Source organism: Simochromis diagramma, unplaced genomic scaffold (genome assembly GCF_900408965.1).
Source record: "Simochromis diagramma unplaced genomic scaffold, fSimDia1.1 OVJJ01000205.1, whole genome shotgun sequence".
In the NCBI taxonomy this organism is placed as follows: Eukaryota; Metazoa; Chordata; class Actinopteri; order Cichliformes; family Cichlidae; genus Simochromis; species Simochromis diagramma.
In genome coordinates, this window is record NW_024386782.1 from 3,657,056 (window position 1) to 3,716,734 (window position 59,679).

Below are 59,679 nucleotides of genomic sequence, written 5' to 3' on the forward strand. Positions count from 1 at the left end.
TTATGTTACAAGAAATTTGTGATCTGTCAGAATATGGTTAAAATTACATAAGATGAATTGAATACAGTTGTGTGATTGAAAGGTTTTTTAATGGTAATCCAAATGGGCCAATGTCAAGACTTGAACCTAATGCAGTTCAAAAACTATAAGAAAGAAAAGAAAAAATGGTTTATGCTTCCTCTTCAAATATTATAAAACGATCTATTTAAAAACAAGTACTCCAAAGGTTTGTAAGTATTCTAATGACCTGTGTATTTTATATTCAAAAGAACTTCACAATGTGAGTAAAAGAGGCACACACAATGCTTTGAAAGACTCTTAAATGGACACAAACTGAAAGTCATTCTCACCAATAACATCTGGAGGTTTTTCTACTGTCACAGTCACCTTTGAACTGATTTTATTTTGGCTGTTTCCAAGTTTAAACATAAAAAACAAGCTCAAGTAACCTCCATCTGTGGAGGAAAGGGTGGGATCCTAATACTGGACATTGTGATCAGACAGCATGCCAAAAAGCTGCACTATATTTTGCACCGATCGGCCATAACATTAAAACCACAGACAGGTAAAGTGGACAACCCTGAGTGTCTTGTTGGAAAGCAAAGATCTGCTGGAAAATCTTTGGTCCTGGCAATAATATGAATATTATTTTGATAGATAGCATCCACCTGGTTACCCCTGGTGCATCCTCCGCATCCTTCAGCCCTGCATGTGCTTAACTCATCTGGTTTGTTGTGGCTGACCAGGATGTGACTTTTATAAACAATCTCCCATAATCTTCTTTATGTGTGACCCAAACTTGATAACCTATGTGACCAGATTGCATTAATACAAGCCAGAAACTTATTTTGAAAAGCAAAAGCAAAGCAACACACCCTTTGATCTACATAATCAAATCAAGTAACTATGTAACATTACCAAGATTATAAGAGAATTTCAAAGAGAATTGTAGTAAATTAAAGAAAGGAATCAACAGCTGAAACTACTGTAGGGCTGTCACCTTAATAAAGGTCTCTGAGCGCTGATGGTCTTCACGTTGATCCGCTGATCCTGGTGAAAATGAGGGGATCACATCAACACATCAAAGAAGGATTAACACCTCGTCGAGATACTAATTAAAAATGAGCAAAATGTCAAGATTACCACACAGCTGAACGCTAAAACCAAGATATCTGAAGAGGAGAGAGAAGGCCTTATTGGCCTGACAAAGCATCCAGATCCACTTTTATCAGAAGTAATATTAACACAAACTTGTATCTCTACAAGTTTATCTTGTAAGTACTTAATCTCTCCACTTTCAGTGAAGATTAAAAGCAGAGGGTAGTTCTGAGGGGTTTGGCCATTTGGTGTCATGTTGAATAAACACAAAGGTGCTGGAGTTTTCTAAAGGTGAGGCTCAAGCCCCCATGCTGATTGTGTTTATGTGTTTGGGACAGATTTTGTTTTAAGTCAGAGGTGCTAAACACCTTCCCCCTGAGATAAAAGATGATTAATGCCTTTGAATGAGCGACACTTTAATGACTCAGGGATACTTAAACACTTCATTAGCGTGAGCTGAGGCCCGGTCGACACACTCGAGCCAGTGTGTCCTTACAGCAGGAACAGAAAAGCTGTAGAGATTTCCTTTGAAGTTGGCTTCTGGCTGGAGAAGCATGGAAATTTGATTAGCTCTCACTTTTTTTGACACCACCCCTCTTTGAGGATTTTAGGTGACATTTGGGGCTAAAGCTCAATCCCTTATAAATATCTGAGGAGGGCAGAAGGACACTCAGGATCTGGCAACTGAGGAGTAGATTTGGACTAAAGCCATGGATATGCAGCAACCTTCCCTACTCTTTCTGTGCGTCCTCCACTTGACCTGTAAGTGTTGTTTGCATTTTCTTTTCCACTGCAGCTGTGATGTGTAGAGCAGAAGGTAATCACTGACTCAACTGACACAAATTCGCTCAGATACACAAATGATCGCCTTTTAAATGTAAGTAGCTGAAGGTGTGATGCTGAGATCAAGGATGGGTTTAAAGATTAAAAGTAATATTTTTTGTTAAAGTTTTCTCCATAGAGCATTCTTTTTCATGAATAAAAGAATTGGAAGAAAATCCTGTACAGCTCATGTGTAACTGAAATGCAGTTCCATGTTGAATCACCAGGGGAAATGTCGTGTGCTGCTTCTTGTGTTTTCCAGTGATGGGAGTGCTGAGCAAACACGTTGACCACAGGAACCTGTTTACACAAAGAGTGTGCTGCAAGAGGCAGAGCCACTTTGTGTACATTGGACAAGGCAAGGAAACACATTCCTCCACATGTTTCAAAATCCCACATCTTTCCACTGTACCCTCTATAGAAATCAAAGCAAGGTTTCCTCTGATGTGTTAAAACAGGTTAAAGCAGGCCTTGAAGCTAAAGGGTTGAGTTTAGACTTCTGCAGTTAAAAGGATGAACATTGTGTGCTGTCTGTCTTTAAATCAGCCTCGTTTTTCTTTCTTCAGATATTTTAGGAAGTCACATCAGTGTAGATGTAGGAATGTGCAGATCACATTGTGGGGCCCCAACAACACCATCGTATGAAGCAGGGAAGCAGCAATACTCAAAATATTCTTCAATGCTGGACTTCCTCAAGAGCAAAAAAGTAAGTGAAAGCTTGCATTATCATAAGAATAGCTGCAATAACAATATGGGTAAACTGCTGCTTTGTAAACCATTAGCCTAACATCTGTGGGATTACTTTGCACAAACTTATCATTTATATTATTTATAATGTGACACTAGCATTAGCAAGGTATTAGCAAGTGCTTAATTCATCATTTATATATCATTACTGCTACTTAGTATAACATCTGTTACTGTTACACCATGTACAGCTATCACTGTTACTACTTCACTGCTAGTTAGAATCGTAATCATTATCACAGTCATAAGAATATATCTATATTTATGGCATACTAAGGAGGAGTAATGCTATATAAATGATGAATTAAGCGCTTGCTAATTTTTCACTAAGCCCTTAAATATACCTAATAGTGTCACATTGTTATAAAGTGCTCCCCTATTCTCTCATAAGTCTGAAACTACATTAAACGCGCAGGTGAGTACATGGGAACATGTTTCTACCGGTCTGATTCAAACAATAATTTCCCCTTGGCTCAATAAAGACGAGGACACGTGGACCCGCTGCTTCACAGAGCGCAGGTCCGCTGAACCACCTGCCTTCATGCGGCGTGACTCAGGTGTGTGAGCCGACTGGGATGCGCGTGGATCGGCTTCTTCTGTTCGAGGGACCTCGAGAAGTGGCGGTCATCGAGGACTGTCACTGTGAGATCAAGCTGGCCCAGTGCATCCGAGTTCCCGGACTGAGGACATACTTCTCTGAAACACCGTATGAGACAGTCATTGACGTGGGAGGATGTTCCCAGTCGAGAGGATCCCCAGGTGTGTCTGTGTGTGTGTGGGGTGGGGGGGGGGATTAACAACAGACAAAAAAACATGAGGAAGACGTGTTTAAGCGAGCATGAAGCCGCCAGTAAAATTCCAAATGACTGATTTGGAAACAGTCAGTTTACCTTTTGTCCCACTTTGTAGGGCAAAAGTATTTTTCTATTTAGTGCATATTAAGAGTCAGGAAGTTAATCAGTAATAATTCTGAAATAAATTAACGCACATAGATTCATCACACATATAATATTAATGGGTAACCTGATAGCTACAGTTTAATTGACATTGCCACACACGGTTGATGAAGAGATGTTTCCCCTTTATGCACCTTATCAAAAAAAAAGTATTAGAATTCTGCTTCAGGGACCAGACCACATCATCCCGTCTATTTAATATTTCTGCTTCCCATCACAGATCATAATCCTGTTACTTTTATTATCAATCATTCACAGATGGATTCTCCTGTGTCCCCACAAAGTTTGAATCAGCCTTGGTGGAAACCCCTAACGAAGTGGATCTCATACAGACTGTGGCAGCCTGTGAGCTGAAGGAAAGCTGTTACAGGGTTCGATACGTGGAGTATTATTATGAAACAGTCCACCATGCAGAGGGAGTCAGAGAAGAGAAGCTCAAAGTAAGTGTCACCTACAAGCTATTACTACAACTGTAATTTTCCACAAAATCCCTACCCTTCCATTTTAATTTCAAACCCAGCCCTTCACAATAAACATAATTCCTTCTTTCATTAGACCCCCTGCCACAGTTCACACTGCAAGAAGGATTCACGCTTGGTGGCAGTTTCACACTCTTTTGTAGTGAGGTCAAGAGGAAATGGGGCTCTAGCCAGGTGCCAGACAATAATTAAGCATCTTTGTTCACCGCAGATAAGTGGAAGACAGCACTTAATCAAAACAACACACTGGCTGGCTCCGTGCATCCTGGGTGTGAAGTAAATCAGCATGGCCTGCATGCGTATTCATGCACAAGCACAGACTTGAGGCTTTGATTGTTGTGGGAGAGCAGGAATCTCTGGCATAATTTTAACTTCTTTTAAACTGCATAAAGAAGGCGAAACCAGGTCAATACTCCCACAACACTTTACTGTTTCTTTGCACCTACAAAACGTTTCACTTTACAACGACCTATTTAATTCCCAGCCCTACTCATATCAGAAAAAAAATATTTGAAAGCACCATTACACAGATTTGTATGCCATGCTTAAGCAAATAAGGATTAAACACCAAATTCACAAAAAGCTTTCCACCAGCTGTACAACTGCGAGGTAAGTCAGTATCTGTGATTTTTAACATCACATTTATATAATAGACGGTAAGGATTTAAGTTGAAGATTGGGTTTGGGTAGTCTGCCATGTCCAAGAACCAAAGGTGCGAGTGGAGCACCAACACAAATGGCCTCTGCAGGTGGTGAATCAAAGCAGTGCTAAACATGCTAAGCAGCAGCTGGACCCCAACTCAACTGGGTAAATATTTGCGAGCAGCTGTGAGCTGATTCCTCTTTCTCTCTGTTGCTAATTTTCTTCAGGAAATAGATGTGGGCAGATGTTTGGGAAGCTGCACTACAGGAAACCGATGCCTTCTCAGGTATGTGTGAACACAGCTGCTCCACACCGCCTCATGCACACCTCATAACAATTACTTGTGAGCTCTGACGCCTTCTGCTCTCAGCATGTTGACTTTTGGGTTAATTCCTACACCAAATGTTCTTTTTACACCTTCTACTTTATTTTGAGATGTTTGCAGACAACCAGTGTTACTGCTTTATCTTAACCATATCAAAATAATACAAAATCCACCATCTAAATTTACCCTACACTTTGTAAGGTAAACGATAGATAGAATTTATTATGCTAAAGAGGTGCAGCATTTAAGAGATTTATTCAACCACCACCCAATGCAAGGTTTATGGCTAAGTTAAGAATTTTTCAGCATTTTTCATGTTTTCACTAATTTTCACTAATTTAATTTAATCAAAAATCATATTTTATTGATAACATGTAATAATTTATATTATCAATTAACCTTCTAGTTTACTGTTTTACAAAAAAAGGGAGGAAAATTTAGCATATTATTATTTTTTGATTAAGGTGCCGACTTACAGTTATTAACTTGCCTTCCTAAGCAGAAAATTCAGTGTTAAGTATTTTACTTTACCAATTTCTTCTTAACAAACTCAAGTGTGCCAGCTCAGATTTTAAATTTTAAAAACTGGGTTTCAGTTTGTTATTTGCCCAAAAAATAACAATCTAATTTTTACTTAGAAACAAATTTTAGGCAAATTTGTCAAATATTTTTCTTCTTTCTTCTTCTTAGATGAAGGGGAAAGACGTTGTGCATATATAGACATAGCAAGATCCACAATTATCCTATTGTAACTTTCTGTACTGTACAGAATGGTACAACATGTGTGAGACGAAATACTTGTACATATTGTCAGACTGGCAATAATGGTAAACTAGATACAGAAATTATATTTAGTTCTATTTCTGTACATTTTTCTATAAAAAAAAATGTTTTGAGAGATAAATGAAATGCTGCCTACTTATAGCAATAAAGTGATTAGTGATTTAATCTTTTTGTCTTCTTCTATGTTTTTGTTGCAGGAGTCCATCCGATCCAGAAATCTGCCACTTGTGGTCCGAGAGACAGTCCAGTTCCTGTGTTCCTCAGGGATATGAGAGCCACAGCTTTGTGAACCAGTATGGGCAGATTCGTACAATCCTGTCCATCACTTCCTGCCATTGTCGAAACTAATCACAGGCCCCTCTGCTGGAAAAAACAAACAAACTTGAAAGACTTTAAGAGGTTGCCACAGTTGGGCCCCGTATTTACTGTAGCCCATTGATGACCCCACGGAATAGTGAATATTAAAGTGAATTTTTATTATTGTATCATATGTAATATATGTAAGATGCTAAATTTGTAAATAAATTTAATACAACAATAAACGAGGACTTGTGCTTAAAGCATTGTATACTGAGAAATACTGAGAATGCAAAAGAAACATGATGGGAAAAAGTTAAAGATTTAAATCTAAGATCCACGATCTAATCTGAAAAAATTAGTGTGTGATCCTCTTTTTAATTCATGTATATTTAGTAGAATTTGTATTAAAAAAAAGTATGTAAGCTAAGAAAAAAATGTATAATTGTGCTATAGTCTTTGAGACGATTGTGAGTCAGTTAAATCTGAAATATCGTGAAGAACAAATTCTAATTCTAATAATGTCATGATGTAATATAAAGATATTTGGTTCTGTGTTCCTCTCCAGATGCATCATAAAACATTTAACGTTTTTTTTCTTTTTCTTTTCCAATAAGAAGCTTTGGTGAAGCCTGGAAAAGAGGCGCAAAAAAAAAAAAAAGAAAAAAGAAAAACAACTTTGCAAATGTCCCTTTGAAAAAACACGTGCAAGTAGCGCTTTGTTTTAATACCAACATGTGAACACTCCACTTTGTCATCTAAAGAAACGTTTTATGACCTGCCTGCAAGGTGTCATGCAGAAAAACTTTGATCTTTTACGTGTTTATTACAGCGAGGGAAACAAATTTCTCTTTTTGGCCTCAGTTTGCGTTTTGCGGTTAATCGTGCATAAAGATCAATGGGAGCAAATGGTTTCCTAGAAACTCTGAAATAATATGTTTAACGCATAATTTAGACCTAAATCCATCTACAGTTGAAATATGTAAATAATATTTCTTTGTGGAAGAAGATGATGTTGATTACTCCTGAATATAAAATCAGAAAAATGAACTGAATTGATTTTATTTATTCGACTTAATGTGGAAGAAACCTGCAGAATCCGTTCCACTTGCCTCGCAGTGAGGAGTGAGAGCTCAAAAACAAATAACAGTCATAGTCATGTTGCAGACAATAACTCATTTGTGCAATAAAAATGATTTCGATTGGTCTGATTGGCTCAGAAAAATACTGTGGCGCTTTTTCAAAAAACATAAACCGCAAATGTGGCGATCATCCAGCTGAACCAGCGCTTATGTAAATCTCACAGAGTGTTCCCGGCGACACTTGCCTTTTTGTCAACGTAATGGTTTTTTCACCTAACACACTGCGCCCGCTATTCCAAATTAACTGATTCATTTAGGCGCAGTTAACCCCCCACTGTGAGTGCATGTCCTCAAGACAGCACCTCCGAGGTATTCCACCTTCAAGTTTAGATTTTTGCCTCTAATAAAATCATCCAGGCTGCTGGTTATTAAATATGCATTATACAACATACTCAATAATATACTGTATTTTCAGTGAGAATTTAAACTTTTCGTAGGCTGAGGGTAGTTTATTCGAGCCTTTATTGCCAGACGCAGGCTGAATGGAAAGTTCACACCTTTTAACGCCCCCATTAGTCTGCGTTTACATTCGCTCATTGCTGATTTACATTTGCGACCAAATAGCATCTTTACTGCTGTTTACTGAGGGCCTGGCGGTACTGGAGAGGAAACGGGGGCATTTGATATAAAAGACGGCCTTCAGGGATCCCACTGTCACTCCACGCAGCTCGCAGATCGAAGACTTGGCTCACCGGGAATTTACTCACCGACAAATATGCTGAAGTTTGTCATCAGCTTCGCCGCACTGCTGTGCACGGCGGCTGCCGTGTCGCTCCACTACCCGGAGAACTCGTTCACTCCCGCGACAGAGTCCGAGGAAGTCCGCTCAGCTGCTATAAAGAGACTTTTGGAGGTTTTCGGGATGGACGACCCCCCTGTGATTCATGGACACAAACAGCCCCCTCAGTACATGCTTGATTTGTACAACGCGGTAGCCGACGTGGACGGTGTGACCAAGGATCCGCATCTTCTGGAGGGGAATACCGTGCGCAGCTTCTTTGATAAATGTAAGATCTGATGTGTCCCCGCATGCGTGCCAGGATGGCTGCTTTGGAAGACACTCTAATCCTCTCATTTCTATTGCAGTGTACAGTGATCAGGTGGAATTCAGCTTCAATTTGTCAATGGTCGCAAGAACAGAGAAGATTCTCGCTGCAGAGCTCCATCTTTATAAGCTCAGACCTCAGGCACCCTTGACGTTCAACAGACATCACTTCAGCCAGGTATGTAGACCAGCTCTAGACCAGTATTTAAACCCGAGTGGCTGAATGGTTGTTTCTAATTCTATCTACATTAATTTGGCTCTTTCAGGTCAGTGTTTATCAGCTGTTTGACTCCAGCAAAACCAATTTTACGCAGAAGAAGCTGCTTTCCTCTCGACTTATCCCAGTGCACTCCTCTGGTTGGGAAGTCTTCACAATCACACACGCAGTAAGTATCACCGCCTCTTTAAAGCCCACAAAGATCTGCTTTGAGCTACACTGGACAGTGTAGAGTGCTGAAATAAACTTATGACCTTCTTCCTGAAGGTGCGCTCCTGGATGGTTGATGAGGGCACAAACCTGGGACTTCAAGTGGTGGTTCGGACACTGGGAGGGAGCCAAATGGATAAAAAACTGATCCGCTTTGCCTCAGGGCGCCACCACCATCACAGCAAACAGCCCATGCTGGTTCTCTTTACTGATGATGGCCGCTACTCTAATCCTCTTGAGAGCAAAGGTGAGATTTCTACTTTAATGTCAGTTACTCCCAGTGATATTAATATTAAGTGAAGATAGTAGCCGTGTGGATAAGATTTACAGTGGTTAAAGGGAAACCAGCCTCCAGTCTCTATATTCATAAGCACAACGGCCTTAGTTTTAGTTTTAATGGACGACTGAACTAAATGTCCACTGAGGTCAGTGCTGAATATATTTCCATCCACATGTGCAACCATTATTTAGCATGCTTATGAAGGAAACACTCACGTACAACTGGCCTGTGACTGACTGGGAGTATGCTTACAATTCAACAACTTGATGAAAAATGAAGCTCTCAGTGTTTTGTGTGTCCCACTTAAGGGCTTTAGATGTTCTATTTCTTTGCACTCTACATTCAAACTTCTACTTCTACTTGTGTGTCACTGCTTCCTCTTCTGTTTATGGAATGTACTTCGTAACAGTTCAAAAATTGCATTTTTAAAACGGTGGATTTCTTTCTCCAGATTCAGATGATACAGCAGAAACTTCCAACCTGCCCCAGACTCCCATGTCCGGTCCACCTTCCCGTAGCGTTCGATCTCTGGGCTACGATGCAGACGGTGCAGCCACGCACTGCCAGCGGTTTCCCCTAAATGTAGACTTCGAGGAGATCGGCTGGTCGGGCTGGATCGTATCACCAAAGGGTTACAACGCTTACTATTGCAAAGGCTCCTGCCCCTTTCCTCTGGGTCAGACCATGAAACCAACCAACCACGCCACTGTCCAGTCCATCATCAATGCCTTGAAGCTGGTGAAAGGCATTGAGACGCCGTGCTGTGTGCCAGACAAGCTCTTTTCCATCAACTTGCTCTTCTTTGATGATGATGAGAATGTGGTTTTAAAACAGTATAATGACATGGTGGCTGGAAGCTGTGGGTGCCACTAACATTAACTAGTCACTGGTATCGGGCTGCGAAGATTAAAAACTGTAAACATTGTAAACAGAGCTTGGTCAGCTGACCCTGGAAACTTTGACTGCAACTATTATGTGGCCAGTCCTACATGTGACACTGTAGTATATGTAAATAATGATAAATTATAATATATGAAAGTAATTGAAATGATATTAAATAATCAAAGGAATGTTAAATAAATTTGTAAATCTGTATTTTTCTGTGTTTTTTATGTTTTGTGTTGGGATATATATTGTAAATATTGTAAATGAAAGTCTTGTTTATTGGCCCTTGCATCAGTTTGTTGCATCATTTGTGAGGCTTTACAAAGCTTCACAATTCTTTTGAGACCCAACCAACAAAAAACAAAAAATCTAACAAACGAAATATGAAAAACAAAACAGGCTTTTAATCTTTTTGTAAAGTATAAAGTTAACTTGTAGACCTGCTATGATTACATTGCCCCCCATGTTTTCCGGCTCTGTGGACTTTTGTAAGTTTTCAAAAATCTGTATTAAAGCTCATCTTTTGCCTTTTAGAAGTGTTTCTGTGGGTCCTCTTTTTGAGAAAAGTAATCTCATAATGTTGTGCTAGATCAGGCTCATCAGAATTCAGTATCTCTAAATAGTTTAAGCTACGGTTGCATTATCATGTATACATAGATGCATGTAATACATTTTTTTTATGACACTATTACACCACTTGCAATATTACTGTATATGTAATGACAGTGAAGGCATCTTATCTTATGTCATTCATCTGCACTGAGTATATTCAGAATGTTTGAATCCCAACTTTATAAACAAGCGGCTTCCACTAGCCCACTGGACATCTTCCTTTTCACCTCTAGAGGGCGCTGATGTCCAAAGGGGTTTCCCTTTGGGTCCAGTGAGCACAATCATGATTGTTTATAGTGTAGTAGCAAAAGGCCATCCTCCTACAAACCATCCTCTTAAGAAAAGACATTCCTAAAGATGCTCAGGAAATAGGAGCATTAGAAAAAAGACAGGATATTCTGGACTATAAATAGAGAGTCCTTTAAAGATGCCCCATCAGTACAGTAAGGTATGTGTTCAGCTGTAAGATGGCACAGCTCTCTGTGACCTCCTATAAAACGCAACACAAGCTAAAGTCAAAGTGTTAGGAAGCTTTCTAAGAAATAGACTGATGTAATGTCTTTGTTCATTTAATGTCTTATAACAGCTCATAGGTGTTTATGCTGTGCGTCAAAAGCATTGGTGTCTGACCAAAATTATGATGTGGTGAATCATGTGGTATGGAAGGCAAAAAACACAATATTTTCTATAATGGAAGCATCATTGAAATTGTTCTTTGGGGTCTCTAACGGGACCAAAGAATCTCAGGTTGTTGCAGATAGATGTGGATTTTTCAAAATAAAATATATGACCCAAAAGGTTTAGCCTTTATTGAGCCTTTATTTTTATGACTGCAATCACTGGTTGTTCTGGTAAGTTTCATCCTTATTACTCATCCTACCTGGAATAGAGTGAGGTAAAGTTGATGCTGTACACCTGCTATTATAAATCATAATTGCAGGATCAAAGGGAAGTTTTATGTCTGTGCCTCAAGGTGTTTCTGAACTCATTTTGTGTGCACACAAGTCAACACAAGTTCAGTTTTAAGTGAGCTCTGGAACACCTAAAACCTAAAACACTTCAAAACTTGCTTATATATCTATATCTATATCTATAGATAGATAGATAGATAGATAGATAGATAGATAGATAGATAGATAGATAGATAGATAGATAGATAGATATGCACAACAATTAAGTTCTCAACTGAAACAAAACTTGTCTCACATCAAAAACTCTATTTGCCCACTACAAAACCCTGTCTCTAAAGAGTGTAACCTGAGTGGTGAACAAGGCGTTGGCCATAGTGTGCCACCAAAGGGGGTTGATACCACTTGGCATGATGCTGGACGACAGCCCTTATTCACTGTCAAAGGGGTTTCTATTCACAACGGAGAAAACGATGAAATGCCTCCATTATAGTGGGGACCAAAGGGCCCCGGTGCAGCCAGACACCTGATCTCCTCTTTGGCTCTGGCTTCCCTTTGTCAGAGTATTTCATAACTAGCATACCCACTTTAAAAAAGGACTTGATGCCGGAGCAGCGATGGACCTGAGACTCTGTGTTTCTGCACTCAGACATGGGAAATAAACAAACCATCTTTACGGCACAGCAGCTAGATGCCTATCAGGTTGGTATCACTCATGTTTCTTTAGCAATTAATTGATAAGGCTCACTCAGAATGAATGGAGCTACCATTATCAGTATTAGCTTAACATCTACGAACAAGATTAATCAGACCTCTTCATACTTTTTATTAGCAAAAAAAGAAAGGGATCCAGTCCCATGTGGTGCAGCACTTCCTGACATTCAGAGTCAGTGTTTTCCTGATATTGTGTGATGACTGGATTTGCTTTTGACTTGCATCATTTTGATGAAAAGAAAACTCTCAGAAGTAATTTGTGGTGCAAAGTTAGAGATGTCACATGGTAAATAAATGGTAAATGGCAAGTAAGGTATTTATAAATAAAGTTTTTCATTTGATTTTTGGTGCTAATTTAATGGAGAAATGTTGGAGAAACATTAATATTTACACAAAAATAATTGCCATTTAAAAAAAAGTATTAAATTTCACTGCTTTGATCCACCGCAACATCACCACAACATGCTGATACATGATAATAATAATCATAATAGACAGACAGAGATCATTTTGCCTGTTTTGTAAGCAATTCATAATTTGCTTCCAAAAACTGCATGTTTACTTCTCTACTTTACCAAAATTGTGTAAAAATAAGTGTTTTTTATTGATGTATTGCTATTACTGAGTAAAGATTATACACATCACTGTATGCAAACAGCTCACATTGAATTTAAATTGTATTTACAGGACTGTACATATTTCACAAGAAAGGAAATTCTGAGGTGAGCCTACATTACTTCAGTTATTTTGTTTATACTTGCTGCTTTATGACATCCCTCCAGTGCAGAAAAGATCAAACTAAACATGGACTCAGGATAAGTTGTGTTAGATCTCATTAATCTCCTGAGTCATTGCTTATGTATCATGCTTGACAGAGCTGAATTTTGTTCTATTCTGCACAATACCATACTGTAACTCTAAACTAGACTATCAGGACACCTGTCTTGATGTGGGGCAGACTGCCACTGAGATCACAGGCTATTTTTACTGTGCTGGAAAGTGTATAAGTTGAATGTTTTCTGTTTTCAAAATAGTGTCCGTAGCTGAAAAGCAAGTTCTTAACTTAACTTTTCCTTTCTAACTTTTCCTTGTCCCTTTAAAGTCTAACTCTACATATTATAGGACATATCTTGTAATTCAATATTGATAGTAAATTTTTTAAACCTTTCCTAGACTCTTCTACCGCTATCGGGATTTGGCACCGCAGCTCGTTCCTCTTGACTACACCAACCACCCAGATGTGAAGTTACCATATGAGCTGATTGGCAGCATGCCAGAGCTGAAGGTAGTCCCGCTGCACTGGTCCGCACACGCCCTGCAGACCCGCGCTCTCTCCCTGTGTTCCCAATCCATAATTAATGACCAATTAATCGACAGAATTCTTTGAGCGGTTATATGTTACCTGACTCCTTTAAACTTGAAGGATGTTGGTGGGTCCCAGAGGACACACTTGGTGGAAATAGGTCAATTATATGCCTCTTTACTCAGTGACAGCAAGGTAAACAGGTGTGTTAACAAGCTGGTCACTGACATGCCCCAAGAAAGGGAGAGTGAGCCGGTCACGATCAGGGTCACGCCCGAGGTTGCCACTTTTTCCAAGCTGTTTTTATTACTAAAGATAATTTTATGACTTTATTGGATTTCAAATAAAAAAAACAAAACTGAAGTAAAATCACAAACAGCACAGTTTTGTTAGAACAGGACTAAACTCCATCACATCGAACAAGCAGAAGTTAGTTGTGCTGAACATTTGTGTGTTCATGCTTTGACTGTTTGTTTAGGACAACCCATTTCGACAGAGGATCGCTGAGGTTTTCTCTGAGGATGGCGAGGGAAACATGACACTGGATGACTTCTTGGACATGTTTTCTGTCCTCAGTGAGATGGCTCCACGGGACCTCAAGGCCTACTATGCTTTCAAAATTTATGGTAAAATCTTCATAAATCAAGGATGCTTGTCATTGTTTTTGTTTTTTTTTCTTTAAAACCAATGTTAATTCCAACCAATTTTTACATTTTTGCAGTTTCACAAATCATACTGTGCATACTATACTACACACGGTACATAACAAAGTATGTGAGTAACCCTTCCAACTGCCACTGCAAGCTGAAAAAATACATTTAAATGTTAACATTTTACACCAAATAAGGAGATATTTCAAGTTAACTGCACCGTTTACATCTGTTTGCAAAAGGCAATCATGGAAACAAAATTGCTATATGTTAAACTGCAGAAAACAGCATTGACTTAAGCTCATTATTAGTCAGAATAAGGGCAAATTTAATGTTAGAGCCATGCAGATATACCGCTGGATTTTCTGCACCTGATTTGAGTTGTGAAAGAGGATGTTTGGTTTCCAACATCCCAGACAGAAGAGTGGGCGTTAAACATATCTTGAAACTTGCAGCATTTAAAGAAGCGGTTTGTCAGTAAAACTGAACTGATTATTGTGCAAAAAATGTACGATGAAATCATCAGCAGTAATATATATTCATCCTGAAGGGTTATGGATCGGTAAACACAGCAGATGGGGAATGGAAAGTTTAGGATCATATACCAGCTCGTCAAAGCCTCGGTTAAAAAAAAAAAGACAGCTGACAACTTGTGAAACTACACACGAGAACTTTTCATTCCTTATTCAGACTAACAAGGGTGACATAGTTACACTATAATGAAAAGGATTATAAGAAAAAACAGCCTGCTTTTCTTCATTAAATTAATCATACACTAAATATTTCAGCCACATTAACAAAATATAAGGTGAAAAAAAAAAGTTGTTAGCTTTAGTTCCACATTTGTCCAAAACAATATATTAAAAACTGTCTTTTGTCCAACCTGATTAGTCTAAAACATGTTCAATTTACAGCCAACAAAGACACAAAAAGGCTTAAGTTGAATAATTCATTAACTGATGCATTATTTGACCTGTTGATATTTTTTTATTTATTTATTTTTTCTGTAAGATTTCAACAACGATGACTTCATCTGCAAGTCAGACCTGGAGAAGACGCTGAACAAGCTGACTCGTAACGAGCTGACAGAAGACGAGGTGAGGATGGTGTGCGAGAAGGTGATCGATGAGGCCGACCTGGACAATGATGGCCGTCTGTCACTCGAAGATTTTCAGCACATGATCGTTAGAGCTCCGGACTTCCTCAGGTAAACCAGCAGTAAACATTTACAATAACATGTAAACCCATCAACAAGGACTAGACGTGTTATTTGGTTATAACTATTGACTCTAATATAGAATATTGTCTTTTTGCTGACTTTCGTAATGAGAAGTGTTTTCTGTTCACAGCACTTTTCATATAAGGATATAAGCAAATGAAGCAATTCTCTACATTTGCTACCTGGAATAGCCCCAAAGGATGGACTGGAAATACTTCAGAATGAAATCCTGTCATCTTCACATCTTTATCTTTTTTTTTTAAATGTAAAAATAAATAAAATGACCAAAATCATTGTTCTGGCATTCTTTAAGGAGTCCATGTCCAGTTTTTCTCTTACAGAAACACCAACAGTCATGCTGTGACTGCAGATCTTTCATCAGGTGGAGGCATCGGCCAATCCCTCAAGACAAGGCTCATTAGCTATGATTATCAACAGTGGATTTGTGTCTTGTATCAAAAGGGGTTCAGTTACACTGGACAATAAACAATAAACACGCCAGAATATTCCAGTGAGCCAATAATAGGAGAGCCATTTGTCATGAAAGCAGTCAGTGGGTAAACTGATAGTTTCCTGTGACATCCAGCCAATAAAGCCACTGAATTGAAAGGCACAAGGTTAGTTTTATAACCTTATTTTATTAAATCAAAAGTTCACATATCTACAAAATTGTAGATACATTTTATATGGGTTTAGAAAGTACAGTACAATTTAAGCAGACCTACTTTTTAGTGATATTTACAATGTTTTGTTGATTTTTCGTATTATTGTCCCTGTGTACTTCACACTAATGGAATAAAATATGGCTGTAAAAAGGGAAACATTTCAAGAAAACAAAAGATATGACTTAAAAACAAAATCAAAGAGGAAGTATCATATTTCAGAAAAAAAATTATACAGCTCGAGTCCCATAAAAGTTTGCTCCCTATGTTTCTGTTTATGACTTAAAGCTCGAACAAAACGGTGCCGTCTTCACAGTTCGACACCCGCTCTCTTCCCGCTCAACAGTACCCCACTGTGCTAAATTTCACCTGCACTGATGCACCAATGCAGCTTTAAATAAACAGAGCGTGTCCTCTCTTTTTGGCTCAGTGACTGACACAAAACAAAAATAACAAAAAGCCCATACATTCAACCGTACAGCTCTGTAGGTATGTCTGAAAAAAAGTACATTACACACACGCACAGGTCCGAGATTCACAATGCATAGCTCACCTATGACAGAATAGATTACTAGTGGTTAAGACAAATGGCCATGGTATTCATGAGGTCCCAAATTATCTGATATTACAAAAGGTGCATGAAACATATTGTCCCTCAATACTGTGCATGTAGGAACTTGATTTTAAGACTGACATAAACATAGAAACAATGGAAACAGACTGAGAATCCACATCTAAGCTCAACACAGGTGGAGTGTACATAATTGCATCACACTCCCCAGATTAGCTGTCTCTAATAAAATACTGATTCATATTTGAAGTTTGGCAGTTACCTAAGATGCACAGTGTGCTTCTGGCGCCACCTAGCTGTCAGATCTAATGTCCACAATGGGGAAAAACAAACCTGTAAAAGGATGCAGAATACCCCAAACAGGGCCATCTTTAGCTTAATTCAAGCCATCTCTATGTAAACTCATAAAATATTACTTTTAAACTACGGGTTGGCAAGCACAGTAGTATAAAAAAGAGAGGCTGAAAGACTTTTATCTTTTACACGCAGATATATGCTGAAATAACTTACAGTCTGAGGAAGGAAACGTTTTTAAGAGAACTAATAACAGGGCAGTGGACTGCTAGCTGTGAACTACCAGAGGAGATCAAGTCCTTTGGGTGTTGTAAAATGTTGGTAATATATGTCCTTTATATTACCAAGACTCAAAAGGAGCAAAAGAAATTTATAGCTGTACTGTATTGCAAAACTATCACTTGGCACAGACTACACACAAACCACAATTTACTGGTAAAGTGCAAGGAGAGCTGCATGACAGCAGGGAAGGGGCAGAAGGGGCTTACAGTGTGAAACTTCAAGTGATTTTAACTGCTCATCAAACAACCAGAGACGTCATTCAGCTTAACTGCGACTAAGAGCTGACAGGAAAAATTCAGACATCAATCTATTTTAAAGAAGAGCTGAGGCGACAGACCAAAGGAGAGAAACAAACTTCAATAATAAATCGTTTAAAAAGTCATTTTTCAAGATAAATACCAATAAGTGCAGCATCTCAAATAAATGAGATTGCTGCTTTTCTGCCTCATGTGACAATAAACTGATTATTTTAGGACATCTTTAGTGGCTTCAAACAGGCTGTGATTTCAAACTATAAATTAAGGTCTCATTGTCACAGTAATCCTATTATTACAAATTTAAGACTGGTCATTTGCTACATCAAGAAATGTTCCTAAACAGAGTATTTGAATTTTCATCATTAGAATGACAAAAACCTAAACTGTAGTTTAAGATAATATATTCCTCTTCATCACTCACTGAAAGGAGGAGTATGCACCAATGGTGGAGTAATCATTTTCAGTGACAAAAAAATGATTGTCAAGGACAACAAGAGCAGTGCTCTCAGCTCATTCTGTCTGATCCTTGACTGACAGTGAAAAGGAAACCTGTACAGCTCTGTTTCACAGCATTTCAAGCTCATCGGCCTCTGGTTGAAATTTGTCACATAAAAAAAAGGGAAAGAGTGCTATTAAAAATAGATCTAAATATATCACATTTGTAATCCAGTCCACAAACTATTAATGACTTCTCATCCCTGGTTCTGCTACCGGTTGTGTGAATGAGTGAGTGAGGATAATGAAGAGACTAACTCTGGAGTAAGAGCCCATTCCTTTGTGTTAAATTGAACATCTGGATAATGCTCCTGGCTGAGTCCTCCAACCAGCAGAGCACCGTGACTCATGAAGTCAACATTTATCCTTAAAATGGAAAAGATGAAACTCTGGAAGCTTTCAGAAGAGGAAGCAAGGAGGGGAAGTCCTCCATTTACTGACAATATAATGGCTTACGTGGGCTTTTAGGACTGACCATAGCTGGAGAGAAAGGGGGAGGAAGTGCTAAGAGCAAGAACAGTCTATTTATGTCCAGTCAGTATGAAAGGCCTCAGTCCTCAGAGTAGGCTACAGCGGAAGAAGCTGGTCTTTTTCTGAGGCTCTGAGATCTTTACGCCCTGACTGCTTCCTTGCGGTGTGTTGCCCTCCTGCAGCAAAAACAACAAAGAAAAACAAAAGACAAGTCAAAACACTGTCATCTGCTGCACAGTTTTCCACAAGCTGGAAAAACGCAAAAACGTTCCATAAAGAGAGCCACAAGAGCTGCTGATCATTTTCCTCACAGTTTTAGCCTTACCAATTTTGTGTCCATTTTTGATTTGATGTCTCTGGCCAGCGTCAAAAACGCCTGTGAAACAGAAAAGCATGCTTTCAAAATTCTAATCTTCATCTACTGTAAATTCAACTCAAGAATTTAAGGCAGCTGGACCTAATAGTCACAAGGTTCAATTAGATTCAATTTTATTTATATAGTGCCAAACAGTAACAACAACAGTCGCCTCAAGGTGCTTATATTATAGGGTGAAGACACAAAAATAATAGAGAGAAACCCCAAAAAAATCAAACGACCTCTTTTGAGCAAGCACTTGGTAACAGTGGGAAGGAAAAACTCCCTTCTAACAGGAAGAAACCTCCAGCAGAAACAGGTCAGCGAGGGGCAGCCATTTGGCGCAACTGGCTTTGGGACGAAAAGTCCAGTTATCACCAACAAGGTTCTTAATTTTGTGCATATGGGAGCTTCGCTTTCTAACCACGAAAGATGACATCAATATTAGACATAAGCAGGTGACATGTTTTGGGGTTTTTCTGGAGGCAAATACTGTTGTGATTTAGCGCCATATAAATAAAACTGAACTGAATGTTTACATGATGTATCAAATTAACTGTGCCATGTGTTCTAGCTGACAAAGTGCTTACATTTTCCACGTTGATGTTGGACTTTGCACTGGTCTCCATGAACTTTATTCCATACTCTAGTGCAAGCTGAAATAAATAAACAAATAAATAAAGCTTTAAAAAAATTCTGCTGACACTTTTATTCAAAGCATATTACTTTAACATTGCAATAATGACTAAGATTCCCCCTCGACTGATGATCTAGGTGGAAATGACACAGAGTATCACCAGCTACTTGTTGGTTTCCATTAATGAAGTAAATTTATATAAAATGTACTTACAGTAACCCCTGCATGTAACCAACACTAACTCAGATGCATGTGTATTAAGGATGGGCATTTCAAGCAAGCACGCTATTTAACATTAACTAGGAACAAGTCGCCTATTTTCCAATAGTTGGAAACTGCTTTTAAATGACTATAAACAGCTGTGTCAGACTTTTCACCATGCTAGCTTTACCTCGTTTCCATTTGTTATATGCATTTAATCCATAAAAGACCCTTTGATGGCTGTAATAATGATTGGCTTTGCATATTACAGCGACATATAACCTCAGTCTGGCACATGGTACTTAGTAGTGCACCCTGTCGTTTAAAACCTAGCAGATGTTTTACTGCCACCTACAGGTAGTAAAAGTGCATTAAATCCAACCAGGCAATAATAAAAACAAGGAAGAAACACTTTTGTAAAATCATGGATATCCCTGATGTGAATGCACACAGACGCGAGAAAACAGAATGATAACATGTCTTTCTGTTGGACTGATTTTAAACTAGATCTTAATGTAACTTTACAGTGGCAGAAACACTAGTTTCTCTTCTCTCCTCTCAGTTTCACTGTGTGTTTGTGCTGGTGAACCTGAAACTGCAAGAACAGCCAACCATTCCTACCCACAGGGAGAGCTCACTGTGTGACTACATGAAAATAACTCTTTGGAGAAGATTATGTGAGACATTGCATCTGTCAAGCTTCTCACCTTTTCCCCCATCTCTTTGGACACCTGCCGTTTGTCATTGATGTCACATTTGTTGCCAAGGACCATCTTCTCAACGTCCGCTGACGCATGCTGGATTAGAAGAGTTTGAATTTTAAAACTGGTACATGATACCATACAGACTTTTGATGGGTAGAACATAAGTGGATGAGTTTATATTTGGACCAGAATGTACCTCTTCTATATTCCTTATCCAGTTCTTGATATTTTCAAAGGATTTTTCGTTTGTGATGTCGTAGACGAGCATGATGCCCTGTAAAGAGCAGTACAATCATAAATAAATGCAGGTGAAGCTGCACCTTCAACAGGAAAGAGGATGTAAATCACATCTGTCTGTCAGCATGTGAAGATACCCACCATTGCACCTCTGTAGTAGGCTGTCGTGATTGTCCGGAAGCGTTCCTGACCAGCTGTATCCCTAAAGAAAAAACATCATTAGTTATCTGAAAGCTTAAGGACAAAATATCAAATTGAATGTTTGTGGAAATTATTAGAAAAGTTAACACAAATTTCTAACTAATATCAAGCATGACAGCTAATATACTAAATGTATATTAAAACTGATGAAACAGTTATCTTAAACTCGCTAGTTGAACAGGCTGATATAGAGCTGGCAGTGTATAAACACATCCAACATACATGTAACGGGCTTTTTAAATACCTCTTCATTGGTACAGGAGTAAAACACCAGCATACAGTATATTACTACTGTGTAGTGCTTGTGGGTAACTGTATTAAGTCTGCAACAGTGCATTAATGTAACAAATAATAAATTCAAGGAAAACATCTCGGGACACAAAACTTTCTTCAACATAAACAAGCTTTAATACTAATATCTGCAACCTTACAATATTTGTCAAATTTAAATTATGCTAGCTAGGATTACAATTGGGTACTCCTAGCTAGCCAGGTAACATTAACGGTAGAAGCCAAATATGGCACTACACTGAAGCAAAAAGCCTAACAGGTGGTCTGCTAATAACTGACTTTAGCCCTCTTTATTAAAGTCTGGAAGTTATGTGGCTTTATTTTTTGTGTAAATGACATTAAAATGTATTTCTTTTATTCTACATACACTCCTATCTGAAGTCTCTGTAGACTATAATGTTCACAGACAACACTGTGATCTGTAGTGAGAGTTGGGAGGAAGCCAAAGAGAACTTGGAAAGGTGGAGGTATGCAGTGAAGAGAAAAGGATTGCAAGTCACTGAAGCAAGATAGAATACATGTGTGAATGAGAGGAGGACATAACATAACAGTGAAGAGCAGAGGTAGTAAAGCTGGATAAGTTGAAACACCTGGGGTGAACCATCCAAAACACTGGACAGTTTATGAGAGAGATGAAGACGAGCGTTTAGGCAAGGTGGAGTGGGTGGAGATGAGTGTTGGGGTGATTTGTAACAGAAGCATAGTGGCATTAGTGAAAGGGAAAGTTTATACAAGAACAATGGTTTGAGGATGATGTCACTAGCAAAAACACAGGAGGCAAAGCTGGAGGTGGCAGAGCTGAAAGTGATCTTGAGGAACAGGTTTATAAATGACTACATCAGAGAGACAGCTCAGATTTGAGCAGTTTAGAGACAAAGTTATGCTGCACTTCATTTGCATCAAGAGAGATGTAAATCCTGAGCTGAGCATGCTCCAGTAGTCAAGTTGGAGCAACAACAGGATTTGTTTAGCTACTTATCAAAGTAGAGCTGCTGCTGTAGCAGGTTCATGGATACAACCTGGTCAGTGTTCTAATTTAGCGAGTCACAAATACACAACAGTGGCGGTGCAGACTATGAGTATTACAATTTTACTACTGTTCGTGGTTGCCATCTTGAATTGTTAAGCCTGGTTTTTCTGAGGCTCCTCCAACTTTCCGAGCTCAAAATCTGACTTGAGGGAACAGTTCAGATGTAAATTCCATCTGCCAACTTTAACTAGAACACACTATTACAAAGACAAAAAAGGAAACGGTTTGGCCATGTGCACTGGAGGAATAGTTGAAATTGGGCAAAGCATGTTAAATATAGAGCTGTTAGTCAGGAGGAAAAGAGGAAGACCTCAGAGAAGATTAATGGATCTAGTGAAGGTCATAAAAGGGGTTTGGTGTAGCAGAAAATGAGGATGCTAGAGATAGGGTGAGGTGGAGGCATATTATCCATTGCAAACCATGCAATGTAATGTCCACTCATGGAAAAAGTGGTAGTGGTTAAAACACATTAATTTTAAAAATGATTACATCTGTGATTCTTATGACTGATAATATATAAGAAGCACATAAGCAGTGAACTCAAGTATTAAACTAGAGCTTGTAAAGTGTATATACATAGTGTAAAATACTGAAAATAATTATTTGAAAAAAAATCAACCAACACTAAATGTGTATTAAAACTAAATTAAAACAATGACAAATACAAAACATTGTCGACAAAATTATGTCACATGTCCAGCATTAAACTTACCATATTTGTAACTTTATCTTCTTGCCGTCAAGCTCTATTGTCCTAATCTTGAAATCAATGCCTGCGATTAAAATAAAAACCCAACATGAATGTCAAATCATAACGATAGCTTAAGTAGCTCGGCTCTAGCTGTCAACATTGGCTAAGTCTACTTTTTCAGCAAGAAAAATAACACCTACGGGCTGCCAATAAGCTACAGGAATATGATAATAAACAACCATTACACCAAATATCCGTGTTTCGTATGTCTTCCAAGAATGTAGACGGAGCCAAACGGCTAATGTGCTACTCGGCTAACCGTCTTGGTTAGCAACCCGGCATCAGGTTATTATACAACAAAACATTTCTGCTTAAACATGCGCCACACGCACAAACAAAGGTTATCAGTGCTTCACTTCACTACACTGAATTAACTAGTCAATCGTACTTCTGCTACTTTAGCAAATACACATTCTGCCTATATCAATGTAAAAGAGAAACTAGTTCCTTCTGCTGAAATCCAGCAAGTAGACGGCCTCACCGAGGAAGCCCATTGACGTATTGTAAACAGAGAATGACTCGGTTTTTGTTTCCCCCCCAAATACTCACCTATAGTTGAGATAAACGTTGAATTGAAGGCGTCTTCCGAAAACCTGAACAGGACACAGGTCTTCCCGACACCAGAGTCTCCGATTAACAGTAATTTAAACAGATAGTCGTATGTTTTCGCCATACTTGATATTATTGCGGAAATCCCGCCCGGCAAAGAAGCAATGTAAATGAGCTGGAATGACGCCCCCTGCTGGCCCGGAATTCAACAGCGTTTCAGACTGTGACCGTGAGGCTTTTAGATTGTTGGCTTACTTAAGGTAGACCAGGTTAAAATTGTGACTTATTTAACCTGTGCTACTTTATGCTTTTTTTTTTTTTTTTTTTTTTTTTTTTTAAATCTACTGTACTTGTTACTCTACTGTATAACTATAGCCTTAATTCAATATAAAGTTTTGTTCTTGCCATTTTATTATGAACACCTGCTAGGGCCAGTTTGGGTCTCTTTTTTGCTTTTTGAATTGCTTTCATTCTTCACTGCATAGATTTAGCAATGTGCTCCAAACATTCCCCAGAGATTTTGGTTCAAATTCACAAAGTTGCTGCAGATTTGTCAGCTACAGATTCATGACGTAAATCTCCATCTTTGGGTTCCACTACAACCCAAATTGCTCTACCCAGATTGAGAGCTGAGGACTGTGGAGGCCATTTGAATACAGTGAACTTATTGTCATATCCAAAAAAACAGTTTGAGATGATCTGAGCTTTGTGACATGATGTATTATCCAGCTGGGTACACAAATTAAGGGATTGACACGGCATTAATGGATGGACACGGACAGCAACACCAGCAACCTAGACAGGCAGGGTTGGCATTCAAACAATGGCAGGCAATACTTTCCCAGTTGTCTGTTGTCCAGTTTTGGTGAGCCTGTGTAAACTGTATCCTCAGTTTCCCATCCTTAGCTGACAGGAGAGGCACCTGTTGTGGTCCTATGCTGCTGTAGCCCATCTGCTTCAAGACTTGATGTCTGGTGCTACTCTGCATACCTTGGTTGCAATGAGTGGTTATTTGAGTTGCTGTCAGCTTCAACTTAAAGCATTCACTGACATTAATACTACTACTACAGGATTACATTGTTTCTTACATTTCGGTATACTTGGAAATCAAGGGAAATTTGTGTTCATTAATTAAAAAAGCAACTTCCATTTGAATTACAATTCAACAAAAGAAAAAAAATGAAATGCAAATTACCACAGCCTAAAAAAGGGTCAGTTAGGACTTCTAATGAGGTTGGAAAGTAGAGTAAAAGTGAAAAAGGAAACTGTAAAGATGAAAGGCAAAACAACTAAATTATTACAAAACAACAATAATTATTTTACCTGATTTATCTTTTTTAATAGCTGTTTAAAGTAAAAGTTGCATTTAAAGTAGCGCATTTAATTTTTGTGCATCCATGTCTTAAGGAGCCTTATTTTTATATTAATAACGTTAATGCATAGTGGTGTTAAATATTATATTGTACATTAAGAAGGTCTAATTGTATTCAATGACATATTATAATTTTTTTGATAGGTGTAGTAAAAAGAATTATAGATCCATTTATAAAGATATATATACATGTAACGAGGGACTGTGTATTAGATAGGTATATTTATTTATAACATATATGTATACATTAGACTATATGATTAAAACAGATAAATGATGAGCTATAGTGGTAGGAATTAATAAGCATTTGCTTCCTCCTACTCCTTTTTTGAACGGGAAGTGGTCAATTTTTTGAATTGACCACTCTTTTGAATCAATATAATGGTTTTATTTGAGTTCATTTTCATTTGTTTTTATGTGTCTTAACACTTGATGTGTTTGAAATAAGGATTTGATTGATTGATAGTGAACACTAATCTCGTTGTTGTGAAGGTTTTTTTTTGTTGCTTTTTTTTAAATCTAACTGAATTGTAGGACTTTTTTGTGTTAATGCATTTTGAAGCGTCTCGAAAACTGTTGGTTCCAAAACTTTCCATCAGATCACACAGCCTTCTTTACTGCCTGGCCTCTGTCATGGTCTGTTAACAAGACCCACACGATTTTGCAACACTTTGTGCTGAAGCCAATAAGTGTTGATGCAGAGTTGGATCGTGTTTCTAATAGTGAGTAATTGTTGCACAATGTTGAGGTTTAATGTTGAGGACGTAGTCTTTAACTTTTCTTTTATTGCTCAGTCAGTAATTATCTTTACTGTACAGCATAAAGCAACTGGAACTGTTTATTTTAAAGCTCACAGTCACAAGAAGCTCGATAAGAATTTTGAGGACGCACTTATACTCTGATAACATCTTTAATATTAACCTCATGCGGTTGTGCCATTTCTTGATTATAGCACTCAGTGGCACTACTGTTGTGAAAGAAGAGATTCAGTATCTGCAAAAAAAAAAAAAAAAAGCTGCTGTCTTAGCACAGAGGACAGTGTGCATGTCAGCACATGTAAACTGAAGGGTGAGCTCTTTTCCCTGGAACGGTTTATAGATGTGTGTTGAAACTGGCTCGCAGACATGACACAAAACATCAGCAGCAGCACTAACACCGTCGTCATCATCGGTTTTATTTGTGCACAGAGTTTGGTCTACAACCCAATTCCTAGCACCAATACTGAAATCATGTGGACCCAAAACCATTTTTTTTAAAAAAGGAAAAGGAACAAAAAGGACCATAAATACATAAAAGGGCTACATGTGTTTTACAAATTAAGAGTGAAATTGCAAAAAAAAATGGATGGCATGTAGAAAATATCTTTTACAAAGTTGTTTGTTTTTATTTTCTTTTTTTTTTTACTTATTTGATGTTCTTCTTGGCATTTTACAAGCTACTGAGCTCCTGCAGTGTTTGGTCCAGGACTTGGTGCATTCCTATGTTTTCTTCTTTTGCGTGTGATAGGTTCTCTGTAATGAAAAGCAGCAGGAAATATATAATATAACTGTTTGTCAGGTAACTGTAAAATTGTTAGCCTCATAGTGAGAAAAATGCAGAAACAGCTGCAAAGTGATGAAGAGGAGATTGCAGTGAATGACAGAAGGCAGTGTAAAAGAGAAAAAGGTCTTTATTAAGCTTCAGTTTAATGCAAAAAGAAGGAGAAGGGAACTCTGAATGCAAAGGAATAAAAGAGACAAAGTGCTTCTAAAGATGCAAAGTCGGCAGAGTGCAGGGTTTACAAGGTGTTCATATCATTGAGGGCATGATCCAGCTCCTCGCTGATAGCCTTGAATTTCAGCTTCTGAGTGTACAGTTCATCTGCAGGTCAAAAGGCAGAGAGTAAGCAGGACACAGGAGGTTGAGAGGAAAAAGTGTGCAGGCCATGAAGGGGAAATCGGAAAAAGAGAGAAATCAGAGCAGAAAGTTAAAGATTTATTACAAGAAGGAGTGTAGGGTAGAATATGAGGGCTGAAAGAAAGCGTACCTTCTAAGTCATCTATGGTCTTTTCCAGCTTAGCCACTGTCCTTTCTGCGAATTCTGCACGGGTTTCCGCCTTTTTCAAACAGTAAACACATTGAAATATATATGCAAAGCTTACCTCAGAAAACACAGGTTCAGCTTAAGCAGAGGGAATGAATTTACCTCTTTAAGTCTGTCATTCAGGACTTTAATCTCCTCCTCGTATTTGTCTTCTTTCTCAGAGTACTATGCAGACAAAGAAAAGCAAACAACTTTGTTTGCGCCATTTTAGGATGATCAGGGTACTTCCCCTATTTTTTAGGTGATGGTAGTCAAGATGAGGATGCAAATAGTGAATGTGAGCACGAAACAAAGGCACTTAATGTCCTGCCGATCCTGTTGAGTGGCTGTATTGGGTGACAGTGATGAGTGTGGATGTGTGAAGGTGTTTTATGATAGTGAGCTTACCTTCTCAGACTGAGCCTCTAGAGACTTGAGGTTGTTGGTAACATTCTTAAGCTCTTCTTCCAGGTCACCGCACTTACTGAAAGAAAGAAAAGATGTTTTTTTTCCCCAATAACTTGCTTAGAATATATTTAAAATTCACATATTGTGGTGAGAATAACTGCGCTGAATTTCTCCTTACAGTTCTGCAATTTCTGCCCTCTCTTCTGCCCTCTCCAGCTCACCCTCGAGGATGACCAGTTTACGGGCGACCTGGAACGAAATCACAGTTGAACATCAGCTGAAGCGACATCTCACAAAAAAATAAATACAATCCGTCCGTTCATACCTCCTCGTATTTGCGGTCGGCTTCCTCGGCAATGTGTTTGGCTTCTTTGAGCTGCATCTCCTGGATCTCCATCTTCTCCTCGTCTTTCATGGCTCTGTTCTCAATCACCTTCATGCCTCTAAAGATGGAAACGATGCCGAACATTTAGTCCAACAAGACCATAAAGACACTCGACATTGCAGAGGTTATCTGGGAGACTCACTAAAAGCCGACTTAACTCAGTAACCACCAACTTTGCATTTCCAACAGTTATTTTTTACCTGTCAAATTTCACTGACAGGCAATGGCATCTATTCACTGCACTAATGGGATTCTCTATCTTTGTATCACACTGTGACTTGTATGGCTCTGTATACAGTTCTGTTATCAAGCCTTCCTGCTTCAGTTCCGATGGGCCACGGGCCATTTACCTTACTGTTCTGTTTAAGCCTCTAGTTTTTGTGCTATTGCTGTTTTTGATGTTTCCTTGAAAACTTCAAACTTTACAAAGTTTTACAAAGTATTGCTTTCATTTATTTTACTCTTTTTTTTTCTTTTCTTTTTTTTTAAGTCAAGCAAACTTTATTTCCACTCTGAGAGAATGAACAACACATTCCAATAGGCTTCCCTCACTACTCCCAGCCAATGAAAATGAGCAAGTGAGGGTGATTTCAGCCAGTTCACTTGTGTGCTTGCTCAGTTTTTTTTTGTGCCACATGAAATAGGCTGAAGCCTGCATGGTAACAGCAAATGCTCGTGATAGTTAACTTCAAGATGGTGGGCTGTGTAGAACTTTCACTTAACATTAAAACACACAGTGACTCACAGCAGTAACAAATACATCTGAATCTACAGATCTATGCTGATTTTCACCTTTCGCTCTCATCTGCGGCCTTCTCGGCCTCCTCCAGCTTCTGCAGGGCTGTGCCCAGTCTCTCCTGAGCACGGTCCAACTCCTCCTCCACCAGCTGGATCCTGCGGTTCAGCGATGCTACTTCGCCCTCAGCCTGTAGCCACAGATTGAGAGAGATAGGGAGGTCACAGGTCAGGAAGGAAACATGAATGCAGCCAAAACAGGAAGGTTACCACTTACGCTCAATGCTAAAAACTGCTTATCCATTCATCTATTTTGAAGCTACGCTATTATTTCCCCCCCCTTTCATTCATGGCTTTAGGAAGATGTCAAGATCAGGTCCTTGCATGTCTCCGTTTCATTTTCTTTTTCAGCCTTAGTGACTTTGATGAGTTGTGGACTTTGCAGCCTGGCTAACTGCTTTACTAATATGCTGACACAGGATAACGCAGTGACAGCTTTTTTTTTTTAAAACATGCTGGCATCTGATATTTTACAGCTGTCTTCTCTTTCGTAGTGTAAACCAAAGCATGTTTGGGGGACACCAGCTTTCTTCTCCTCAGCCTGTTTCCCACAGCACTGATAGCGCAGATAACCATGCCTGCGCTCTCCTTCCTGTGCAGAGGCTCAAGAGGAACAGGAAGGAGGATTCCGGGCACCTTTTCAGATGGACGGTGTGTCAGCTGTTATTCAATCAAAAAGCTCAAAGGGCGAAGGGAGGGAGAAAAAAAAAGAATAAGTTTTGAATGATTGACAAGAAGTGTAACTGTAAGATTGTACCCTTTAAAAACCTTCAATTTTACATTTTCTTTACAGTCAAACGACCACACTGACAGTTAATGAAACACCGGGGACTCTTGCAGCATTTCTTGGTGTTTTGGTAGATATATGGGGCGGGCTGGAGTTAGATAACACAGCCGAACAAAAGTCTGCAGAGGAATGTCGACACAGCGATGTTTCAACTTGTCTCTGTAACGACTGTATAGAAAATAACTACAGATTTATTTTTTTTTACTGTAATCTGTATACAGAGGTTTCGGTTTTTATTTCGCGCGTTAGGTGCGTTATTATTACCGCTACTTTGCAAGTCCAGCTCTCAGGAGTGCGTAAACGCTTCAGTCCCAGATTACAGTGAAGATGCTCAACCGGTTTGCTGGGATTACAGATCAAGACAAAAAGTAAAAGAAGTTCCCTTCAAGTTGGACTAAATACAAACTGATCTCACTTTTTCGCGCAGTTCCCGTTCAGTTTCCAGCTCCTTTTGTACCGCCAGTGCGCGATCTTCTGCCTCATCAACTTGCTGCTGGAGGGCTTGGATTTTCTTCTTCACGGCTTCCATAATTCCGACTGTTTGGTTTCTTTAAACGGGGATTCGTCTGAACCGGCAATCGAGACACTTAAGTTATGAATTCGCCTCAAAGTTGCAGGCTCTGTGGAAATCTTTTCTCGGGCAGGAAATCAGGGAGGTGCGGTGCTGGGACGGCGGAAAAAAAGGGCTGGGAGTTTTCAGGAAATTTATGACGAGATCCTCCAATCATGTGAAGAAGCCTGTCTCAGATGACATCACAGGATTTAGGAGGGGAATGTGGGACGTTTTTTTTTCTCCACAGAGGAGGTGTGTAAAGTCACTTTTTTGGGGGCCAGGGTTTTCTATTGTGGACTTATATGGCAAAGTGAAGGTGTTGCAACTGCTCGGACTGAAGACAGAGGAAGTGCACTGTCAGAGTTATTTGTCTGCTGTTAGATAAAGCGTGAATCACGTCTAAGGGATCATCGTGTGATTGGATTTGGTTGTCTGAGAGAGAAAAGGAAGGAAAGTAAATGTCAGTGGGGGATGGTGAAGGAGAGAGGAGCAGGTTGTAAACTGTATCAAAGAACCGGAATCAAAAGTCCAAAGATTTACTTCTAGTGGAGGAGGAGGAGGGTCAAGGGTGGGGTGGGGCCGTAATAATCCTTTTCACTAGGGGTTGTTGACCTGCAGTGGCGTGGAATGTAAATTGATTTGGTTGCAGACATGACCTGCAGCCATCGGGTGGCGACACATTTCTTCATCGCCCCCATTTGCCTCCTACTCTTCCTCCCCCTCACGTTTTCGTTCTTTTACTACATTTATATGTATGAAAGAAGCTAAAAAGTATTTGTGGCCACCTGATAAACCATCAGAGGAATAAAATCATCTGTTATCACCTCTAACCTTTGAGGTCGTCTCACGTACTTCAGCTCAGTTTTTACCTGCTTTGTGAAGCTGAAACACTTTCCAAATCCTCCTGAAAACTTCACAGACTTGAAGGGAAGAGAATCTCCACGAGCCACCTTCAAAACCACTCTCTTCATTCCCAGTGTCAGATCAATATTATTATATTGGTCATGATTCACTCCCAAAAGCAAACTAAGCCAAGTCTGTGTCCGGATTTATTTTGTTTGTGATAAGGCATAATCCCCAGTTAGATTCCCATCATTTTCCTGGAAAGGATATGTTTAAGCAATAAATACATGACATAAATGTAGATGGTCTCCAAAGGTCGGCAGTCATTCAGCATTGCACACTGCCTAGGTATGTTACTGTAAAGGCCAGACTGAGGAGAGAATAACATCTCAGCCCCAAAAAAGGCCAAAGCATTGATTTCATTAGAAACTGCAGTACGGGGTTCTCTGTTTGCTTAGGCTGCATTCCTGAAATTCTTTGGTCGGTAACAGGCTGGCCAAGTTGTGTCTGTGCTTGAGAAATAGCTCAGCTACAGACTTCAGTGAACCACCAATAACTCTGTGATTATCTCCACGGTCTGGGTTAGAAGATGCAAGATAATCAATTCAGGATTTCTGGGTTATTAGTTTACATTGGGGTGGATTTTTTTTAAAAAAATTAATCTGAAGGCAGTTCTTTAAAGTAACAACCTTTCATGTCTTCTTTTATTCCTATCCTATTTCAATATGTATTATTGTATGTATGGCCGTCAGTGATTTAATCACTTCACGTTCATATTTTGCACTTTAGAAACAACCGAGCTGCACTAAACTATTGGGCGAGTCCAGACATTTCCTTTTTTGGGTTATGTAAGCAGAAGAGGCAACTCTTCATCTGAGTCAAGCACTTTAGCCAATGATTTTGTTTAAACCAGCTTTGACAGAGAGGAATGTGTGTCCATGTTACTGGTCCCCTTTTCCCCTCTCATAGAGTGATATCTATTTCAGTCCATATGAAGTATTTGATACTGATATTTTAAAAGCTGTGGGGTTCCACTGTAATAATGCCTTTCCGATGGCGTCTTGGTGGTGAACTCACGTCTGTGGCCTTCTTCTCCGACAGTTCCAGTTTCTCCTGAGCATCCTTCAGGGCCTCAGAGTACTTGTCCAGTTCATCTTCTGTTCCCTTCAGTTTCTTCTGCAGAGCGAGCAGCTCATCCTCCAGCTGAGAAAAGGCAGATGTGAGAGAAAGTCAGGAATCAAATATAGATTTTTGTTCAGTTAAAGTGAATATGATGAAATTCTGGTATATGACAGAAAGCAGTAGTGGGCGATAGATCTTTTACAGATCACTTAAATGTTATTTTGGGGTAATCCTGATGTATTTCAGAAAGATGAATTTCACTTGAAGATAAGGAGGTGAAAATATGTAGTGGGTGCATGATTTTGGACTACAGCTAGCTCCTCTCAACAAATACATGTGTGCTGTTATTTTAATCAGGGTTATTCTTTCCACTTAAAAAGCTCCAGAGTCAAACATTCACCATGAAGCCTGTAGATTATGTGAGGTAACTAGGACGTTCCCTCTGAAAAGACACATAGCTGCAGAGTCTGGGTGGCCCAATCCTTTAATTGCCGCCGGAGTCTGTGCCTGATGTTGTGTGTAATAGATGTTAATTTTGCATGCAGTTTTGTGTATTTTCAGGGCCTTTCGTCAGCCTAACTGCACTCTGAAAGTCTACTCATCATGCCAAGAATAGCAAAGAAAGCATCTCTTAGCACTATTTGAGCTGCAGCCATCCCAACAAACTAAAGAGCTCTGCATAATCTTCTAGGATTTCATGCTGACTGTTCTTTGCTCCTGAAGACATGCTGAGGGTCCATATGTTCAGTGCCAGTGACAACTGATGCTCCCTGTGCTCTCTGAGGGAGTTGTTATGGCATTAGCTACCAGAGAGTGGATATTTACACTTTCCACTTGCTCGATCCTTCATCCTGGCTTTGTCCGAGTCTCTCTAACTTGCTGCTCTCTAACATTCCTTTCATACCACGTTAATGAGGACACCATCTCCCACTGTGTGATAATTGCCTCTATTTAGAAACCTCAGATATCCTATTGCATCTCCAGATTCTATTTTGTTTGTATGAAATTAAAGTACACTGTCATTAAGTTTGGCTGGGATACATCATCCTGTCTGTGGCTTGAGCGCTGCAGCGCCAAATATGGGGGCACAGAAATTTATGAGGTTTTATATTATACAAACTTCACTTCTGAGTAGGATGCTGCCAGAGTCAGACCGTGATATTCTATAGGTTTGTTTTAACCTGGCAGATTTTCCTTTGATTCAGTTCGGATAATAAGCCTAGCTCTTGTCACAGCCATCTCTGTGGATATCCTCCACCGTCTCCTACTGCAGAACAAGGAGCTCAGTATCAACTGATCCCTGTGATTCAGCATTTAGTCCTGCTGAGAAATATATCAGCAATCTGTAAATTGTGCTTTGGTGTTCTTATTTAGTATTTGAGATTATGACTGAACTTTAGCAATAAAAATAAATCAAAAACTATAAAAAAAACTATTATAGAAAAAGTGAAAAAACAACAACACAATGACATAATGATGTTGTAATTCAACTGGTATGAGTAACTTCACAGATACATTTAGATATATAATCCTGATATTGAAAATGTCCACATTTTTTGACAAAGAAGATTCCCCATATTTTGGAAAAAAAGTAATTATTAAAATGAATTTATGCATGTGTGATGCATTTGTTGTAAATATGCTGTGACATTTTAATATTCCTGTATTAAACATTAAACTCATGAGCCACGCGTCACCTGCTTGCTTTTATCTTCCGCCTCCTTCTTGTCGGTCTCGGCCTGTTCCGCCCTGTCGATGGCGTTCTCCTTGTCCAGCTTCAGCATCTGCATCTTCTTCTTGATGGCCTCCATGGTGACTTTTGGGTGTCAGCGTCTTGAGATCTTTAGAAAATGAAGTTTTGTAGTTCGTTACGGGGAAAAGCTGCTGCAGATGTTCAGAGGAAGACGCCTCACAGGAGCCCTCACAAGGTTGACAGGGAGCGCAACTGGCAGATGCAGAGAGGAGGGAGCTCGGAGTGAGCGAGCACAGGAGAGGAGGATGCAGACTGAGAGTCGGTGGAGCTGTATGTGATTTAAACTTGACAGGAGGTTTGGAGACAGCCCTAGTCCCCAGTGACAGCCCTTTCCCACCGGTTACCCCTTTCGCCACTCCCCACTTTGGCTCCTCTAGAACTTACTGTTGCCCCCACCCCATCCCTAATCTAAACTTCACCTCTCAAATGCTCTTTGGAGGGACAGCATGGTGTAGCCATTTCAGCATTGACCAGCTTATATCCTTGTTTGGATTTTTACGCAGATAAAAAGCAGGAGAATGACCAAGAACTCACAAACTTCAAAAGGGAAATTGTTCACATTAATAATTTTTGCGGCTTCTCGCCTCTCTTTGGTCTATCTATATGCCTGTGTTCTTACTTAGGAATGTTCAAATTGATGTTAATACCAGAGTTGGTTAGAAAGGGACATAGTTTTCATTCTAGCGCTGAATGAAAAAGGGCTGTATGGAAAATGATCCAGCCAAAGAAAATTTGGGGGAAAGAGCTGTCTGCATGTGATCCACGCCAGGCAGCCACAGCATTGCAGTCAGGATACACAGACATAAACCACAGGTCCAGTGCAATTAAGATCCTCTTAATTACTATTGGTTTGACAGATCTGTACTTAGATCTGTTTTCTCCAATTTGTAAAGCGCACTAAATAAAAAAGTTGACTGGGAGATATAACTCAAGACGGATTCCAGGAATTTGGTGCACTTATGCACTTATGAGATCTTTAAAAGAAATGTTTTGTTTTTGTTTTTACTTAATTGCACATTATTTGTAGATTATTAAGTGAAAAATTAAAAACTCCCCAGGAAAGGCAAAGAAAAACAAAAGAAAACATGGATATGGCTTTAGTAACTGGGAGGCGCATATAAGCCTGTCTGCTTTCTTTCAGCCCTTCTGTGCCAGCTGCCCTGGCTAAAAATAAAGATTACACACAAACTCGAAGAACGGTGCGTCTTGCCGTGGCCATTTAAGTGACATCTCAAGATAAACTTGGACTAATGCATCTCTTGTTGTTCACGTTGCACTGACGCAGCTGCAGCATGCATCATCTTGGTTGTTATTGGTCTTTATACAGACACTATTTTGGCCAAGCTCTGGTAAAGACAGCATTGTATAAACCTGAGAGTCTGTGTTTCAGGCCATCTGAGTTTGAGGAGAATTGCTGTCTGGGGAAAGCCGTGTGTTACCAGAATGTACATTATTCCAGGTATGCTGAAGGAACAGAGCTCCTTTGTGTGTTCGGTAATTTTGGGCCCACATGAACCAAAAAAAGGTGTGATCACAAAGCTGAAGTTAGAGCTGGTTAAGACTGGATAAAGAAATCTGTCAAACAAAAAACTGTCTGCTGTGTTTGTTTTTCTTTTTTTTAGTTTTGAGTTGGCCTTTTGGGCTTTTCCAGGGTAACGTTGAGGAAAGTTGATGGAATACGGTTGTAGGAATTTCAATCTTTTCTTTGCGTTCTGAGTAAGAGACCAGCAGGATGTGAGCACGCAGGAGCCTTTTTAGGCAGAGGTTTACAAACGTGGTGGCAGTTTGATAGCTTCGAGATCCTGGAGTTAACACAAGCTTACATCATTACTTTCAGTGTTGGTAGTGACTGTGCACCTTATTTGGTGTGTCAGAATGCCAGTTGCACAAAGTGTTACAGTTACACAATTGCATTCACGTTTGCAATCAGGGAATTTGGAAGATCTTTCACTAAAAGATATTCAGGACGCTGTTCATGGTTTCTTGTGATGAGAAAGCAGGTTTGGAGCAGAACCTGTGCAGGGGAACAGAAAGAGATAGGACAGGAGATATCAGAGAGAGAGAGAGAGAGAGAGAATCAGAAGTGGAGTGAGAGAAATCAGAACCCTCCCACAGGAAACCCAGCTAAACTCCTCTTCTCCTTGTATGGTAAAAACTCCCCCAAAAGCCACAGTATCGCCTTGGGAGTAGAGTCAAAGTCCTGCTAAGTATAAATCACAAAGCTATGGGAATGGTGGAACAGATTAGAGTTTACATGAGCAGTACCACAAAGGACACAAACTAGCACTCTTTTAGAAGTCTTAAATGGCTGATGTCATGGATTTGTCATAATGGTGGACTCATTTTACTTACAAAAGCAGTTGTGCTTCATGTACTCTGTTTGATGACACAATAAAGAACATATACTACTCAAAGGATTTACGGTGGGAATACCTGTACAATCAAATGTAACACCTGGGTGATGCATTGACTCAGAGTGAGACAAACCGATTTGTCAGCCAGAGTAAACATATCAGCTCTCTTGATCTATGAGGGTTCTGTACAAACATGTCTATAAACGAGACACAAACAGCACGTAGAAAGTATGGAAGTGGTTGAGGGAAGCAGCAGTCTGTTATATTTGGCTGTGTAACTCAGTCCAGTCCAGTTGTATCTGTGACTTCTGACAATGTGTAGACTCCATCGCTCCAGCCAAGGGATGAGAGATTTGTCACCGTGACAGGGTGCAGTGTTCGTACGCAAGCCCACAGCTGAAAGAGTCACTCCAAGACTCCGAGACTGGGTGCTAAAAATCAATTAAATAGAAGAACAAACACGAGCTGTTTGGAGTCGTGCACTGAAGCAGGATCCTGGATTTAGTTTAATTTAATAATAAACTTGTAATACTCCCTAATCACTGCAGTAGGTTTGTGCATTATAAACCGACACAGTAATAAGCATTATATTTTTAGATGATACGAAACAGCAGGACTTCTACTTGTGTTTCATGGGTGTTTTAACCTCTGATGATGTCAGTATTTGTTGCTGGGATGCCATTTCATCCTTTCACATCAGCTGTTGTAATTAGTACGATGATCATTTGCATTAGGATGACAGTCGGGCTGCTCAAACCCACAGCTGAGATTCTTTTCATACCAAAGGCAGAGGTGCAAAACCAGTAGAAAGTGGGACTGTGTACAGCTTTATTTTCACCCACAATGCATTTTTGTTTTGTCCTCTCTTCAGCTACCTCTATTAGCTGGGAATGCAAATTTAGCCAAGTGTGTTTGTTTGGGTTAGCACACTTGAACAAGCTCTCAGGCTTCTGTTATCTTAATACTAAGCCTGTAATGCCTCCAATATCACTGCAGTAGCTTTGTGTAATTATGACACACTGACACATTAATAAGCATTTCATTTTTTGTATATTAAACAGCAGGACTTCTCCTTGTGTTTCACCTCTGAGGAAGTCAGAGTTTGTTGCTTGGATGCCATTTATATTTTGCACACCAGCATTTAGTGGGATTATCATTTGCATTAAGGGGACTAGACTTAAGATCGGCTCAAATCAGTTTCTGGCTGTGAAGATTTGCACAGAAATAAATCACTTGAATGAATCATCAGAATACTTTATTAATCAGAATAATTAATAGTTACTCGGGTAACTGAAGCTCAACTTCAGTTACCCGAGTATTTACCAATACAGTAGTTTAATTAGATCAGCCAACCAAGACAGATAAGCTTTTGAGAAGTTCCAGAAGATGGTCAAATGGACAAATATCCACATAGAAATAGTAAACACTGATTACACCCTACAGTAAGATACAAGTCAAGTCAAAGTCAAAGTAAACTTTAGTTACATCAGTTACATCAGTGCAAAGCAAGCTAATACATAGATATACAAATGAGAAGAAAATAAATAAATATACGCTTGAGAGTTACAATTAGAATTTACAGTTTACAATTTACAGTTGGTGTGGTTTAAAGTGACCCTAAAGGCACCCTATGCACAAAGTCATGGTTTATAAATAAAAGCTTTTCGTTGTGTCATGTATTGACTCCTATTTTGATGTCATCAGATCTTTGAAATTAAGCGGAAATGCAAATCAGTCACCTTCCAACACAAGTGCCTGAAATTAAACTGAAACCTCTTATGCGACTCAGGGTCACGGGGGGCCTGGAGCCTATGCCACTCCATTGCAGGCCTGACACAGACAACCGCCAACTGTCACCTTCATAACTACAGCTAATTTAAAATCACCAGCTAACTTCACATGCATGTCTTTGCAAATGTAGAATATGGAACCTCCACACAGAAAGACCCAGAATAACCAGGAGATTTGAAGCTGTGAGATAACAGTGTTGACCAGTGCACCCTTGAAATCTAAACTATTCAAAGTAATCGACAAGTTAACTTACTAGTAATAAATATGAAAACGTGTATTTTATTATATATCAAATGTTGAATTGTTTGATGCTGTCATATTTAATTAAGACCCACTGCTGCACTTTATTCTGTTGGACACTAAAACAGTTGAAAACGGTGCTATCTAGTGGTGATCATTATGTATCGTAAAACATGTGTGACACATCAATCCAGAAGATGGAGCTACAATACTAAAGCAAAGTTGGTGTCAGCATACAGGATAACACAAACCAGAAACTATGAGATTGCTAAGATGTTTATACTGGCATGTTTCCATGGAAATGTCTAATCAGCATTTAGCCATCTTTGCCAGTTTCAATCTTCCGGATCTTTTTGTTGTGTTCTCAGATTCTATCAAGAATCTCACAGCATGTCAGCAAAAGTGAGATAAGACATGAGAAGCAGTTTCTATCATGGATGTGGACATGACAACAATGACAGTAGGTGGCATGATCAGTGGCATGATTACACACCAGACTGGTTTACACTCCATCATGACTCCAGCTTATATGCAGGCTGTTTGGTTACCTCAAAGACTAATAATTATTTTTAAAAGGGTGAGATAATTAAGCATAAGCCCTGTTTTTAAAGGTCATTATTATTATTATTATTGTTGTTGTTGTTGTTGTTGTTGTTACCATATAGATTATTTAATAATGATTTAAATTAAGTTCCTGTCATACTGACTTAACCATAAAATGTTTTTTGTTTTAAAAAAAATGATGCCAGAGACTTGTAGTGCTCCCTCCTATTCCACAGGGGGCGCTCCTTGCGACTGTAGAGTGTTAAGAAAAGGGGAAGGGTTGTGTTCTTCTTTTCAGTATTATGAATGGAAGTCTGTTCTTTGATTTTTAGCACTGAACTAGTTTTCGCCAACATTATCAACTGATAACGAGCTTAGCTGGGCTCGTGTAAATAAGTTCAAGATGTCTGCGAGCGCCGTGTACGTCTTGGATTTGAAGGGAAAGGTAAAGTAACAGTGGAGGGGCGATGCTAAGCTAAGGTTAGCCTAGCTAGCACATTCTTGCTTGACAGATTATAAAGCGGCTCAGTCTGCAGCGAGCAGCTAGCGTATCTTCAGCGGTTCACACTGCAATTTAGAGGGTTTACCTTGTAACAAAAGTCAGCGATTTTCAATTTATATGACAGATGTCACCTGGAGTGATGTCAGGCGATAGCGTTGAATAAAAATGTAACCCGATGACTAACAGCCAGGGGACCAGCTGTTAGCAGCAGTGAGTTGTACACTGAATTTACAGCCCGGGGGCTTGTGATGATGCTTTGTGATTTACACGAACAGTCGGTTTTGAATCCGACTGTTCGTGTAAATCTTTTTCACTTTTCCGATCAATGGAAAAGTGAAAAAGACATAAAGGGCATGAAAAATTCCTAAGGTATCAGGTTTACCTGTATTTAGTTTCCACCCACGTCTCTGCTTTAGCCTTGCAGGTGTAATAATAACACGTGAATCCCTTTTAAATAAAAAAAAAAACCTTTAAGTGTTTGGTGTGAAGGAGATTGCCTGCACATATGGAGATGTAAATATCTGTTGTTATGATGAATATTGCGTTTATAATAGGGGATGATATTGTTGCTATATACTGCCCTGGCTTTACATACATTCTGAGATACAGTGAATATACTCATGCCTTTTCTTTTCTTTTCTTTTTTTGGGCAGCAACGCATTTTTTGAGCTTTAATGTGAAAATACAGTGACTTACTGATATTAATGAAAGCTGCACATGTGCTGTTTTTTCTCTTTCAGGTCTTGGTGTGCCGAAATTATCGGGGAGATGTGGACATGTCAGAGATTGAGCACTTCATGACCCTTCTGATGGACAAAGAGGAAGAGGGCACGCTATCACCAATTCTGGCTCATGGCGGCGTCCGTTTCATGTGGATCAAACACAATAATCTCTACTGTATCCTTATTAATCCCCAAAACACATCAACATTTACGGTGTCCACGTGTTGTACTTACTCTCTGTCCTGCAGTTACACTTCTTAACACACGTCACATCAGTGGTTGCAACATCCAAAAAAAATGCCAGCGTCTCCCTGGTTTTCTCTTTCTTGTACAAAATTGTTCAGGTATGATTGAATTATTCACCAGCTTTTAGTTAATAACAATAACACATGCATATACTTTTGCTACAAGTGTAACATGTTTATTTGTGTTGTTTTAGGTTTTTTCAGAGTATTTCAAAGAATTGGAGGAGGAGAGCATTAGAGACAACTTTGTTATCATATATGAGCTCATGGATGAGCTGATGGACTTTGGCTATCCTCAGACCACTGACAGCAAAATTCTCCAAGAGTGAGTATCCTCTTAGCTGCTGTTTCACTGCAGGTAACATGAGGGTTCATAAGTGCCGGATTTTCAGGGTCATGGGTCCATTTTTGTTCTTACACCAAAGAAACTCGAATGTGTAAAATAACATTTTAGTTATTCTGAAAGCAAAGTCATGGGGCTACTAGCATACTGTAACAGTTATAAGAAGAAAATTACTGCCATCTAGTGGTGAAACTGCAGATCGCAACCATATGAATACTCTTGGGCTCACCCTTTAAATGTGTGTAGGAGAGGTTGTGGTGGCTACGAAAAAGTTCTTTAGAAACCATACAACATGGCAGACTCTCTAAACGTGAACCCGGTCTGTTTTCAATGAGGTATACAGAGCAGGTTGAGGTACTCATCCAAGACTGAAAACTTATTAATAGTCTTTCATTGATACCAGTAAATACCCCTGAATCCTACAATTGGGAGGGCTAACCAAAAGTTGAAATGTTGTGTAAAATGTAAATAAGATAGTAAGAAGTGATTTTTTTTTTTTTTTTTTTTTTTTTCAAATCTCATGAACCCAGATTTTATTCACAGGAAAATCTGGGTTCTTACCAAATGTTTAATCTGTGAAAATCTTAAGAAAAAAAAGGTTGAAATTAAAATTTTGAGTTTGATGATGTCAGACGAGCTCTGTGTTTTTATGATGTTCTTTTAATACCTGATCATGTAGCCGGTTAACCTCATTAGTTGCAAAATTTTCCTTCAGACATTTCTTTTTAGTGCCACTTAATTTCCACACTTTTGTTGCCTCATCCCAACTTTATTTTTCGACTTATTGCTGCCATCAAATTCACTCAGAGCTAAACCTTTGGTGTGTTTTCTACGTTGTGTTGTGAATAAAATGTGGGTTTATGAGATTTGCAGATCGCTGCATTCTGGGGGGGTTTTATATTTTACACAGCATCCCAACTTTTAGAATTGGGCTTGTAATAAAAGACAAAATAATCTCCATGATATAATGCTGCACTTTACAGTGTAGGTCTGACATCTTTACAGCTGCAAAGTTAATCAAAAATAAAATGTTTTTGAGACCAGTTTATTTCAGTTTAAGAAGAAGGCTCTGGGTTTCAGTTCACCTGCTGACTGGCTCGTGTGTGGAGCCTTCCTCCCACAGTCCAAAAGACATAGGTTAGGTTGTTAACTTGTTAGGTTAACTGGTGATTCTGAATTGGCTTTAAGGTGTCAATGTAAGTTTGAATGGTTGGATGTCTCTGTGATGGACTGGTGACCTGTCCAGATCATACCGCACGTCTCTGGAGCACTCAGAGAAAACATACACAGAATGCGCCCAGCTGAGCCTGAACCAGCGCTAATCGCTGAATCACTGTGCTGCCTGAATAAACGACAAGATTATTGGAAATTAACTTTAGGGTGCTTTTTGAGCTAACCATACTAAGACAGCTGTTGCTGATAAACAACTGGGCCTCAAACACAATGAGTTCAACAAAGCCAGGCTATCTCTTCCTTATCTGGATTCACTTACCGTAACATTAGCAATCGTGATAAGCAGTCATGTGAAGCCAGTTATCAACTTGCTCAGTAAGCCAGACTTTCCCCTATGTGTTGACATGAATCGGGCGTTATTGGAAGCATGTGGCGAGAGGCTGAGGAATCTGTAACGGTAGATAAAACGTAACTATGGGAAAAATGCAAAGACGTTAAGCACATGATACAGACTGAAAGTAACACAGCTGCTGCAGACACGTCGGCAGGCTATTACAAAGCTAACTGAGCGAGAGCCGTGGGTGTGTGTGTGTGTGTGAGAGGAAAACCACTGTACAGTAGATTAGTATTAAAAGCACCGTGCGAATGTTAGAGCCCTTTAAGCGCTTTGGTCAAGATTTGCTTTATAAATAAAGTTGATCCTATTTGAAAGCTGGATGTTTGTCATTATGACGCAGGAGAATCTGGTGGATTGTAATTGAGTATTTCATTAAATTAATGTTTAACAGACAGTTTCATCCTTTCAGCTGCTGGCTGAGAACGAGCAGTGAATAAAATCAAAAATGAAATTCAAACATAGCCTTAGACCTACGTATGCCTACAAATGGGTATCAAGTTTTAGGATCATAGGGGGAAAAAATCAAGGAACAAAATGGCATGCAAGGAAAAAAAAAAAACTTTTGATGCTCCTACTATACGTGCACAGAAATCTAAGGGGTCTTTAAGGAATGCTGACGCTAATTTCCAGAGACCGGCTTGGTCAGTAGGTGAGGATTTCTCAGGTTGGTCTTTAATCTCAGACATAACCTGTTTTGGGGCAGGTTTGGTTCGCAGCACAAGTTACCCTGGCTATGTAACCTGTTAAGAAGTGATTGACCTTCGTAGTACAAAAAACCAACAGCCCCGAAGTTTCCTGAATAAAAAACACTGTAATCACTCAAACAATAAAGTGCATCTAACCTCAGTAGAAAAAACAGTAGATCTTAAACAGAGATCGTTTTACCCGCGGCTGAATGCAGCCAAATTCCTGTCATTTGTAATCATTACTGCTTTAACTGCTAATTTCCCGATGACATTTTCTCAGGTTTTCAATCAGTGCAAATCACTGTGCTAAAAAGCATATTTGATTGTTTTATTTATTTATGTCCGATTTTTACAGTTTGCGCTTTCCCTTGTGGTATTATCCCGTCATTTCTGTATACCTACAAGTCAAAAAGATCTTACTGTCATCACCATAAACGACTGTAAATGACCGTTTAGTCTTTCAAAAGCGAGTGATGTAGACGTGCAGCAAACCAACTCTGGATTTCCCCCACATGAATACAGTAATAAGTCAGACAATCCTCCCTCATAAAATCGGCAATCTCTGTTCTTCTTTGATGTTTTCTGGGAACTCGCCATCTCAGACAGTTAATTTCCCCTTTTCTCAGGTTTTCCTCCTGTTTACATTTTTTGTCTCTCAGATACATAACTCAGGAGGGCCACAAGCTAGACACTGGAGCCCCGCGACCCCCCGCCACAGTCACCAACGCTGTCTCCTGGAGGTCAGAGGGTATCAAGTACAGGAAAAATGAGGTCTTCCTGGACGTCATTGAGTCAGTGAACCTCCTGGTAGGAACTTGTTTTAGAAGGCCCGAGTTGCATAAGGAATGCCGGTCAGAGTGTTTGTAAACTTCCTCTCCCGGTGCGTCACAGCGCACTCCCGACTGTCCAGCTTGCTGTTTTGTGTCTACAGTCTTTGATCGCTAATATGTGCTTTCATCTGTTCCTCTTTACTCATTGACTGTCTTTCAGGTTAGTGCCAACGGCAATGTTCTCCGTAGCGAGATTGTTGGTTCCATAAAGATGCGCGTCTTCCTTTCTGGAATGCCCGAGCTACGGCTCGGACTGAACGACAAAGTTCTGTTTGAAAACACTGGACGTGAGTTGTTTCTTTGCTGCTAAGAAAAAAAAAGCATTGAAGCTTTCGAGCAATAAATGAATAGTTGATGTAATAATAGATGTAAAAATAACCAGATGACAGTGCTTTTCTGTCATTTAAGCACACATAGTTCTTGTATCTTTACCTAAGCGCTTTTATCTAACGTTCACACACGCTCACATTTTGATGGATGCATTGGAGGGAACTCGGGGTTCGGTATCTTGCACAAGGATACTTTGACACATTGACAGAAGGAACTGGGCCAAGCCACTGAGATTCTGATTGGTTGACAGCCTGCCGTACCATGTGGAAAATCGCATTTTAATTAGAACAACTATTTAGTTTGTGCCTGATTCGTGCTAATTTGGTTAATCGCGTTAAATCGCCTCTGATGCTTGTATTTGCAGGAGGGAAGAGTAAATCAGTAGAGCTGGAGGATGTCAAGTTTCACCAGTGTGTCCGTCTGTCTCGCTTTGAGAACGACCGCACCATCTCCTTCATTCCTCCCGACGGAGAGTTTGAGCTCATGTCCTACCGCCTCAACACTCATGTGAGTAATATGTGGCTGAACAAGTCGAGTAGTTTGAGTCCAAACCAGAGGAAGGCTCCGAAAGGGTCTGACACACCTGCAAACAGACGTGCAGTGAACATACATACATAGTGCTGTAACAGTGAAAGAACTGGGCGTATATTAAAGGAATCCAGACAGATAATCTGATTGGAATGAAGACTGTGTACACGTGAACATGCGGATCTGCTTACTGCTTCAAATCAAATGAGGTCGTGCATAGAATTCACTACTGAAATCTGATCTCATCATTTAAGCTGAAGCCACTTGTGGAAATAATCAAATTACATTTACCCTTTAAAGCAGTGGTTCATAAGCCGTGGGGCAGGCCCTACAGGTGGGCAGTAGAGCCACTGCAGGTGGAGCGTGGGTGACCAAGTAGTGAAACTAAATTTGAATGAACAGATTTTTGATTCTATGTAAACTAAAAACTGTTACTGCTGATGCTGCTTTGTGACGATTATTGCACTGAAATTCAGCTTGATAGAAATTAAGGAGCATTTTCTGCATCTGAAGTGGAAGCTTTCCAGAAAATGTATGAGAACCTCTGCTATAAAGCCTCCTAATGTCACCTTAGTGAGTGTTTTTAATTCCCAAGAAGATAAAGTGTTTGCTTGCTTCTTTTTGGGGGACAAAAAAAACCATTTCAAAATGTTTTATGTTGGGCTTTTCCTTTCAAAATGGGCCTGTAGGGGGCAACTACGCAATTGGTCTGCTTATAGTTAAGTAAGTGTTGCTTTATTTTCCCATATGCTTTACGTTATGCGAGTCTTTGAGTTTTTCTGTTATTTCTGGTTTGATTAAAATAGATATTTTAAGTAAAGTGAATTTGAACCAGAACTAATATAAAAAAAACAGGTTAAAAATATTTTGAATAGAACTCCTTTGGGAGAAGGCTGTTTCGGGGTGGTAGCGACGGTGGGGGGGTTTGTGGCAGAATTATTTGTATACAGAAATACGCCTGTATTGAGCCAGCAGCTTAGACTAGTACCTCATCTGTTCATCAATGTTTTTGATAACCACAGAAGAAAACAGGTGAAACACAACCACACGGTTTAGTACTTGGTCTGTGGTTGTCACACATAGGCGTGTGTTATGAATAGTGTTTAACTGTGCTTTTTTTCTGAAGGGGAAAAAAAACACTCTCAAAAAACAAAAAGAGAGCAGATAAGAGCTCAACCATCATCCTCTACTCTCAAAAAACGTTTAAAATGACAAACCTTTTTCGATGAAAGGAACTGATAAATTACATTTGTTGAGTCAAATGGTAATCTATAGGCAGACTCACAATGTTCTGCCAGTTTGAACTGGGTTCATGGTTTCTATAAGTGTTTCACAACAGTTTTACCAGTAAGCGTGCCGGAAAGGAAGTGGTATAGTTGAGCAGAAGTCTTTCAGTTTTAGTTAACAAGGAGCTGCAGCGCACAGAACTGAAATTGTTAATCTAAGAAGCAATTTATCTTGGTTATATTACTCAGCTAAGCTTCTTAATACTTTTTAAATTGTCTGTATTTTATTTTATGCCTTTTAAGCCCTTTACCGTGTACGTGTAAAAACTGTTTGAAGGATGGTTTCTTTTATACTTTGGTTTTTCCATATTATACCTGCTTCTATACCATAGCATGTGCGTCAGATTAAGCACGAAGGCTGTCTGCGTGTGGACAAAAAATACAAATCTGTTCATTTTAAATCCAGATCTGTGCTTGCTGGGCGTAGTTCATAAATGAAGATTATTTATATAGAGCTAAATCACAACAACAGTTGCCTCGAAGCGCTTTGTATCGTAAGGTACAAAAATACAAAGGAAACATTAAAGTTGATCAAACATGATTAAAGTTCAGTCTCTTGTAACTTGATGATGTAACCGTCTATTTTAAAAGGATATACCAAGAAGCAGTTACATAATAACGCAGATTGCAAAGTCACTCCAAAGTTTTGAGCAATCTCTGTTTCTCCCTAATTTTCCTTTACAAGATTTCACGCAATACAGCCGACACCACTGCAGCATGAGTATATGAGTATCTTTTGCTGGTTGCTGTAGAAACAAAATAAATGTACAAGCTAGTCTCAAAATGACTTATATTCGGTTGCTGTAGTAACACCTGCTGCCCTCTGGGTGGCGACTAAGTCATGTTTTATTTAAAGTGGTGCGTTCGACATTTGTGCACTTAAAATCGATGTGGTTTTTCTGTTTCAGGTGAAGCCCCTGATCTGGATTGAGTCTGTTATCGAGAAGCACTCTCACAGTCGGATTGAGTACATGATTAAGGTTGGAAGCTTTTTCAGTGGGTACATTTAGTTGCCCGCGTCATGTGTAGCTGAACTATTATTGCTGTCAGATTTAAAGAAAAATTAAAGTGGAGTTACAAATGATTGGAGCTCAGCCTGGCTTAAGCTTCTATATGTTCAGTCAGGCAAAGCATACAGCAATTATGATCAGGCTGCTTATGTACTGTATCATGTTGTCATGCGTGGTAACCCTGACTATTAAGGTTTTAAATGCGCATTAAATTAAGCCCTGTTTTAATACCCTGTTTAGGCAGAGCAGCGTGTTAGACTTGACCTGCTTGTTTTGGTTCTTAGGCAAAGAGTCAGTTCAAGAGGCGTTCCACAGCCAACAACGTGGAGATTCACATTCCCGTGCCAACGGACGCTGACTCACCCAAATTCAAGACCACAGTGGGCAGTGTGAAGTGGGTGCCTGAGAACAGTGAGATCGTCTGGTCAATCAAGTCTTTCCCTGTGAGCAGAAACTGTGACTCACGAGCTTCATGCATACGGTTGCAGAAATTGTGTAATATTACCCTAGGCTTTTGGATGGTAGTTTGCTTATGTTATAAAGCTACACAATTCTGGTTTTTATTGTTAATAAAAACACGCAGATTGTAATTATACTTCTCCGAAACAACGTGGAGCAGCTGTGGGCCTTTATACAATCTGGTTTTCCTTTTACAAGCTGAAACACAGTAGATTTATAGTTTGTTTTCGTCTTTTATTAAAGAGCTTGTGTTGCAACTTCTCACAGGGTGGAAAGGAGTATTTGATGCGAGCCCACTTCGGCCTCCCGAGCGTAGAGGCTGAAGATAAGGAGGGGAAACCACCAATCAGTGTCAAGTTTGAGATCCCATACTTCACTACCTCAGGCATCCAGGTAATTCTCCGTCGAGCGGCGGTTTCTCAAATAACTTGTCAACCCTAAGCAAACAACAAGCTGTTAAACAAAAAACAAACACTGTCTCTGTTCATACAGTAAAAATGTATTCATCATCCCTTTGTGACATACTGTCTGTAAGTATGCTGAACCAAATGCTGCTTATTTACACCTGCGGTTTTGATTATTATTTTGGGTTTAGAATTCTTGGTATGTAGCAACATCACACAGCTGTCCCCGTTTCCACAGCTGGAATTCAAACAATCCACGTCGGTCCTGTTTTTAGCCAGAGGGGGCAGTAAGGGAGCACTGCTAAACAGTCAGCTTCCCTGTGTGGTTAAGAAATTTCTAGCATTGAGCCAACCAGACGGCAACTGCTCATCAAGTTGAACTTGGCCCTCTGCTTTTCTGTTAATCACAATGATATAAAATGTCAGTCTTGTTAGCAGGTGAGTAGATTCATTGGATTTTGATTGCCTTTGACCTGAAACTGAGACAGAAGCTAATGTTTAGGCTTCATTTCTGCTCCATGTTTAAATGAAATCTCTTGCTCGCCGCAGACTTACACACATGCACTCTGCTCATACTGTATAATCACAGTTGTCCTGTGATTATATGTGTAGCGTTTTCCCATGTCTTGATGTGAGGAAACAATGGCGACTTGACAAACTTCATTTGAAAATATCATATTATGGCCTCCAATGAAAATAACAGTGTTTCCGCAGGTACATTTGCACAATTATACCTCAGTTTTACACCAGCCACAGGTAATTTAGCGTTGTACTTTTTATCTAAAGCAAGAGCTCCTGAAATATCCTTAGGGATACTCTTAGGGGTCAGATGTTTAAACTTGACATTGTAAAAGCTGTTTTTTAAAGAATGTTGGGCCAGACATCAATGCCACTGCCTAACTGTCTTAGGAAAAGAAAACACACACACACATTTTGCTTATTTTATGCTGTTTTCAGGTTGTTTGTCAGGCTGTCCGTTTCTCTTTCCTCAACATTTCATTATGACTGTCATTCTGTACATTAGTCATTGGCATATACTCACTATAACGCAGTTTCGCCTTTTTACAGCACATTGTTTTCTGCGTCCTGATTGGCTGTAGACTATTGTCAATCAATCTCGTGCCGTGTCTCCTATACAGTACAGAATGCGTTCAGCTTGTCAAATTTACATAAATCTGCGATCGCTAACAGTGAGACTCTGAAGTGCTGTACTGTATGTTTGTAAGTTTTCTCCCAACAAACACAACAATGTCGATGAAACATTTTGCACCATCAAAGACGCCTGCGGTAGCTGCGGAAGGTAGAAGTTACCGTATATTTCAGACCATAAGGCGCACCGGATTATAAGGCGCATTAAGCGAAACAAAACAGATAAGTCAAACGTTACTCAACTCATTCTTCTTGCTTCCTTTACTTCCGTACCATTGATTCATTAATGTTGAATTCTCTCGCAGCTGCTTTATTCCCATGTTCTGGACCTGAAAACAGGGTTTGATCTTTGGTTTCATTCTATAGTACTGGGCTTATTTTTCTACGAAGGTTTGAACTCCCGCGATAAACGAGGTACCACTGTATCACGAAGAGAGCATAAAGATCTAAACTGTCACCGGGTTAAAAACCGGTTTTGAATGTATTTATTTAACAGCAGGTCAGATAAAAACAATAACACAACATCAGACAATGTACCATTAAACATGAAATTACAACATGAAAATCCACAGTGGAATAAAACAAGCCCCCACAGGACATACATATAAAAGGGTACAGAATCAAATATAACGCACAAAAAAAATTAACGATCACAGGTCTGGTTGTTCTTAGCCGTCACTTGAGGTGACTTTTAAATGAGCTGAAGGCAGCTAATAACACCTGTTCACTAATATTCAGTTTTAACATGAATATTGAACTCACCCAGTGAGGGTGGGGTATGTCCATGTAGGATCTGAGAACTGAAGGCGGAAATGTATATATTTTTTTTTACGGTTATCGAAACTTAATGTATTACAAATCTGAAGTGTGGGACAATGATGGAAGGAAAGCACGTGTGAAGCGTGTGAACATCCATACCTGAACTCATCTGCTGCCACTGCTGCACCAGAACCAGCTCTGGCAGCCAAACACAAACACACTTACTCACTCTGGCTTGATTCCTTCACAGACATCAGTACATGTCTGGACACTTCACACATGCACTCCTTCACGTGAACCTGAAATCATCTGAACGTGTCTGTTTCGTCGCTTTTACAGTCTTGTGTGGGGAAGGGCATGGCGAATCTCTCGTAGGTATATTACACCTACGACGGTTACATAATTAACCCTGCGTGTGTCTTTTGTTACACGTAAGTCAAGGACATGCTGTCACAAAATCTGTAGCGTCAGTTATAACTCAAAGCATTGACGCGTATGTAAATGTCCTTCTTCAGAAAATACTTTAAAACCACAAGTGTAGTCTTACTAATAAGCTGTGTCATCAACTTATAGTTGACTCTTTGAGACTGCTGGAGACTCCTCTCTCTGCTGCTAACACAATTTCAATTACGTCTGAACTTTTATTACTGTTTTCTCTGTGGCTCCCATTAAAAGAGCTAAAAGGTCATATTTTCCAGCGTCTCCACATTTCCTATGGTTCTCGATAAAACTTTATTAAATTCTACGGATATTATGCAGCCCACTCGGAAACGAGACGCTCAACTTAATTGAAATGCATGATAGTTGTAATTGGGTTGCTTTTTGGCAGTATAAGAATGCTTGACGTTTTCTGTGGCAATTAGGTAGCTGAAAGAAATAATCCCCCATTCGTTCCTTCCTTTAAATTACTGTTTGCTCATAAACGAACAGATGCTGGAATAAGAGCAAATGTATGAATTAGTGCAGTAACACAGGCGGCTTTGCACAGTGATGGGATGAAGTGTTTTTCCTACATTAAAAACTGACATCGTCTGTAAGAATGGTAATTAATTATTTAAAACACACACACAAACAACATTTAAACTGTGATGTTTAGTATGATATTTGTAGTTGCAGTTTGTATATTCTTTGTTTCGGTGGAATAGCGCATCAGTGTAGGAGATGAATCCTCTTTTTTGTGGTTTTCTTCAAACACTGGTGACCTTTGGTGACTGAAACACACTCAGAAAAAAAGTGTTTTCTCATCACTTTAATCTGTACACACCCTGCAGAAGTGAAATTGTGCCTAGTGATGAGAATAAAGTGGTCCATATCCACCGCCTCTTATTTTCTTTACATTTGTTTATTGCATTTAAAGTCAGACGGAGGAGCTGGAGCATGTCGTGGTCTCGATCGCTAGTGCGGAGAGAGTGGAGCGGGAGATTAATCCAGGATTTGTGGGGAGTAAAGCGATATGACGTACTGTTGTGGTGCACAGAGTGCTCAAAGATGTGGCTGAACTGATCAGTTTATGTTTCTAACTTCACGTATGGCCACAAGTTTGAGTAATGACCAAAAGAATGAGATCGCAAACACAGACAGCAGAAATGAGGTTCCTCTGTAGTGTGTCTGTGCTCACGCTTGGAGATGGAGCGAGAAACTTTGATAACTGGGAGAGAGTGTGAGTCAAACACTGATCATCCACATTGAAAGGAGCCAGTTAAGGTGGTCCAGTCATCTGCTTGGTATGCCATCTGGAGGCCTCTGAGTTGAAGTATTAGGGGCTTCCCTAACTGCTAGGAGACCGCTTGACATGCTGGAGAGATTATGTCTCTCTGGGTGGCTGGGGGAGAGTTGGCTCTGCTTAGATAGCTGGATCCAGATAAGTGGCAGACATTGGAGCGATGGGGTGGATGTTTTGAAATATTGCAAGTATAATCCTGGAATTAAAAAGATCGTGCTGATGGTGATCAGTAAACTTTTAATTGCAGGGCAGTGTTCAGTTTTTCTCTTTGGATTTTGCAAAACCTGCAAAGGCATCTGAGATGTTCGTTTTACATAATTGTGTTCGCAAAACTGTGTAGCACTAAACCACAACTCAAAAAACGTGATTATCTATGAAACTCCACCGTGAACAAATGTCAAGATCGTTTTTTTCTTTCTCGGCTTAAATTGTAACTTCCTGGAAGGAAGCCACCTGAAAAGGTTTGAATCTGAAAGCCACAAAGCACCCCAGGGATTTTTACACCTAACGTACTTCAGCTGAGTGCTGCAGGTTGCACATTGAGCTTCAACCGATTCATTAAGTTTGCCTGCAAGGTGGGGCTGCTTGCAGCGTTTTATCAGACGGTTCAGATGATCACTCAAAAAACATTTTGTACTTTACACTCTGGTTGATTTGTAATATTGAGAGAAAAAGGAAGTTGTAGTCGAATTTGAGAAGTTATAAAGACTCGTTTTAAATTTAGTAATGCAATGAACTGCTCTGCACATGTTTAGAACATATAAACAAAGTGTTAGAATCAGTGATTGAAAGGTCTTCAAAGTACAGAGCTTTGATTGGGAGACCAGAAGCTTGAGAAACGTCCCCACGTTTGCATTGACACCGTGGTGCACCCACTATTTTAGAGGGAACCTATTAAGAGCCATATTCCCATCAAACTCTTGTTTCAAGCCTGTAACCTTTCCCTTATTACAGGGCAACGGCAGACTGGGTCTCAGACCCAAATGCTGCCAGTAACGCCACTCTCTACGTGTGAGAAGAGGCCGTGAATCTTAATTAGACACATGTAAATATCAAAGCATGAGAAAGTTCCTCTTAACTCTACCACTAAGTGTAGGGAAGCGCACATGTGAAGTGTGTGTGATGCACGTAACTCCACCTTATAAACTTAACTAGAAAATGGAGCAACCCCACACTTTGGCTGAGTGGCAGTGAGAGCAGAGCTGCTGCAATATTTTCAAATTGTGCTTCTTTAGGTGAAGTCGAAGGAACCCAAACATGCTGGCAGATGGTTTCTGAGCCATAACTTCTACCAAAAGCCTGATAAGTGCAGACCACACATGCAGTCTGTACTTACCAAACTAGATACAACAAACATCCTCCTTTCCCCTTCTCATCTTACAAGCCATAATGATATTTTGCGGAGGATGGCTTTTGGTGCCATTTTGCTGACTGCGTACCCACGGTCAGGCCGACTGCATGTTTGGCTGCAGCGTTCGAGGAGAAGTGCTGTGCCGGCAGACTCGGTGATCCCACGTCTATGCGCTTGTCGTCATGTCTCTGGTGACCACGGCGCTCTCTCGCTCTGACCTCACTGTGTACTGGAAGGTAATAACAAGGCGGCCGGTACCGAGGCCTCACCAGAGCCCTGCCACCACTTGACCCGCAAATTCCTGCGCCATATATCCGGCTCCTAGCTGGGAACTGGCATGATAGAAACATGACATGGTGACGTCTCCCAGAGCGGGGGTCATGTCAGCTTTAAGATGGCTTTGCGCCTCATCCCTGCAAATTATGACACCGCATATTGTTTTTTTGTGTGTTAGATGTGCCAATTACACAGTATTTACCATGTAATTACCATGAAATTCTGCTTGCATTGTGGTATGTTGTTGTGATATTATTCAGATAAGTGAAGTGAACTCTTTCAGCATTTAAAAAAACTTTTACACACACACTGTGCCAGTGTCGTTTCCCACACCTGTCCAGGGAAAAAACATGTGTGCAATCAAAGATGGACATATAGTGAAGACGAAGTGATATTTTTAGCCTCTCTTCTCGAAAATCAACTCTGTGGTAACACTGGGTTGGTGAAATATCAGTTAATGACTTGTGAAAGTTGTATCTCAATAGTGCTGATGTGGAATTTTTTTCCCCTTTTTTTTCTTTTTTTTTTGCTCCCAGGACTTACAAAAATACAGTTATGTAAATTATTTTTGTGTCTCCCTTGAAAGCTGTTCTGTAGTCGCTTCCCTCTTCTCTGTGTGACTCATACTACAGCTTCCTCATCAACAACAAAACTTTTACTACAACTCACAGCTCACCACGGCCTTAAAAGCATATCTCTCGACTGCTGAGCGCTTATCAACCTGCTGCTTAGAGAGGCAACGGGTGCTTGGTAACTTGCTATTATGCAGAAAGCAGTTGGAGAAAATGCCAATTATCATTGTGGGTAAAACATTTTTTTAAAAAATGCATTCAATAAAAGAATTATACATGTATATGTTTTATATGTTTCTGAAACCTTTAGCTTTGCCATTAAACTCTTAAATATGCTTCTTCAAGAAGCCCAGTGAGCAACAAAGTAGTGCAGCTGTTATGAGAAATAACTGCTTATTTCTCAAGATTCGAGAAATAAACATACGTTGCAGTTTTATAAAAACAGCAAATGGAACAATAAGTGCATGTTGGGTGGAAATAAAACCACATCTTTAGAATAGGGCGGTGTGGTGGTGCAGCGGTTAGCACTTAGAATTGAACTGACACTGGGTGTGAACTCGAGTGTGAATGAGTGTCTTTCTCTCAGGGTCTGTCTCCTGCGACTGGCAACCTGTCCAGGGTGCACCTCGGTTAGAAATCAAGCAGGCCGTTTACGTTGTTTTGTCTTTTTTTTTTTTTTTTCTTCTTTTCAATGCACTCACTTCCTCTGGGTGCTATCATTCTTTGTAGAGTTCACAGGCTTGTATCTTGGTGAAGTGTCAGCTGTCAGTTTCCTGTAGGTGTGATTTTTGTTTTGTTTTGTAGCTTGTCCTTACCAGGTTCATACTGGGATGGTAGCCATCAGTGGTTAGATGCCCGAGTGCAGGTTAGATGATAAACGTAAAAGTATTTTTTGATATCTCAAATAATTTTATGAGGAAATGATTCATTGAATATACTCTAGAATAGTACATTACTCTAGAACTTTAACACCGTATCTGAGATTGTGTTAGAGATGACTTATTGACCCCTCTGTGTGTGTGTGTGTGTGTGTGTGTGTGTGTGTGTGTGTGTATGTGTATATATATATAAATATATATATATATATATAATTTTTTTTTTTTTTTTAAATTTCAACCATGTTTATATCAGCTGCTTTTTCTTTTTTCTTCCTCATAGGTGCGTTACCTCAAGATCATTGAGAAGAGTGGATATCAGGCCCTGCCGTGGGTGCGCTACATCACCCAAAACGGAGGTAGGTCACTTCACACTGGTGCTGTTATGAGATACTGAGTGCCCATATGTGCAGGTATTATGCAACAGTTAGGCAATGCAGTGCAATGCGGTGGGAACTGACCTTGCACCCATGCAGTTCTATGAAAAGGGGATACGCTGTAGTACACGAGGCAATGTGGCAACGTCCTGCAAAATGTGAGAAAGTGAACTTTCTTTGTCGAGCTTCCCCGATCTTCACACTGAGATTACCAAGGTTGCACATGTTGGTCTTTTTGCTAATGTTGCCAGTAATTGCTAAACATCCTCATCTCATTTCCTCCATATTCCATTCATTCTGGGTGGAAAGCATCAGCTGCCTCCACTTGATTTCTCTCCGATTCCCTCTTCTTCTTTTTTTTTTCCCCCATTTGATTAAGTCCTGTTCATTTCCTTCCCAGATTACCAGCTCCGGACTCAGTAGGCAGCGCCTCAGCCGGCAGTGGGCAGGTGGAAGTCAGACGGGGTGGAGTCGAGCCGCTAATGTGCTATCAATGGCAGGTGGCAGTCGTAACAGCGGAGGATTGCCAGTATCTCCTTTTAGTTTAGTTTTGTATTTGTTGATGTTACATTTGTTTATGATCAATGCAAATCTTAGACGGAGCCTTCAGATAGGCAAGGTTCGAAATTGATTGTTTCACTGCAGTGTGGCTCCCGATACGAAGGTCAAGTATAGCAGGAGTGTTTACATCACCCGATGCAGCGAAGAGTCGTGCACAATCTATCACAGTGGGTCAGATTTGTTAAAAAAACAACAACCAAGTGTTACATTTCCAATTTAACGTTACTGTAATCAGCTACACACAGGTCAACATCCCACTCGGTCAGCCTGAAAAGTTTTTTGTATGAAGCTGCTTTGTTCTGCCACAATTCCTTTTTGTTGACGATGTGTATATATTTTATTATATGTTAACGATCAGTGTTATTAGTTGAAACAAACTGTAAATTGAAAACAAACATGTTTTGTATCATCTTCTCCATGTGATGCCATTGATACGTGCCAGAGTGTTGATTTCCTGCTTTGCTGTTGTGCTGTTAGTTGGTCAGTTTGACTCTCTCCCCCCCAAAAAAAATTAAATGCGGTAAGGTTCGGTTGCATGGTAAACAATTAGAAATCCCTACGTCCCACCCCAGCAGCTGTTTTTCTTTCCTCTGTCTGTACCTACACACTTTTAAACCATTAAATGTCTATTTAGAGAAAAATGTTCCATGGTGTGCTTGCGTCATTTTGTGTATATATCATCACAGCGAGCTGTCGTAGTGTCACATGCAAACACCTGTCGTGCAGAGTAGTGAGGATTGCTGAATTGAGGGAAAACTTTGGCGAGGGGGTTTCCTGTATCAGACCTGTGGTTGTAGCTAACTCTGGATGGTTCTTTCCACCCTGGTCCTGTAGATCTTTTCAAACAGTGCGCCTCTTAATACCCCTGTCGCCATGATATCATAGGCAACTCAGTGCAAGCACTCCGTAAACAAGCAGGAGAGCTGGAAAGGATGTGACTCAAACTGTGGTCAGCGATCGCAGACATGCTCAGGAGAAATGTAGAATGGACCGGCACAGACTACTTATTGTTCACGCCAAGCCAAGCTGCAGTGGTGCGGCATGAGGTCACTGCTTAAGTTTGTCTTGTAAGGGGACTGTGATACTCCTAATTCATGTGAGTCACTCTGAGCAGGTGCTGAGGGTTGCAGTGACCACATTACCTGCAACATGGCCAGACTTGATTTTATCATTTAGATTCCAGTTGTCTTTATTTTTCTTTCGAGGCACCTGTTTTTGAGAAACACCTACGCAGCAGGTGTTAACAGTCTGGGAACAAACCTGAATCATTATCCACTGACAGAAATGTTTTTTTAACTTTCATTTTTTAGAGAAATTATCAAGATGAAGTTTAATGTTCACCCGTGTGAAACTATAAATACAAGCTTATCTCCAGCGCTCTGTTTTTTTTCCATCCTCCAGACGTTTAGTTGCAAGAACACAAGATAACATCTTGTATGTTAAAATGCATCTCAACTTTGAGCTTTGTTTTCTATATGTAAGACCCTTATATTTGTCTGATATACATCTTTATTTAGGTGTTTTCTTTGTCAGCTCACTTGATATTTTTTGCAGAAAGCATGTAGCTGCATTTGAATACAGCAGCACTGACCTGAACAGCAGGTATGTTACTGGTAATTACACCTTCTCAGATCAGATAAATTTTATCTTCACTATCTCCACCTCTGTCTAGAGTTGTTTCACAACTGCGTTCTACAGATTTTTCCATGATGGTCTGTTTATTCGTTTCGGAATTATTTCAGCACTTACTTTCTTAATAATTTAAGCACCTCTTAGTACAGGTCATGACATTTCTGCAGCACAGTTGTTGGTAAAATACACTCACGGTTGACTCTCACTCACTGGGGAACAGTTTCTGCGATACTTGGCAGTGCATGTGAAAGTAGCGTTTGGCACATGATGAGAAGGGCACATTCATTAGGCAAATTCAGCCTGAGACGAGTCAGAAGGGAGTCCTGACATAACCTCATGTTGCAAGATTGCTTGCAGAAGGTTTGGTTGCTGCAAAAAATAAAAAAATAAGCATACCCTCACATGTTCACAAATATTTAATGCAAACATGCACTCTTCTCTAAGTTTGACCGCAGAGTTATAAAAATATGTTCCTCAAACTCAAAGCTTCCTCATTTATGTTTAAAAATGTGTCACTTCATGGAATTCTGAAAAAGCAAATTTGTAGAAAGTGGAATATTGAGACTCAGTACATGCATGTAAAATGTTTAAAAAAAAATACATTCACAAATAAAAAAAAGACAGAAGAAAACTCAGAGGTGTCAAACAAGCTGCCAAGTGGTAGATTATAACTGATTGTGCAGCTTGCAAACTCATAAATACTTCTAATTGTTTAATACAATGCATCGCTGTCACTGGCGTGGTGATGGCAGGCAAGTGAATGACAATTAAACTGCTAGTTTATTTAGTACAAAAGTCATCTGTCAGGGTGTGTTGCGGTATTGTGGATTAATTGTAATCTGCAAACTGTAATACATGTAGCGGGGCGTCAAACGTAAAGCCCGGGGGCCAGAAATGGCCCTGCAGAGACTTCATTCTGGTCCATTACACAGAAAAAAGAAAATGTTGAAGGCATACTTTTTGGAGTTTTACTTTCAGAAAAGTTCCTGTTTTTTCACTACCAACAAACGCAATTCAGGGTTGTTGTTTTTATTATTATTATTATTATTTTTTGTTTTGTTTTTTGCAATTGATCTTCAGGTTTTTTTTGTGTTGTTTAAAAAGGACATTTTCTTTTAAAGTTAACAAAAACGTTCTGCTTTATAGTTGCAGGAAAGTCTGGGAAATTAGCTACCAGAAATTTTTCCACAGTTTTCCACATTTATTTTTTACAATTTAAGTTTTGCTGACAGATTTCTAGTCAGATTTAGTATTTTTCACTATGTAGAAACACTGAGACGTGCTTTTATTTTGAAAGATTCTAGGAATTAAATGTGTAAAAGTCTTGACACCGGCTTCATTTTTTGACACTGGAAGGTGAAAAATTTGAAGGTGTTTTTTATTATTATTATGTAGATCTTGTTTAGAATTGTATTATTTTATTTTGCAGCAGTTTTAGTCTGACTCGCTGAGGTCAAATTGGGCAGTATGTAGCAGAAGAGCTAAACTGAGTGAGCCGGTTCATAGGAGAATCTAATCACAACTTCTATATACAAATGCTAATTAATGCAAATATCACAAATACTGAATTACTGAATTGCTGCCAATCACGCAGCAGTATCAGAGCGGGGAAGATTTAAGGTGATTTAAGTGAATCATGGTTGTCGGTGTCAGACAGACTGATATGAGTTTTTCAGGTGAGTATTTATAAACCCGCTGAGAGAAAAAAGATAAAGAAAGAAAAATACATTTTAAAAATAAAGTTTATGTAAACAGTGTTTATATTTACAGATTAAGCTGGTTTCCATCGCTCTTAAGGATGATTTACACTGCGCTCATGAAGGTTTCATCACAAACACATTAGTGAGCACATGTAAGCGATCATAAGTGATGGCAGATGTTTATTTCTGGTACTTTATTTGGTAGATCTAAACCATTTCAAAACATTTATTAAAACAAGAGCAGTCCAAGACTGCATGTTTCCAACAAGGTTTACAGTGGCCTCTGGACAAGATCTCTGGATCCAGATTTGTTTGTGATGTTTTCTTGAGTACATGTATGTATATGTGAAGATATGACATGACAAATCATCCAGCCTTAATGTTGCATCATAAAAAAAAAAATTCTGGGATCGTCTCCAGAAGTTAATCACTTCAAACTTGGGACTTTAATCACCTGGTGTAAATGTGTCATGCAAATCCTGCTAACAAACAGACAAACTAAACCCAGCAAAACTCTGCATGATCTTTAACTTCTTTCATCATATCTGACTTTGATACTTTGGATAATGAGATTTTACTTGAACAGGTGAATAAATGTTCACCTGTTATTTAAATAAGGGCATTTTTAAAACTCTGGGACTAAACCACATAAATGAAGCCTTGCTATAATAGCATAATTAGAACAACATGTGATTGAAATAAAACTTCACCTTTCCCCTCAAGTGTTTTTTGGTTGCCATGCCAGCGTCACACTATTGACACTGATTTTATGGCAAATACCCTACTGTTACATGCAATGGAAAATAACTATGGTTACTCAAGAGTGATGAAGCAACAGGTAGAGCAGCGTGACAGCGTGGCAGTGTCAACTTCAAACACAGGTGTGCCACGAGGAAACCCGTGTTTATCCACACACGGAAGCCCGGTGCCTGGCAACCGAGGGAAACCCTCTCGTGTCACTTGAGCACTCTGATCCTCGCGTGACGTCAAGACGAGGACAATCCTTTCTCAGGCATGCAAAGTGTCCCAGTAACCACCAGTAAAGTCTCTCACCTTCAGTTATAAAATACAAAGGGCTGATTAGTCAGTGTGAGACAGTAAATGGAGAAAAGGTATTTCACTACAGGAATTTGAGGGACACCCTGCCACACAAACCAGGAATAGTTTGTTACGCTAGATGAAAACCTCCTGGAGCTAGGTGTGTGGTCCACACTGGCTTTACAGCGTATTCCTCCAGCCTAGGAAAGTTTCCATCCTCTGTGTGGACCTTAGAACAATATTATTTTAAAGAGCATATAGCTGAGTGTTCAACCTACTGGCCTTGACATGCTGCTGCAATCTTTGAGTCTGCAGCCCACACATCATTAGAGGATTGAGATGCATTAGCTCGGTGGAGTATGTGACTCTAAATCACATATACTCATCAGGGCTTGCACACTGGGTCAGTCACTTATAATG

At 39.6% G+C, this 59,679-nt stretch overlaps 6 protein-coding genes across 10 annotated transcripts; 4 read left to right on the top strand and 2 right to left on the bottom strand.

Moving 5' to 3' along the window:
- Positions 1-2,357: 2,357 nt before the first annotated feature.
- im:7138239 (uncharacterized protein LOC497366 homolog) lies at positions 2,358-6,398 on the top strand. Of its 2 annotated transcripts, none has more exons than XM_040016838.1 (5): positions 2,358-2,626; positions 3,150-3,426; positions 3,882-4,063; positions 4,973-5,031; positions 6,051-6,398. In XM_040016838.1, the coding sequence occupies exons 1-5, from the start codon at positions 2,522-2,524 to the stop codon at positions 6,199-6,201; spliced, it is 774 nt and encodes a 257-aa protein (XP_039872772.1). In that variant the 5' UTR covers positions 2,358-2,521; the 3' UTR covers positions 6,202-6,398. The 2 variants fall into 2 exon arrangements, with proteins under 2 accessions (XP_039872772.1, XP_039872780.1); XM_040016846.1 differs by having other exon boundaries at positions 2,360-2,630.
- Positions 6,399-7,171: 773 nt separating this feature from the next.
- On the top strand, positions 7,172-10,407 carry LOC120722665 (anti-dorsalizing morphogenic protein). Its single transcript, XM_040013744.1, has 5 exons — positions 7,172-8,299; positions 8,379-8,515; positions 8,604-8,723; positions 8,822-9,011; positions 9,496-10,407. Exons 1-5 carry the CDS (start codon positions 8,008-8,010, stop codon positions 9,915-9,917), a joined length of 1,161 nt encoding a protein of 386 aa, XP_039869678.1. The 5' UTR covers positions 7,172-8,007; the 3' UTR covers positions 9,918-10,407.
- A 1,530-nt stretch (positions 10,408-11,937) lies between these two features.
- Positions 11,938-15,604, top strand: cib3 (calcium and integrin binding family member 3). Its single transcript, XM_040016899.1, has 6 exons — positions 11,938-12,151; positions 12,851-12,885; positions 13,337-13,448; positions 13,945-14,092; positions 15,128-15,323; positions 15,466-15,604. Exons 1-6 carry the CDS (start codon positions 12,101-12,103, stop codon positions 15,485-15,487), a joined length of 564 nt encoding a protein of 187 aa, XP_039872833.1. The 5' UTR covers positions 11,938-12,100; the 3' UTR covers positions 15,488-15,604.
- A 349-nt stretch (positions 15,605-15,953) lies between these two features.
- LOC120724609 (ras-related protein Rab-8A-like) lies at positions 15,954-23,610 on the bottom strand. Its single transcript, XM_040016890.1, has 8 exons — positions 23,324-23,610; positions 22,736-22,796; positions 20,643-20,703; positions 20,461-20,538; positions 20,268-20,357; positions 19,313-19,378; positions 18,693-18,743; positions 15,954-18,543 (listed from the first exon to the last, which is right to left on the bottom strand). The coding sequence occupies exons 1-8, from the start codon at positions 23,445-23,447 to the stop codon at positions 18,454-18,456; spliced, it is 621 nt and encodes a 206-aa protein (XP_039872824.1). The 5' UTR covers positions 23,448-23,610; the 3' UTR covers positions 15,954-18,453.
- A 2,235-nt stretch (positions 23,611-25,845) lies between these two features.
- On the bottom strand, positions 25,846-33,693 carry LOC120724592 (tropomyosin alpha-1 chain-like). Of its 4 annotated transcripts, none has more exons than XM_040016859.1 (9): positions 33,348-33,692; positions 31,606-31,731; positions 28,343-28,476; positions 27,491-27,608; positions 27,344-27,414; positions 27,166-27,241; positions 26,881-26,943; positions 26,722-26,791; positions 25,846-26,206 (listed from the first exon to the last, which is right to left on the bottom strand). In XM_040016859.1, exons 1-9 carry the CDS (start codon positions 33,459-33,461, stop codon positions 26,124-26,126), a joined length of 855 nt encoding a protein of 284 aa, XP_039872793.1. In that variant the 5' UTR covers positions 33,462-33,692; the 3' UTR covers positions 25,846-26,123. The 4 variants fall into 4 exon arrangements, with proteins under 4 accessions (XP_039872793.1, XP_039872810.1, XP_039872803.1 ...); XM_040016869.1 differs by lacking the exon at positions 25,846-26,206 and adding an exon at positions 26,347-26,555 and having other exon boundaries at positions 33,348-33,693; XM_040016876.1 differs by lacking the exons at positions 31,606-31,731; positions 33,348-33,692 and adding an exon at positions 29,548-29,821.
- A 4,895-nt stretch (positions 33,694-38,588) lies between these two features.
- Positions 38,589-55,535, top strand: ap1m1 (adaptor related protein complex 1 subunit mu 1). Its single transcript, XM_040016908.1, has 12 exons — positions 38,589-38,776; positions 39,574-39,730; positions 39,832-39,899; positions 39,995-40,125; positions 43,059-43,206; positions 43,390-43,516; positions 43,924-44,066; positions 46,282-46,353; positions 46,668-46,826; positions 47,110-47,235; positions 54,235-54,310; positions 54,729-55,535. Exons 1-12 carry the CDS (start codon positions 38,735-38,737, stop codon positions 54,749-54,751), a joined length of 1,272 nt encoding a protein of 423 aa, XP_039872842.1. The 5' UTR covers positions 38,589-38,734; the 3' UTR covers positions 54,752-55,535.
- Positions 55,536-59,679: the final 4,144 nt, after the last annotated feature.

Coding starts and splice junctions, on each gene's coding strand:
- im:7138239 (XM_040016838.1), top strand. CDS start 2,522: ATGTGCAGATCACATTGTGGGGCCCCAACAACACCATCGTATGAAGCA. Junction 3,427..3,881: donor CCAGTCGAGAGGATCCCCAG/GTGTGTCTGTGT, acceptor AATCATTCACAG/ATGGATTCTCCTGTGTCCCC. Junction 4,064..4,972: donor TCAGAGAAGAGAAGCTCAAA/GTAAGTGTCACC, acceptor AATTTTCTTCAG/GAAATAGATGTGGGCAGATG.
- LOC120724609 (XM_040016890.1), bottom strand. CDS start 23,447: ATGGCGAAAACATACGACTATCTGTTTAAATTACTGTTAATCGGAGAC. Junction 19,379..20,267: donor CCAAAGAGATGGGGGAAAAG/GTGAGAAGCTTG, acceptor TATTTATTTCAG/CTTGCACTAGAGTATGGAAT. Junction 18,744..19,312: donor CCAACATCAACGTGGAAAAT/GTAAGCACTTTG, acceptor TCTGTTTCACAG/GCGTTTTTGACGCTGGCCAG.
- LOC120722665 (XM_040013744.1), top strand. CDS start 8,008: ATGCTGAAGTTTGTCATCAGCTTCGCCGCACTGCTGTGCACGGCGGCT. Junction 8,516..8,603: donor ACAGACATCACTTCAGCCAG/GTATGTAGACCA, acceptor TGGCTCTTTCAG/GTCAGTGTTTATCAGCTGTT. Junction 9,012..9,495: donor TAATCCTCTTGAGAGCAAAG/GTGAGATTTCTA, acceptor TTCTTTCTCCAG/ATTCAGATGATACAGCAGAA.
- ap1m1 (XM_040016908.1), top strand. CDS start 38,735: ATGTCTGCGAGCGCCGTGTACGTCTTGGATTTGAAGGGAAAG. Junction 40,126..43,058: donor GACAGCAAAATTCTCCAAGA/GTGAGTATCCTC, acceptor TTTGTCTCTCAG/ATACATAACTCAGGAGGGCC. Junction 43,517..43,923: donor TCTGTTTGAAAACACTGGAC/GTGAGTTGTTTC, acceptor TTGTATTTGCAG/GAGGGAAGAGTAAATCAGTA.
- cib3 (XM_040016899.1), top strand. CDS start 12,101: ATGGGAAATAAACAAACCATCTTTACGGCACAGCAGCTAGATGCCTAT. Junction 12,886..13,336: donor ACAAGAAAGGAAATTCTGAG/GTGAGCCTACAT, acceptor AACCTTTCCTAG/ACTCTTCTACCGCTATCGGG. Junction 15,324..15,465: donor AGAGCTCCGGACTTCCTCAG/GTAAACCAGCAG, acceptor TTCTGTTCACAG/CACTTTTCATATAAGGATAT.
- LOC120724592 (XM_040016859.1), bottom strand. CDS start 33,461: ATGGAGGCCATCAAGAAGAAGATGCAGATGCTGAAGCTGGACAAGGAG. Junction 27,415..27,490: donor CCGACCGCAAATACGAGGAG/GTATGAACGGAC, acceptor ATTTCGTTCCAG/GTCGCCCGTAAACTGGTCAT. Junction 26,944..27,165: donor TAGAGGCTCAGTCTGAGAAG/GTAAGCTCACTA, acceptor TTGTCTGCATAG/TACTCTGAGAAAGAAGACAA.